Here is a 72089-nt window from a genome sequence, read left to right as displayed (position 1 = left end):
GGCAACGGGGGTGCTGCCACCTACAATAGTTTGCTTTGACCAGGCCCATTTCAAACATTTCCCGTCCATAATGTAGAGATTTTAAAAAAATCCCGTCCCGACCAAATAAATTCTGTCCCGCACACTTCTAGTAATTTTAATAAAGTTGATTCCAGCGCCAACATAGTGAAATTGCTGAACTTCAGATTATTTACCTCCTTTGGATACCTCCCTCCATATTAAAAAACGTAATTTTAATAATTTGATTCCAGAGCCAACATCGTGAAATTACTGAACTACAGATAATTTAACCTCCCTTTGGAAAAGTTTGGATACTCCATATTAAAACCAAGATTGTAATATATTTGATTTCAGCGCCATCATCGGGAATGGTTGAACGACAGACTTACGTCCCATGGGAAAATATTGGATACTTCCATGTAAAAAGCGTGATTGTAATTTATTTGATTCCAGCGCTATCATCGGGAAATGGCTGAACTATAAATTATTTTCTCTCACTGGGAGATTTATAGTTCTGCTACTTCCCGATGGCACTGAAAAAAAAATATAAAAATCTCCCTCTTAAGATGAAAAATTCAATCTTCCCCAGAGGAGGTAATCACCTGTAGTTCGGCCATTTGCCGATGATGGCGCTAAAATCAAAATATTAAAATCATGCGTTTAACATGGATGTATCTAATCTTTTCCCAAAGGAGGTAATTTGTAGTTCAGCTATTTCCTGATGATGGCTCTGGAATCAACTATAATTAAAATCACGCTCTTAACACGGAGATATCCTATATTTTCCCAAGGGAGGTAAATAATGTGTAGTTCTGCTACTTCTTAATGATGGCGTTGAAATCAAACATATTAAAGGTGGTTAGGGGCCCGTCAAGTATCTGAGCGACGCTCTCTGAGCAAGATTTTTGCTCGTTGAGCAGACAGATCATTTACTTGACGCAGTTTCCTCATTGATTGATCAAATGTGTGGTCACTGGTCGCTGTGGCTGCGTCGAGTGGACAATATATCAGTGTTTGAAATGCTGTTAATTATGGAATGGAAATAGAATAGTTGATGTAAACAAAACTGTCGAAATTTTAATTTTCACACGCTTGCACAACTTTCCAAAACTATGGTGTATATTTACATTTAATATTTGGAATAAACAACAGTTTCATTTTAATACAATTACAAAAACTGGAATATTACATCACCCTGTTACTTGAAAACAAAAGAAAGTCAACATTTTCGCAGTAAATTATAGTTAAAGTCGTTAAAGAAAAAATACTCATTGTTATGAGTATAGTGGCGGCAAGGACAGTTTATTTCCCTTTGGAGATAAGATTTACCATACTGGAGGATAGGGGTGTGCAGGACAGGATTTTTGGGTCGGGACGGGAAATTCTTCAAATCCCGACATTCAGGACGGGGAAAATTCTCAATTTCCCGACTCATGTTCGAAATTTCCCAAAGCTCTTGAAATCTCGAATTCTACACTTCATTTCCATCTTAAGTACTTGTTTTTGCACTTCTGGTACAAAAACTAACAATTTCCGATAAGTTCCAGACATTTACAATGCAGAAAACGTCGAGGATTGGAGACTTTTTAAAATGACCATTCGGCATTTCCCAACTGCTTGGGATCCCGCACACCTCTACTGCAGGGACAAAAGTTGAGGGTAATAACCCCCTTTTTCCGCCACTGCTGAAGTAGGTTAGGATTCATATTCATCTACATTTCAAGAAACTAAATTTTATAGAATTACTATCCTCGTCCTGGACAAATCAGGGTGAAATATTTCCTGCTGCCTGAACAGTTTATATAGCAGAAAACAACCTGCAGTGTCATGATAGATACTCAGATCAATTTATCTTTCCAAGTACAAAATTATGTTACCAAAAGTAAGCACCTGCGCTTCATTCAGTTATACAAACCAATGAATCGAATCGCAAGAGAAAAAAAATTCACGGCATGATCAAAATCACGCATTGTGTTTAGATATTAGTTTCCAGCTTCCACCAGTCTCAACTTACAGGACGGTACGAAACAAAGAACTGAGAAGTTTCGATTTCTACAGTAAAGCACGGGTCTTTCTTGTCTCACAACAGTCTTGCTACCTTGAGCATACGTAGCTAGCCTGCCTAACCTAACAACGTAGGCATTTAGCCTAAAAAACAGGTATTATTTGCTTGAAGTCAGCTGGGTTTTCAATAAAACATCATCCAAGCATGTTTTAGCTAGAAAATTAGATGCCTCACTATGCCACAAATGTTTTGAACTCTGGTGTTTTATACCTTTTTTATACCTTTCTGTATGACGCAAGTCATTAAAAACCTACCTGAATCACAAGCGCCTCTGCACAACAGTAGACGTCATTGTTGTGGATGATCCAACTACTGATTGATTTCGTTTATTTTACTTCGCTTTTCTACCACTTTCGGTTAATTGCGAATACGAATATGAGTGATGTTGAAGAAGGGACACTCACAAAGAACACCTATGCTCACGTCGGGATTCGAATCAGGGGCCTCTGTCGTTTTGGCGCGCTGTGCAAAACACTATGACACGGAGGTGGGTGAATGATCCAACTATCGTACAGTCTACTGACGTAACAGTGCCGATTAGTAATTCAGACCACTGTTTATTGCATCTTGGAATGGTGATAAACATTTTAAAATAATTTTGTCCACAGACCATTCGATGTTAAAGAGTTTTCAAATGAATGCTAAACATTTCCATTGACACAATATTAAGCAGTTAAATACTAACGATATAATAATAATAATAATAAATAGTTTTGCGGGTTAAGTGGTAGAGCAGGCACAGGCTGAACTTCTACCTCGAGGACTTCACCAACTTATTTGACAAAAACTATGTTGATCTTTTAGTTTTTAATACACATCGCTGTTCGTGCGATAAATTATACAATGCAATGGTCATTAAGAAATGGCATATTTGAGTTTGGTAAAGTTACGTCAGTCAATATTGCGTATTGTAGCATCACATAGCAAGAGTGCGAAGATCCGGGTAGAAATTAGGGATGGCCAGATCCGGATCCTAAAATTTTTTGGATCCGGATCCGCGGATCCGGAATCGGTACTTTCGGATCCGGTACTTTTGAATCCGGATTCGGAATTTCCGGATCCGGTTCCGTTTTGCCATCCCACATGCGCTTCTTTGGAAAGTAAGAATGTGTTTATAACATATTGTTACCTGCTAATATACACACATATATATATATAATATACATACACACACATATATATATATATATAGTGTGTGTGCGCGCGTGCGCGATTTGTAATTAATTAATACACTTACAAGGGAGGTCTAAGTCTCCCCCTCCGATTTCCATGAAACTTGGCAGGTGTATAGAAGCCCCCCCTCAAATGTCAAGATGAGGAGAAATTGAAGTAGGGATCTGACCCCGAAACCACGTAAATAGGGCATAGGAAGAAACAGGGGGCATAGGGCCTCTCTATACACCTGTCAAATTTCATGGGAATCGGAGGGGGACACAGGGGTCAGATGATCCCCACGTCAATTTGTCCTCATATTGACATTTGAGGCGGGTTTTGCCCCCTAAAACAGTTTTTTAGCCGAAACAAAAAAAAAACACATATTTCTTCCTTTGGGTCCCTCTATACACCTGCGAAGTTTCATGAAAATCGGAGGGGTACACAGGGGTCAGATCCTTACTTCAATTTGTCCTCATCTTGACATTTGAGGGGATTTTGCCCCCTAAAACAGTTTTTAGCTGAAACAAAAAAAACGCGTATTTCTTCCTTTGGTCCCCTCTATACACCTACCACGTTTCATGGAAATCGGAGGGGAACACAGGGTCAGATCCCCACTTCAATTTGTCCTCATCTTGACAATTGAGTGGGTTTTGCCCTGTAAAACCGTCTTCTTAGATGAAACAAAAAAACACGTATTTCTTCCATTGGGCCCCACTATACACCTGCCAAGTTTCATGGAAATCGGAGGGACACAGGGGTCAGATCCTCACTTCAATTTGTCCTCATCTTGACATTTGAGGGGGTTTTGACCCCTAAAACCGTTTTTTAGGTGAAACAAAAAACACGTATTTCTTTCTTTGGGCCCTACTATACACCTGCCAAGTTTCATGGAAATCGGAGGGGGACACATAGGTCAAATGCACACTTAAATTTGTCCTCATATTGACATTTGAGGGAGGGGGGTTGCCCCCTAAAACAGTTTTTTAGCGGAAACAAACAGCACGTATTTCTTCATTTGGGCCCGTTTATACACACACCTGCCAAGTATCATGGAAATCGGAGGGGGACACAGGGGTCAGATCCTCACTTCAATTTGTCCCCATCTTGACATTTCAGGGGGTTTTGCCCCCTAAAACAGTTTTTTTAGCTGAAGCAAAAAACACGCATTTCTTCCATTGGGCCCCACTATACACCTGCCAAGTTTCATGGAAATCGGAGGGACACAGGGGTCAGATCCTCACTTCAATTTGTCCTCATCTTGACATTTGAGGGGGTTTTGACCCCTAAAACCGTTTTTTAGGTGAAACAAAAAACACGTATTTCTTTCTTTGGGCCCTACTATACACCTGCCAAGTTTCATGGAAATCGGAGGGGGACACATAGGTCAAATGCACACTTAAATTTGTCCTCATATTGACATTTGAGGGAGGGGGGTTGCCCCCTAAAACAGTTTTTTAGCGGAAACAAACAGCACGTATTTCTTCATTTGGGCCCGTTTATACACACACCTGCCAAGTATCATGGAAATCGGAGGGGGACACAGGGGTCAGATCCTCACTTCAATTTGTCCTCATCTCGACATTTCAGGGGGTTTTGCCCCCTAAAACAGTTTTTTAGCTGAAGCAAAAAAACACGCATTTCTTCCTTTGGGCCCCACTATACGCCTGCCAAGTTTCATGGAAATCGGAGGGGGACACTTAGATAACCTCCCTTGTTAGTCTTACACTTTGTAATTATATAACACTGCATATATTATAATGTTTTATTTTAATTTGTAAAGCTGTAACTGTAGAACAATTGTATAATTTTTGTATAACATTTCTATCTTGTTATGTGTGTTAAAGGTTTCATCCTGGAATGGAATGTCTCACATTTATGTGTGTTTCCATTTCCAATACATTCGAATGAATACATATTCGTTTCAATGGCATTTACAAAATCACCTCTGACATTTTATGTTAAACAAGTAAGATTATTTTTGAGTACGAGTGTGTTAGCCGATGCGTAACAAATATTTTAGGAACAACACTTGAAAAAAATTCTTGTAGGACTAACTAATGAAAAATTTCTTTGTAATCGAAGATCATAATACGTTTTAAGGTGTGGTAATATTATAATGGGATTGAGATACGAAACTCTCGGATCCGGATCCGAAACTTTCGGACCCGGATCCGTAAATTTTGGATCCGTTTGGCCATCCCTAGTAGGAATTCTACCGCTGTCGTCTGCTTCAGAAGGCAGGAAGGGTCACATGAACCAATCACGTAGCCCTCTGCTCCATACGCTGGCGTAAGAGAGAACATTTGCGCACGTGCTGTAGAGATACTAGCTTTCGCTCCAGAAAGGCATCAAGGAATATAGAGTTCTTTACGCCGAACCTGTCCGGCGTCCAGGCAGGAAAGGCATTGAAAAAAATGCTGGAACGAGTGTTGTTAGTCGAGCGTTGCAAGCGGATCGCGAAAAATAGCTATTATAATGCCATGAACGTCAAACATACATGACATTAGTCAAGATTTACTTTATATTAACAGCATTTACATATTTTTGAAATTTTAGATCAGGGAACGCAGGGCGTATGGTCGTACTATACTGCCACTGATTAAAATCACGCTTTAAACACTGAGATATCCAATCTTTTCCCAAAGCAGGTAAACAATGTGTAGTTCTGCCACTTCCCGACGATGGTGCTGAAATAGTACATATTAAAATCTGTTTTAAGATGAAGTTTCCAATCTTTCCAGCAGAAGTAAGGTAAATAATCTGTATTTTAGCCATTTCCCGATGGCGCTAAAACCAAACACATTAAAATCACGCTCTTAAGATGGAAATATCCAATCTTTCCCCAAGGAAGGTAAATAATCTGTAGTTCTGCCATTTCACGATAATGGAACTGTTCCCCACAAATATTTAAAAAAACACAGTTGTGCTGCATAATCATTCATGTGGTAGATCGAGTTGAAAAGTCTCCCCTAGCACATAATAATAGTTAAAAGCATAATACTACTACTACTACCTCTACTATTATTAGTTTTATAATTGGGCTGACCTCAAATAACAATTTCTGGCAATGACAATAAATCTAAATCCCTCAGACTCCTTGTAACCCCCCCCCCCAAACATAGTGTGTCAGTGTGTGTGTGTGTGTGCAGGTGATCACATGATTGAAAGATTCTATATATGCATATATAGGTAATGTCACTTTAGAATTGAAATATCACATAATGTGATCGATGTGACGACCTTAGAGAGCCAGGCACAAGTCTGTGGCATTTTTGCTTCTCACTTGCAAAGAAATAATGTTATACCCATGTATGGAGACTTTTGGGACACCCTGTAGATAAACATGTTGTTAATTTTTTTCATGATTTGATAGAGAACATTGTGACACCCGCCCCCTCCCCCCAAACTGATCAACCTAGCTACAACCCTGCTTGTGGATGAACACATGCCTCTTAAAAAGGTCTCGCCATTGGAAGGATTCGATCCTTTGACCTCATGATTTTAAAGCAGCTGCCTTAACTATTACAACAAATTATCACTTGCTTACAAACCAGCCATTTCTGCTATATTAGCTTCAACAGAATCTGTAAACTGAAATAATAATACTTGTGGATTAACACATGCCTCTGAAAAAGTTCTCGCCGAGGAGAGGATTCAATCAGATTGCAGAGCAGCTGCCTTAACCACTACACACACTGTGCAAATTAAACTTTCTTTGGGGGGGGGGGGGGGGTGCCAACTCAGTGGTGCATTTGGGATTTCGGTAACACTTTACTATACCGGAGACGGATTTCTTCAAATTTACAGGAGAAAGTACTTACGCAAATCATTTTCTGTGGCATTGTTGATGTTCGGGAATGTAGTTTTGATCCATTTTAATGCGAATGCATGTGGTTTTCTACGAAAATCTAGTTCCGATGTGCTATTGATGCTGCCGCCATTTGCTTTCTGCACGAGAGCACAATACACTCTCGTATTGTTCGTATGTGCTAAATTGAACGAAAGGAGTGCTAATGGAACCTAACCTAGTAGGCATACCTCGTCCCCGTGATGGTTCGTGGCGCTATCGTGAATTTTTGGGCTAATGTCAATGGTTTTTGGGGCTACCCGTGGATGGTTTGTGGGAAATAAGGAACAACAGTAAGTACTCGTTAATGTAAGAAATAGACATTATTTTCGTTAGAAATTCATTATTTCACCTAAAGAAATGTTCCGCAATGCAGAATAGTACGTTAGCAATGTAAAAAATTGCGAAATAAATCATTGATAGGTGTCTCCGGTATAGTAAAGTAGTACCGGGATTTCATCTTGGGAGTAGGTTTTCTGGGGTATGTAAGTTTTTATTTGTTACCAATCACTAAACTTGATGTTCTAAGTAACTTTGAACACTATTCCTAACCTATGCCATTAACCCATGATTGGTCGTGGTGTGAGCGGCCAAACACACTTTACCTTAATTGTCATTTTAACAGGATTTAAAGTAATGGCCTGTGGTCCTCTAGCTGAATTTTAGAATGTCACGAGTTACCCGATCACATTCTAATGAGATTACATAAACAGTAGTATGAGACAGACAATTGTTGTGGAAGAGAGTGTTCTCAGAATCAGAGATCACCAGCGTCCGATTACTTACATTTTTTATTTAGATTTGTTCATTATTTAGTCAATAAGTCTGCGCTGTTTTTCGTATAGATCCACCAATGCATCTGAAATCCTGGCATAGGAGCAGTGGTGCTAGTGTAAGTTATGGGGAAGCCTGTAGTTCACATATTTTCCGAGGTTTCAGAAAGCTTGGTGGATCTATACCTATGCTTTTATCATCATTGAAAATATGAAATGCATCTAAGCGATTTTATATTATATTAGATGGAACTGTGGAGAAGTTCTTTAGGATGGCTTTGAGGAACATGCAAATTTTGAAAGAAAAATGTAATAAAGAAGAAGGGATATAAAACAGATCATTAGTAGTGCAAAAATTAAATTTTAAAAAACCAAAATGCAGTGAAATACAGCGTGACTAATCTCAGGTGTTAAATCTTATGATAAAATGTACACATAATTTAGAAATCCTCAGTATATTTGCATTCTAAGAAAACACTATCGAACTAGTATCACCTACAATTTGACCAAATTTCTATTCAATCTAATCACCAGGTTTCTTGCGACACAGCACTTAGCCAAGTGGAAAATAGCCTGCTGTTGTCTCGGCTCAGTGAGGTGATCAGTTGCAGAATGGTACCCTTCTTTAATTCACAAGGCTGCAGACTTTCCGGCAAGGAAATCTTGGATGACTGGACAAGAATGATTTTTAATTGAGCGGGAGAAACTTTATAACCCACACTCTGTTCAAAATTGAGTTAACATTGTATTCAGTTGCTGCACAGTCTAAAGTTGCTGTACAATAGTGAATGAAGTTCCATCAGTAGGCGCTGATAGCCAGAAGCACACAGGGTAACCCATAAGCCACAATATAATGAACAAAGTTTATCTTGTGTTTTTCTCGGTTTCATACTTTTTTGGGTCATCAAGTTTTACTCCTGGGTCGCCACACAATTGTTATGATATAAGCTTTTGATCTTAGTTACTTTTCTATTCAGTCTCCAGGATTTAAACTGGCAAGTGCATGTGTTAATAATAATAATTCCGAGACATTGGTACGAACCCCCTCTAAAAAATATTTCTAGATACGTGCCTGCCTAAGTACTTATTGTTGAAATGAAAAAGTAAAGAGGGTAGTTGGAATGTGTGTGTCTGGTTAACTGCAGTGTTCTCGCTTCAAAACTACGTCTGCAGTTTTAATGTTAATCTGCAATATCAGGCAAGTTAACATGAACAATTTGAAACTAGGACAAATACAAACCCATAGAGAATTATTCTGGCTTTGTGTCCAAGCACCAGAGGCTCACTGGCCTACAAGAAGCAGTTACCTGGGTATACTATGGGGAAGTGAGATTTCCTGGTGGAAAATGACAAAATGCTTAGTACATATTGCATAACCATCCAATATAACTCCACCCCTGTTTGAGTGTGAATGCCTGTAGATTAACCTTACGAACTTGTTTCTGCCAAATCAACACTTAATTGTCTTTTGATTTTGTCTCAGCTTGACCTTCAGGCATATACATTTGTTGCTAACAAACATTTTCCATATTTTTTTCAAGAATGGAGATCACATTGCATTTATGTACCTCTTAATTTCTATATTTCAGCAAATGAGATTAATTATAATTTAGTATTAGGTGAAAAAAGAACAATCTCCATGCAGTTCATGCATAAAATATGTTACATGTGCATTGCAGATCCACTGGGAGGGTAATATGGGGGGGGGGGGGGTCACATGGCCTGCTCAATTCAGAAGTAGACACTAATGTAAGTTCAAGCTCTGAGGTAGGTGCTGAAAAATCTTTATTTATCTACATTTGGTTCAACTCTGAAAGATAACAGGATACTGCTGTTCTGTAGCTGTAATACATTAGGATGCTCGATATTCGTCGGAATTTCATTAAAGTCGAGCGTATTGGGAAGTGGGGTTTACATCTTCAATCAGTTACGCATATATTCTCTTTTTGCTGTATCCGGGGCAACACCTGTACTATAATTGCAAGTCTGTATGTAGAGGAAATGATGAAATTTAACATGTTAGCACCAGGTATCTACGAAAAATTCTGAAATGGACTCTAAGGCTAAGTGACCGCTTAAGAACCGTATCATATTAGTTCAATGTATTGACAGTGGCGGCGATTAGGGATGGGAGCATGGGGAGCAGTCCCCCCCCTATACACACTTTTTGCCCCGCACTATGGTTTCTTAATTCTAAGCCTTGTCTACCAGTAGATTTGAGCCAAAATCATCTGCCCGAATTTCATTTTCAATATGATTCTTTCCAATTACATTCAGTGGAAAGTAAACTATCCTTGCACCTCCACCCCCACCCCTCCCCTCTTGTTAAGACACCTAATCGCTGCTACTGTGTGCATATATTTTTGAACAAGAAAAACAACATGTAAGTAGCAAATGCCACGTCAACGAAACACTGCAGAAACCACTGTATTACGTTCTCACCAATATCATAATCGTGCTACAACGCCAGGTGTCCCTGATTCGAATCCCGACCTGGGCATGGATGTTTATGAGTGTCCATTCATCAATTTCATCATATCATCACTCATTCCCATCTTCACAAATTAGCCAAAAGTGGCACAAAAAGCGAAGTAAAATAAATCAAATCAATCAACCAATATCACAGGAAATGCAACACGTAAATTTAAGGAAACACATGACTCTGCATTAAATACTATATCTCCTCAACCCCTGACATTAAAGGCACGAAACAAAAACCAATCTAGAGGAAATCATAAGCTATGAATTTGATTGAGTGACTTTACGACGTAAATTACATAGTTTCTTACATATTTGCGGTTTTTGTGTCAGAAACCAACTTTTATGCTAATTCTAAAAATTGAAGAAAATATTTGAATCTGTCTAATTCAATTAAGATTCATAGTACTCTATCACACAAAAAACATAATTTAGAAAATTTTCTGTTCTTTCATTTTGGTTATCTTCACTTTTTGTCTACAATGCACCGTTTGAGATATTATTATTTTTAATATTTAAGTTGATTTTTGGCCGCCATTTTCCAAGATGGCAGATTTTCCCCAAACATTTGGATGGCGGATTTTTAATATATTATTCGCTATACCATTCCGCACAATCTGGCACAAACAACATTTGTGTTGCAATTACTTCCGGATTAGACCCTTTTTTCCACGTTCGTTTCCACTACTAACTGTAATGTCATGTCTTATCTAGAATACAGTGGAGTTACTTTTTGAAAGAAATAGCTGTAATTGTAACGAAGTTTATGCAACATTCTAAACATTATTAATTTATGACATCTGGTAAAATACAAGAACTCATGGAGGAAAATTGGCACAAAATAAAACAAAATGCACAATCAGAGGAAGAAAGATGATTAATGAGAAGTGAGACGACAATAAGATGGAAAATCTGAATTTGCAGGATATGTGCAAGAGATAAAAAAATTACAACAAACTAAGCATTACATAATATTCAGTCTGTAACTGAAGAAGTGACTGGTAAGGTAATTCTTAAATCATCAAGTCTACTATAAACTCTGCTAAAATTGGCTCTTTACAGCAAAGAAACTTACTTACTTGCAGTCTTATGTATATTTTGGTATCATCTACGAGGGTTAAGTCAAGTCATGGCAACTATTTTTTCTCGTAAACAGGGGATAACACAAAAAATCTAAGATATACATTTGAAAGTGTATGGAATGTACCTTCGAATGAAGCCAGCAGATATGTCGGGATACAGAAGACTCTCGTAGGGAAGAGGCAGAACACAGGACATTGGACAACAGTGTTTTATTATGGTATGAACAACAAGTACACAAGACTACACTTTTTAACAACCTTCAAAGTATTCACCCAGGTTATCCACTTGTGTTTTATTAAGGCATGGCACCTTTCCTCTTGTAAACACTGTTCAATTACCATTACCCGTACATCTTTGTCCTTGGACACAGGATGCCAACTGCGAGAGACAGATCAGCAGTTGACACTCTACCCCGTTTGAAGGCATCCACCCACCTCGCCACCGTTTCATAGGGCATGGCATGCACACCCAGTGCTTCCCGTAGCTCTGTATAGCATTCCTATGCATTTCTGTCGAGGAGAACTGCTATTTTAACGTATGAACGTTGCTCCTGCTTCATGACCTCCATTTTCGAACGCTCTCACTCACAGACTGAACTTGTGTGCATGTTTACTACCCCACCATTGTTCACATACACCATCTGGTGGCTTCTTTCGAAAGTACATTCCATACACTTTCGAACGCATATCTTAGATTTTTCGTGTTATGCCCCGTTCACGAGAAATAAAAATAGTTGCCATGACTTATGACTTAACCCACATAGGTTGGCCAATGCAGCCACTCATCAAAATACTAACAACATTCATTGGTAGTATGCCTCAGAAATGGGGCCTGAGCCAGTTTAAAACAACTTAGAAAAGTGTGGTTGATGTAGTTATGATTTGCATGAAGTTTAAGTCTGACTTATGCCCAAATAGCCTAATTTGGACTGGGCCTATGGTTTCAAACAAGGTTAGGACTAGTGACAGGTGCTTCCATTAGGAATTGAACCTGGGAACAAAGGATTACAAAGTGACGACCAATACATTTCTTGATTTTGTTGTCATTGAAACCGAGAGGGACCTAAATGCTCTCGACTGCAGGTGGGAATGATACATGGAACTGGGAAAGACGAAACAAACGTGTGAACACTTGTGCCTGTGTGTGTACTACTCATGAACTCCATACTGCTACGATCTGTGTGCCCAGCACGGAGGAGCAACACCAGTCACTAACAGTGCCACCCGCGGTCTCTCCGGAAGGAAGAGCGGCAGCATGGTGAATGGGGCCACCCCCTGCATGTCTACGCCGCAGCCATGCATGTCTGATGGTTCCAATGGGTCCTCCGGTAACATCGTGATGGTCGCAGTCTTCCCCGCAGATGAACTACTGCGGTGTTGGGGGTGGACAGCAATTGGTGGAGGGTAGCCCCACCGTCTGTGTCCCCGCCTACAGTACCGTTGGAAACACTTCCCACGTGCCAACCAAACAGCATGAGCAGAGGTGGAAATTACCAGCATGGGGGGGATGACCACCCTTCCAGGCCAGCAACAGCCCGCGGGCAGTGAAATGCACTGCATTCTCGCCGGTGCCTTGCAGGGACAGCAGAACGGTGGCAGCGCAGGCCACTGCATTTCATCCCAACAGACCCTCCAGGGCACCTCCATGTACTATACTTCCTACCCCGGCTCTTTCGGAACGAGCGGTGGGCCCACTTCTGGGTATCCGTGCACCACACAGCGGGATGGGGGGTCGGCTTGCAATATTCTGACTGAATTAGCTCTGCAATGACTCCTCAGACAAATCTCATAGGACTGGGTGGCACGTTCTTCCATCTGGCTGATAAGTTTGTGTATTCACCCACCAGCTGTGGTCTCAACCTATATCCTCAGGGATGTTAAATAAAATAAATAGTTAATTTTTCATTTTACTAGTTTAGTTAGTCAGTTAATTAATGTTAGTTAGTGAATTAACTGATGTATAAGACAGTACAATAATTGATTAATAAGTTAGACAGTATGTGAATTGCTTAATTAATTGATTACTTAGTTAGTTGGTTGATAATGCTTGATATTGGTCATATACTAATGGAATGGATGCAAAAGATCGATACATTTTTATTGTTAGTTATTTTATTAAAGGTTATAGACTGCCCAGGGACAAATTGGGGATGAAGAGTCCCCGAAAAAAGGTCTACGATGGAAAAACGTCGCCAAGAAGAGGTAGACCAATTGGCTCGGAGGAAAGGCTTGTTGCCCGTCCACCGGAGGATACCCCTCCAACTCCTGCTCCTGTACCTTCTCGGCTTGCTCAGCTTCTTTCTGTTTTATCTTGTGTGGACGTGTGCCAGATGGAATGGCCTCAGGAAGTCTTCAAGGCTATCCTGTGTAGGTTTAGTAGGATGCCGAAGAATGGGTGGAAGAGGGCGACAGACTTCTTCTGTGGGGCGACAGACTTCTTCTGTGACAAATTCTCTGTTGTTATTTCCATTGAGGGCTTTAAGTCTTGAGCGAGAAAACTATTGGTGACAGAAAATGGCCGACGGTGCTCGTGGAAAGACTTCTCAATGGAGGAATACAAGCGACGAACTCTTGGGTGGCCAGCATCGAGAGGAAACTAGAGTTGCTGGGTGCCAAAAAGGAACTGTTGGAGAGACGGCGGGCTGCTCAATCTCTGAGCCGCGAGGAACATTCTAAGGCGAAGCAGATAATGCGAGGACAAAAGCTTCATCTGGCAATGCCTAAAGATGTGACTGCGGCAATTCTGAAAGTAGAAGATCTGATCCTGGCTCAAAAAAAGAGGTTGGTTATGCATTCTCGGTGGAAGGAATTCCATCGAGATAACTCATGAATCATTACTCCCCAATTATGGGAAAAGTTCATATTATCTCATTTGGTATTTGATTATTTTGTGTGTGTGTGTGTGTGTGTGTGTGTGTGTGTGTGTGTGTGTGTGTGTGTGTGTGTGTGTTTGTGTGTTTGTGTGTGTGTGTGTGTTTAGTGACATTACATGTAAAAAAAAGTGCATAAAAATGTGAAGATGTCAGCTGCAAACAGTGTCGGGTTTGGCGAGGCTAGTTTTTAGAAGGAGACAGCATGTAAGTATTCATACTCTCTCTTTTTCTCATCCCTCCAGCTTGCTACATTATTCAAACAGGAAAGAGTATTAAATGTTTTTAGAACGAAAAACACCCGAACTCCCTTGATAATAACAGTTACCCTTCCTGGTCCCAATCTCAACAAACAATCCCACCCTCTCTGCATCACGTGATGCACCTGCAAGTAACGGTTCCCTCCTCCCTTGTCATTGCCTTTCAGGGAAAGACCAACTATCACCCTCGCCCAGGCTAACGTCAGGTCTCTGTTGCGTCCAAAATTAGAGGAGCTGATAATCACACACGATTGCCCTCCCCGACTTCCTTCTGATCACCGAAAGCTGGTCCTCTGAAGAAGCGCTCACAGCCTCTTTTGCTATCCCCGGTTACACAGCCATCAAAAAAGTCAGGACTACGAAGGGTGGAGGAGGTATTATCTTTTATCATCATGAAGACTTAAGTATCAAGGTGCTTTCACCATCCACCAATTGTGAAAATAACGATGAAGTTGAAATCATTAACATAGCGAAAAAAATAAATGCGAAACATATCCCTGGGAATAATCGGGATATACAAAGCACCCAATATATCCTACACAAAATTATCACATTTAGAGACAGCTATCTCTGAAGTTTTCCCATGTGTTGACAAATTGATTATTTTAGGAGATACAAACGTACTTTCTTTCACCAGACAAACCAGAGACAAAATACTTTCGATCAATTCTTAATTCTATCGGCCTTACGCAAATTATAAATAAACCAACTAGAATAACAGAAAATAGCGAATCACTCCTGAATGTCGTAACAAGATGACCCTGCTATTGTACGTTCATCAAATGTAACCGTACCTATCGGAAAGTCAGATCACTGCATGATAAGCATCACCCTTGCCATTGAAAAACCGAAAATAGAAAAACAATATGTCATAATACTGTAACTTCTAAAATTTCAATGAAGAGAAATTTATGTTCTTCTTAAAGGTTCGTATAACCACTTTTTATAGATGCAAAATGATCTAACACAGTTAATTTAAGTGGTTATTATTTTATTTTATCTGCGACGTTTCGTTCTGGTTTCCCAGAACTTTCTCAAGCTACACTAAGATATACATACAAAAACACAACCTAATATGGCTAGTCATTCTACACTTCGTTTTGCAAAGAAAAATTTGAAGAAGATGCTGCAAGAATTGATTGGGCACAAATTAACAGCTACGACAACATCGAAGATAAAGTACAGAAGATCTCTTCCAATATTATCCACCATTTTGATAAAATTCACCCCTTCGCACTAAATCGATTAAGCATAAAAGCGTTCCATGGATATTCAAAAACACGAAATTACTCATGAAACTCCGCAACAGTGCTCTATTAAAATATAAACACACAAAGACAAACACCAACTGGGAACACTACAAGAAACTAAGAAACTTTACAACTACGGTATAACGACAACAGAAAAAAGCATTATTTAATGATCACCTACATTCCAATAAAAACAACAAAGAGCTGTGGAGCAAACTCAAGGCGTGGGGAGTATATAGTAAAACTACTAATAATGAAATACCCTCTGATATAGGAAACATAGACAAAATAAATGAATATTTTTCATCTGTCGTGAGGCCGACTGCTGAAAATCAGCTTTAAATAAAACCAGTAATTTGTTTAACTTGAAAATATTTAATGAAAGTGCACAAAACTTCCACCTACAAGAAATCACTAAATACGACACAATTAAAGTGGTAAATAATATACGATCCAATGCCTCTGCCAACGATGGAATAACAATAAAAATGCTCAAACTATTACTTCCGTTTATCTTAAGTCACCTTAAGTCACCGGACTGGACAAAATCCAATCAGCTGGAAAAAAGTGAGCATGATCCCTTTACCTAAGAAAAAAGTAATATTGTCCTTAAATGATCAAGTCTACTACCCATCCTTTCCAAGATCACCGAAAAAATTGTTTACAATCAAGTTAGAAATCATGTCAACAGCCTCAATCTCCTTCCGAAATGCCAATCAGGCTCCTGCCCTGCTCACAGCACAGCGACGGCGTTGCTAAACATCACCGATGATATATTTCGCTCAATGGACAAGAGTATGACAGTTGCTCTGGTTTCACTGGATCTGACAAAGGCTTTTGACAAGGTTCATCATGACCTGCTCTTAAACAAATTGAAATATTTTATAATTTTTTGCTCCCCAGCATTCAAATGATTCACATTATACTTGACAAACAGGCAACAGAATGTTCTTAAAAACTGCCACGCCCTCTCTCTCGAACATTCTTCCGCTAGAAACTGACATTCCGCAAGGATCAATTCTAGCTCCTCTCCTATATACAATCTTCACAGCAGATTTAGAACCCAACATAAGCCTTGTATGGTACATTTTTATGCAGATGACACCCTAATACAAATCCCATTTCCACCAAAATCACCAGACTCTGCAATTACACCATCAATACCTGGTGTAATACAAATGGTCTGAAAATAAATCCAAATCCAATCTGTTTTCACAGTCATCGGTTCCAAGAATAGCCTCCCAATAACAAACCTGAATATTCTACGTGACACAATAGAGACATCCGATATTCCACATTCAAAAAGTATCAAACATTTAGGAGTTATATTAGACGAACACTTAAACTGGGACCTTCGTGTCCAAGAGCAAACTTAAGAAAGCCTACGCAGCACTAAGATCGCTCTATCAATTTAATGAATACTTAAAAACAGATATTGAAATGAAACTTGTCTGTTTGAAACAAAGTCAAAATTCCTTCATATTAAAAAATTCGATCATATTCTTCCAACCCTGAACGAGAACAAAATGCTAAACATGAACAGATGTCGCAGACTTAATTTCTGTTGCTTTATACAGAAACTCTTGCATAAAATAATCCCCAAAAATTTACTCGAGAAACTAAATGCCAGAGGAGAAATTCACAACTACAAAACAGAGGAACAGGAAAACGTTAACTTTTCAAACACTCACTGGAAATTTTCAAATCTTCTTTTACACTTTCAGCGGCAAAAACATGGAATAAATCCCCCCCTTCCTAACAAATTTAAGAATGAGATAAAGAATCTACTGTTAGATGAGCAATATCTCTGTTCAAGCTCCCATGAATAGCACTACACGATACAGCTTAAACTACGTACAAGCCTCGCCAATCAATGACAAATCTTCAACTACTATACCGTAATATTTACATTGTTCTATCTTACCTCACAAAACTAGCATAATTATATACATTAATATCTCAATATCCTTGTGTGAATCACCTGCTCAGAAATGTTCAGTACGTGTGTGTGTGAATGTGTTTTATTTTCTTTCTTTACGTGTTTTCTTGATTTTTTTAAAAATTCTTTGTTCTTTTGTTTGTAACAATTTTTCTTCTTTTCTTATTATTATGATTTTGTTTATGTACAAGAGGTAAATGTATACACGGGGTTAGGTGGGAGAACAGCCACAGGCTGAACCTCGCCCTTCACTAAAGGAAATTTGAATTACTACACATTGTTTCATAGTTTATAACGCAAATATTATTTGGGTTCCAGAAGCATTATAGGTCAGGGGTTTCCAACTGGCGGTAAACTGATGATTTTCAACGAATCTTTGGAGAGTAATAACCTGGTCCACTTTCCAAGCTGTCGGCGGCTAGTAGAAGATGAAGAAACACTGGACTTTTCTGAATTCAGTGCAAATATTAAAGAAATAATGGATGTGTTTGACTCCAGATTTAAAGATTTTGAAGAACTTAAAAGCAGCATCCAGCTATTTAGCAATCCTCTTGGCGTTAACATTGAGGAACAAGAAGCTTCTCTCCAACTTGAATTGTGTGATTTGCAAGCAATGCGTTCCTTCAAACTAGCCAAGAAAAGGGGCCAGAGTTTTTCAAATACCTTTCAAAGAAATGCTTTCCAAACCTTCGTAGTTTTGGGCAAAGAATCGATGTTCGGCAGCACATACACGTGTGAAAGTGTTCTTTCTTCAATGAAGTTCATCAAGAACCGTTAGAGAAGTCGATTGGCAGATTCTTCACTGCCTCACCTTCAGAGACTTTCAAATACAGAAATTGAAGTGGACATTCCAACTTTAATACAAGAAGCAAATCGGCCTCAATTTTCACGTTGATCACTTACTATGAAGGATTCTTATTTGTATGGTGTGTTTTTCATTTCTTTCAATTCATCCTTAAGTATTGGGTTTTTGTGAAACAAATTGTAATTATACAATTTTGATTTGTGGTTCCATTGTTTTTAATGCCTCATTTTAGAAATTTAGGTCATGTGAAAGTAAGTACTACATACTCAGTACAATACTTACAATTTTTGTAATTTTTAATCCCCCCCAAAAGAAAGAAAATGCGGCCCGCCAATCAACTGCTGGATATAATTTTGGCCCTCAAACCTTTTGAAGTTGGAAACCACTGTTATACGTGATTGTTAATACAATTTTCTAGCAGAGTGGAGACATGTAGATAGAGACTGGAATATTTGTAGTGTTACTCACAATAAAGGTAAAGTTCCCCAAGAATATAGGACTGTGCCATGAAGGCACATCTAGGAAATGTGGGGATAGGGTCTTATACATTTTCGATCTCTGCCATTTTGGAGGTGATGTCTGTAGCACCATGCTCTAGCCACCTTTACCCTCCAGGTACCCATTTTATTTGAGGCTGGGTGAGCCCCGGAGCCACTTTATGTAGGGACAAGGGCATACAATTCTGACCTTAGATCACCCACCACAGGAATCAAACCTGGGTCTCCCACGTGGGGCAGTCAAGATGCCCTACTGACTAAACCACAGCAGCCCTGTTACACACAATACCAACTTAATTAGTCTGAAATCACAAGACACATCTCACCACTGGTTTATATTCTAAGTTACTATCAATGTTTTTGCACATTTTTTTATGCTGTAAATGTAAAAAATTTAAGTAATTTTTTTAAAAAAATAAGTATTATAGGTAAATACAAGTAACATCACATATGTAATAATGTGATTTTAGCATTTCCCGCACTAAGTCAAAATATGTTATCATGGATATCTACAGTTATGTAGAAACAAGATGTGCGTGTGTCTAACTAGGAACATGTTGTAACATCATTGCCTGCAAGATGTAAAGCAGGGACATGCGATACTATAGTGTAAGAGCAGTGTGAACACTGTACAGCTAGTATTTTAACTACATTGGATTACATCCAGATTTATTTACATAAATACTACACTTACACAGTGATTTTCTGAAGGACAAATATTAATACAGGACACAGTAATTAAGAAAAATAGTAAGTTAACATTAACATTTGAGAATGACGAGATTTTTTTCACGAAACATTTTCACAACTTTATAAGTCAAGTAGTTTCCAAAGGTACTGTTGTCCTGAAGCCATTTATACTCACCCATTACGAAGGAGATGGCTTCTTTGGTTTTACTGTTTGCGCAGCCATGTCCTCCCTGTCAATTCCAAGCATCTGTAATTCTTCGTCACTAACTTCAGGGAATGTCTTCCTTGATATTATAGGTGGAGGTGGTGGTTCTGGAACACTGGGATCCGTCTGAAGAGTTGCGGCACTTCCAGTTCCAACCTCTTTTACGGCTGTTGCGTGCACAGGTTTCTTTCTTGGAGGAGTGATTTTTGGAGGCGGAGGCACAACTGGTAGATTTACTTGCGTTGGCACAATACTCGGAGTGCTTGGAGGGGGCACGGGTTTAGGTGCAGGTACTCTCGGGGGAGGCATGCTTGGAGGTGGCGGTGCTACTCTGGGCCTCGGTGCCTGTTGCACCGGCTGCGGTGTTGATGTAACAGACGCAGTTGCCATAGCTTGCCGTATGCTGGCAGAAAGCATAGCTTGCTGCATTGTAGCCAGCGGAGCACGCAGTGCTGGCATCATCGGCATGAAAGGTGTCTGCATTGGCACGTATGTTTGAGGAGTGTTGATCTGTGCTGGCTTTGATATTGTCACTGGCTGCTGCACTGGTGTACTGGGTTCGGTCTGCGGAAACAGGATGCTCAGAGTATCTTTGAAATCTTGAGGCAGATCCTTACTCCCTGGCTTGCTAACTGTTGGCTGACTCACCCTGACTGTTACAACGGGAGTCACAACTTGTTTAGGCTTCGGCACATCTTTCGCACTCGTCACTATTCTTGTGTCAGGTTGGGAATTTGCTGCCTTCAATGCTTCTACTTGGGAAATCAGTGCAGACTTATTTTTTATGGCCGTCGGGCTGTTTTGGGCTGCCATGATAGATTTCCTTATGCTGTTCCCGACAAGACCGAAAGTAATGTTCTTCAATCTGTCTTCTCTAACCTCCTCCAGCTTTGATTCAACACCACTTATCTTCGATACAGGAGCAACAGTAATTTTCTTCTTGGTTTGCTGTTTCAGAATTGGCATTCTACCAATGAAAGGTAGCTTTGGTTTTGATGCTTCGGTAGTTGATACCGGTGCAGGTCTTTTGAAGCTTTTGGCATCAGATGCCTTGTCTTTTTGTACCGTTGCGTCTTGCTTACTTTCAACAGATCTTCTCTGTTCTGTCACGTCAGAGCTCCTCTGCTTCGACTCCAAGTCTTTCTTCTCCTTCTGCAGGTCGTACATTGTGACGTTCCATCGACTTGCCCTGTCTGCCTTATCACTGTCTGATTTATCGTAATCTTGCTTACCTTTTACCCTGTCCTTAATGTTCGTCAGCAAGAGTTTTTCACTCTCTGTTATTGTGTCAGGTTTTCTAGACATCCACTCCTGCAAACTTGCATCTTCCGGATGCAAACGTGTCGAAGGTGGCTCGCGAGGTTCCTTTCTCTCTTCTGGTTCGGGAGAATCCCATCGGGATTTAGGCTGCTTTACAGGATAAGCCCAGAATGGTTTCGAGGAAGGTTCCTTCTTTCGCATGCTCACCCGAATACTTTTCGAGGGGTCCTCTTCCCGAAGGGCTCTCTCTTCGTCTTCACTTGAACTTACACTAGAGAGGTACTCCGGTGAGGCTGGCCTCAAGAAGTGTTTGGAATCTTTCGAGCTGTGGTGACGAGTATGCTCATGGCTTGACCTTGATGGTGAAACATCTCGCTTCGAGCTATGATACGAAAAACTGCCTTCTCTTTTAGAAGTTTCACCTCTCCAGTGAGATTCTTCGTATCTCTTTGATCCATAATCCCTTGGACTATTTCTACCATGCTCCTTGTCCTTATGTCTACTTTCACTTGACTTGCCAGAAACTTTCTCAGTTTCCTTATACTTGTCTTTGTCTTTTTTATCTTGCCTGGATTTTTCACTGTTGGTTTTCTCCAAATCTTTACTTCTAGTTTTGCTTTTCTCTCTTGATTCACTGTCACCATGCTCCTCATCTTTATCAGATTCTTTATCTTTTGATTGAGTCTCTGATGATATTTTTGCAATCTCTTTTTCTACTTCTTTTGCCTTTTCTATTGCTTGTTCCACAGCTGATTTCTCTACCAATTTCTTCGATTCCTTAGCTTTCTTCTTCATGGCCTCAAAATGCATCATACGAGCCCTGTTCTCCTCTTTCAACTGGCGTCTTTTCTCAATATGATACTGAAATGCTTTCTCCCTATTAGCCAACCAATCTGTTTCCCAATGTGGATTCTTCTCAATAAATTTCTGTAAAAGAAAACAACATATATAATTAAAAGAAATTCAGTGGTACAGAAAAATAACTGTGTTAAGATTTCTCATACATTATACATTTAAGTCACGATGGACACATGGAGATGAGCTTTATGATTGAAAATTGTTCATTTATCTACTTGTTGCAGTTCCAGAAATATTTAGGACCTATAGACAATTAACACTAGTAAGAGCAAAGCAAAGACTGCACCTATCTTGAGATACTGATGTTCCTAAGATGTATACTGTTATTCATTTTCTTAAATGTTTTCATAATCACTAAAGGTAATTTTAAAGAAGAAGAAAAGTGAAAAAAATAGGTAGGTCTTTGTGGTTACAAGTGGCTGTCCTCTGCTACTAGTATCCAATGTTTCACTTCATTGTTTAACCATATTGATATTTTAAATCCTGTGATTTCCTTAGGATCCAAGGATACAAAATGTTGGGCAGAAGTAGTAACACAACTTGTAAGTAAAGAAACATTTTTTTCACCTTTTTCCCCCCAATAAAACTGTTTGGATTTTGCTGGCAGAAAACTCTATGTCATATGTTAGTCTCAAGGATGTGGTGTGAAATTTAGGGAGATTTCAGACCAAAGCAACAAGTGGCACGGTCACCCTTCAGTCTATAAGCAAGCATTCACTATGCATGCCATTCAGAAAACAGCCCAGTCTGAGTGACACATGTAGCTTGTCGAAAAGTTACATTGATTACTGAGGGTTTGCTTCCAATAGACAGATGTTGCTTTGGTCTGAAAGTTCCATTATTGTTAGAGATTATAACAAGATCAGTGTAATGGCAAATGGAACAGTACTGCTGCTTCTTAACACATACAACAAAACATTGCTCAATCGCTCTATTAATCTAATGAACTAGTTTGAGGTTAGATAACGTAACTAGTGTCTTAAGTTTTGAGGCAATGTAACAATGATGCATGGTGGATGTACTGTGGTCTGTATTCTACATGAAAATAAACAGCAGATTGTGAATGTAGGTGCTTACAAAATCAATACACAATTAGCCTTGTAATAAAGATGCACTGTGTTCAATTCCCAGTGGAGGCACTTTGCCCAGTGGTTTGCATACAACTTTAAACTGTAGGTCCAGTCCTGATTAGTTTATCTGAGCATAATAGCAGGCTTCTTTGTCAAACAATTTATTGACTTCCATACGAAATACACAACAAAATTTTCAACAAGAGAAAACTTATCTTATACTTTTTTGCTTTGATACCAGAACAAACTAAAAAATAAATAAATTCAAGACTGACGGTGGTATATATATATTTATGAAGCTAATACAGGTGTTGTGTAATCACAAATGTTGCTTTGCTTATACTTAGGGAGGCTTTGAAATTATCAGAACTACTAAGCCTTTGGATTGTTTTTCTCTTGATTGAATACCTCTGACAAAGAGTCCACAAAGATACTAGGAGTGATTCTGCAGCAATCATTATTAAAAAAAAACACGTATATCTAACAGTGCATAACAATGACATGACAATGTGATTCTGCTAGCAAGCTAGGTACGTAGATGCTACATAGTGCAGTGTTCATAACAGCAACTTATGTACAGTGGTGGTAAAAAATAAAAATCCCCCATAGAACTCTTAATATTAGTAGCCTTATAGGGGAGGTATTTTTTATCCATCACTGTACATATCCTAAATCGAATATGAATATTTAGTAAAAGGTCAGTGATTAAACAAAACACTAACTACTAATGTGAGCTTACTGAAAGAGCTGAATTTATATGTCTAGATTTATTTATACTTATAAGGGGTGTCTCAGAAATATTTTCATTTTTGAATGCACCCTCTGGGGCAATTCACTCATTACGGAGAAATGAGATAGATCGCAAACGCTTGGCAACATTGTTAATATTTAGTTGCCATGGAGCACTTTATGGGGCAGCAACGTACGTTTCTGTGTTTGTCCAGTTTATAAAAATAATGATTGTTATGTTGTTGTGTGTTGTTTGTACCGGCATCATTATAACCTGGCATGAATGAGACGTCCCAAGCGCAAATTTAATTAAATATTGGGTGAGAATGTTTGAAAACACTGGAAGCACTATAACGAGTAAACTGCCGGGACATCCAAGGTCAAGATCGAACAGAAACGTTAATCGTGTGTGCCAGTCTGTCAGTAAGGATCCTCGCCAATCGTTAATAATTCAATATGAAAACATGAACAGTCACCATTTGTCCAATACCCTTTTCCACAAATAAAAATTTCAATGTTTAAGCTTTCTTTTGGTAATAAATTTATCTTTATACAAAAAATTTAACTATTTTAATAGTTTTAAAAATGAAAATATTTCTGAGACACCCTTTAGTATCCTGCTGAAGAACAGCTGAGAGACTTGGATTTAATAGTGTTAACTATTTTGTTAACAGAGATATAGTTTGATTCATTTGGTTTATTTTGTTGCCACTTTTGGCTAAGTGTGAAGATGAGGATGAGTGATATGAAGAAATTGATGTAGACACTCACAAAGAACACCCATGATTTGAACCCGGAACCCATGGCATACAGCATGCTGTGCTATATCCAAACAGAGATATAGTATAGAAACTTTTGAATAACCCCGCTTTAACAATAGATAAGTGTGTCTACCTTTGGACACTAGGGTCTTCCTTGTAATGATTGGTAAGAATATCTGCTCCACGTGTGCAAAGTTACATATTGAAGAAGGTCAATGCATCTCTGCCACTCACCATCATAGCTGCATCTGTTGCAACTCGTATCTCCAATATCCAGGTCCAAGGGCTGAACATTAAGGCTCAGACCACAACGGCAGATTTTTCAAAATTTCCTCTCCTTTCAAAAAACCACGATCACGTTCCAAAAATCTGAAAAATTATATCAGCTTTGAATTGCTTCTAGAGCATTGACATGAATTTATGTGTGGTTTGCTTTCGCTCTTATCTAGCGTATTATCAATAGTTTAATAGACAAAACTATTGAGAATATAAAAATTCACATCAGTACTCTAGAAGCAATTCTAAGCTGATATAATTTTTCAGATTTTTGGAATGTGATCGTGTTTTTTTGAAAGGAGGAAAATTTGAAAACATCTGCCCTGGCAGTGACCAAAGGTGCAGCCGAGACTTTGGCTCAACAGGTTCAATTAGCTACCATGTGTGGTAGCCATTGCAGAGAGAATTTTAACCAGCTTTACCAGTTAATTTTTGATGTCGCAATTTCATGAATTGATGCACATGAGCTGCAGATTGCAATGAGGTAGTATTTTCAATGGGTCCTTATCTACATTTTGACAATGTTGCAGGGGTCGAGTAATTAGCATACCTTTGTGAGAAAAGTTCCAGGACTGATTTTTTTTATTCTCTATCTGTGATATTCAAACACAAGTAATAGGTGTTATTCAGTCACCTGATATGTGTTCTGAATAGACATGGCCTTGAAAGTGTTTCCATGTAAACTCACTAGGTGGCAGGGCTGTGCTTAGCAACCCACTGTTCGGCTTGTTGGCGCATTTGTTGGAAGTTACACGAGAGACTTGATGGACGTGGGTTCCAAGCAGAAAGTTTACATTAAGTTCTGCCTTAAGTTAGGTAAAACCCCTAGTGAAACATGGAATATGATACAGCAAGCATGTGGTAATGAGGCCTTATCGAGAAGCCGTGTCTTTGAATGGCACAAAAAGTTCAGCCAGTCTCCAAAAAAGTGAAGCGACAACCCTCGAAAACAAAGACAATGTTGATTGCATTTTTTGATGCTAAAGGTGTAGTACTCCATGAATATCTTCCAAACCAAAACTTTTATATTGACGTCGTGAAATGTTTGCATGAAGCAAATCGGTGGCACATTCCTGATTTGTGGACATCTGGGCAGTGGTTCTTATTGCACGACAATGCAACTTCCCATACTGGCCACGCATTGTATCCCTGCTCTACCATATCTCCCATATTCACCTGACCTGTCACCATGTGATTTTTTTCTTGATTCCCCATGTGAAAATGCCGCTGAAAGGGAAGCATCATGAAGATATTGCAGCAATCCAAATGGCTGTGACAGATGTGCTGAGAAGCATCCCAGATGCTTTCTCTGCTTGCTTCCATGACCTCCAGAATCGGTGTGCACAGATAGCCAAGGGGACTATTTTGACAAGACCTAGGCCCATTAGTTCGTAAGTTGAATAAATTATTTTTTAGAAGCTCAGTTCTGGAACAAAGGTTGTATACTCTCCACATAACACGTAAAAAAGAAAATGAACATGCTACCACATTACTGTCTCGCATGCATGAAGATATTTGCCTAATGCACATTTGTGCATCCTTTCTGAGAACCAGAGCCTTGTAAGTAGGTTTTCTTGTTGGTTGATGCACAATCAATGAATAGTGGTCCACTGCTACTGTTCTGGCTTTCTAGATCACAGTTCACTACCATTTCTTTCCAAGTTAGATCAACACCGGAAATCTTCAAGTTCCTCCCAGAAATCACACTCAAGACTGCTCAACCAATAGCTAAGTGAGACCTCACCAAAATATCGGGACTTGCACAAAATTTACCACGTTCAACCGTGTAATGTACTAACAGCCAGGTGCTGGCACAGTGACTGAACACATTGGGTAAGTACTCAAAGAACTTGCTATTGTTTGAATCCTGGTCTGGTGTCTCCATCAGTTTTATCAGATCGTTCACCTCAGAAGTAGCCGAATGTGACACAAAAGCAATGTAAAATAATACAAATATAATTCATGTTTACAATGAGGAAACAATTACTACTCACATTGCAAAAAGGCAAGAAATTACAATGATTTCCAATCACAACACCAATCATGCAATATAGTTACTTTCATCCCATAAGAACAACGCTCAGGCTCTTACGTTCTATGTAGAGGCATGCATATTTAAATTTTGACGAAAACTCGAAATGTGAAATAACAAACTGTAATGTTCATTTTTCATGTTTTGAAAGGTGTGAGATGCATTTTCCTCCCTTGTCTTGTCATGAAATGAACTGCAAAATGCAAAATAAACTCAAACACGAAATTTGGAGTTTATTTACAGACGCGACACTTTCTGAAGTCAGAATAATCCTGCAAGAGCTATGCAAATCACAGAAAATCGTTTAATTCTGCTGCAAATAATTGAAAAGCAAAAATAGATCCCTTTATACAGGAACAAACTTATAATCTGATATATTAGAAGGGAAATGTTTCTTTTGTGTAATAAGCGTAGTTTTTAAAATCAAATTCAGGGTTTTATTTACCATTTTAACACCGATATGCCATTTCTTTCTATTGCTTATCATACCAAAATGTGCCTAGTTTTTGCACCAAAATCTTGGTATTTTATTCACCATAAATAAGGAACTAGTCATGTGGCACAGAAGATGACATTAGTCAAGAGGCAATGGAACATTGCAATAAATAACAAAAGCAAACACATTTCAATGTTAAAAACATTATTTGTGTGTGTGATTGAAGAATAAAGATATATATATATATTGTAAATATCATTGATCCTACAAAACTCCATGGGACAGGAGGCCTTCAAGTTGATTTTGTTTTCATGGGACAGGAGGCCTTCAAGTTGATATTGTTTTAAGTCCATTGTTATGCACAGATAGGCTAATCAGGACTGGACCTAGCTTAAACTGGAACCCAAACCACTATGTGCCTCCACCAGGTATTGAACTTGGGATCCCTTGATTACAAGGTGACGACATAACCACTATACCATCGGGGAGGCTCTAAGAGTCCTTCAAGGCTGAGGCTTGTCAAGTGACTTGGTATTGGGCAACCGATGACATTTGAGACTGGAGTCTGCCAATATTGCTTTCAAGTAGCTCCGTAATTATCCTCAAAATGTTCGGTCAACATTGTACTTTTGGAGCTCTGACAGGGATGAAATCCTGGACCACTCATATCAAAGACAAAATCACCAACCCTTCTATTATATGCAAGTTGAGAATTGAACCTAAGGATAATTGCAGATAGCCACAAATATCAAAGGTGGTTAATGTCATTCATTACTCAAATTCCCATCATCATGGCACACCCTAAAATCTTCACATAACCTTGTATTTAGTCGTGCTATTGGTTTCTAGCGGAAGGGAAGCTAAGAATGAGTAAAAAACACTATCTTTGCTTTCCTTTCTGTTGAACAAGCCTACACATCCACATGCATAGCCCACATAAAGTAAACTAGCATCCTAGCAAGAGAGCCACTTACCATGTAATTTCCTGAATGTCCTTTGCTCTTCAGGTGAAGAGACGCACAATGCAAGTCACCCATCCAGATATCACAAAGTTTGCAGTACCACGCTGTTGCCGAGATGAAAAACTGAAGACCTATGGGGGAAAATGTTTTTTTAAAAAATCAATATTGGGTAATAAAACTTAAAATGTGCTTCCATATATTTGTAAGGGTTTTGTACAAGTTTAAAAATCATTACATAAAATGACATTTTCCAACACAAATATTTTTATACGGTAACAACAAAATTCATGTGCGTCTCACAGATGCATAGATTTCACTACTCACTTTTGTGTCCTCTGCCTTGTTTCCACAACAAATGTGCAACATTCCATTTATTCAATGCACTAATTGTCTTGTCAGACTGATAGTTTCCACACCCATAGAATTAAATGGATGGGTGGACAATTATTTAGAAAAATATGCACTGGTTGTAAGGAAGAACACATTTTAATATTATGGATATTAATAATGCTGACAGCTTGTGCAACACAAATTTCTGAAGATTCCTTTCCTTCTCCTGGAAAGAAGATTTGGTCATTCACTTTCCTGCATACCTCTGTACAAATTCAATAAAGCATGTATTACATCCATATAGTTCATTGGCTCAAATAGTCTCCAAGTTTGTATACTGTACTATTTCAGATTACTATTATATGCTTTGTTGCCATTTTTTCCATTTCTTCAGAGTTGCATGGTTTCTGTGAATGACTTAAAGCTTTCTCCATACAGTTTTCCAAACATGGCATCATAAAAATAATGCTGTTTAGTGGATTGATACTGAATTCATCTTGAACTTATCTTAGGTGCATGATTTAATATTCTAGTTTTTCTTGCAGCTACATAAATGAGCTCAGAATCATCTTTTTGCTCAGGGTGCAGCATTGTTGCATTTTGCACATCAAACCATAGATCTTGCCTGCTGATTTATTCAAAACTGAACCATAGTTCCTCAAATCAAACACACAAATGTATTGCTGCTAGAAGTAGAACTGGTATAATCACTTTATTTTGATTTTAATAATTTTATAATACATTTTAAATTAAATAAAAAATAATTGACATACATGCAAACTTTAATATCTTGCACAGTAACACTGAACATTCCACATGCTGATGCTGAAACATAAAAGTTGACATAAGGGAGAAGGAACATACCAGTACCTGCAATACAGTAAACAAGTCATAATGCATAGATTGGAACTTTTCCTCTTGTCAATAGAGAAAATCAACAATACCAATGCTTTCAAATTGTAAAAATTAAAAAATGTTCAAAATTGATTAGTGGGTGAGCATTTGTCTCCAATTATAAGCATCAATTTACCAGAGTTTGCCATAAAATTATATTAAAATACCTGTTATGCAATCACAAAATATAATTTTTCCTTGTGTGAAACCAATGGAAAGTTAAAATTTTGCACAACGTTCAGGATAATCGGACTCTGCGAAAGTGTCATATGGTATTGTTGCAGACTCCATGAAAGAGCAATAATGCTGGCAAGTATAAATAAATAAAATCCAATCAATTCTTTCCACTATCAATGCATCAGCATCGGATTGGGCCCAGATAGCAGCTGTAAGAAAATACTGAAGACACATTGGTTTCCATTTTGTGTGACATTAAATGTCATTGGCTCCAGTTTCAGTGTATCGACATCAGCGCCAGGAGACATTTCTGAGTGATGACTTCAATATAATACTTCCTCATGGATTTGCAGGGACGGGATTCAGTCCACATTAATTATGCCCGTAAGCTAATCAGGCTGGACCTAAGTTTTAAAGTGGATTTTAAACCAAATTCAAACCAGGACCCCTTGACTACATGAGGTCTTGCAGTGAAACAAAACAATTCACGCTGACATGCTAGGGGTTCTCATCCACCAACAATTAAAAGAAATAGACTGACTACCAATTTGATTCCAGATGCTTACAACAATGTTTAATATATTGCAATCATACAAATGGTAACATTGTCGAGATATTTAATGAACATATGTGAGCATGGGTCTCACTGCAAAAAGGAAATTGCAAAAGTAGAAATTTATTTTACAGAAACAATGGACATGAATTACCTACTTAAATTTTCTTTCTTCACTTGAGACAATATCACTATTGCCACTATTTACAGATAATTGATTATACTGATAAATTGATATGTGATTGTCAGCAATATCAATAAAAGCACTGAGTGGTCCTATTAATTAATAAACAGAGCAAAGTTCAACAAAAAATTTAAGTTTTCCGTTTTATCTCCCTGCTTCTAACTCGAAAGGTTATAATAATTTTCCTCTTTTAAATTCTTTAACAATGGGCTCCTTTACATTAATACCTTTGCTTTCTCAGAAGATGAATTGATAAATGTTTCAGAAGTCTCTACAAACTTTTTAGTGGTATATTTTTCTACACATAACAATTAACTTTCCATTGTCCACAAAGAAGGTGTGCATAAAAATTATTACAAAGTAAATGAAAAGTAATGAGGTTTTTTATTTGAAATATGAGATGCTATTTGGCAGCATTACTTTTTATTGTAAGTTTCTGTGACAAATTTACAGCTACATAATTTTACAAGATTGCCATGCTTATCAGGATCAAAAAACAGCCATTCCTGAAGGTTATTGGAAGATCCTTTCTCCACACACACACACATTCCTGATTTTGTTTCTTCTTGTAGACCAACTCTGAATACATTCATGATTTTCAACGTTTGGTGCTTTCTGTCTAGGAAGCAAGAGATCAGTGATGATAGGAATTGATGTACCAATCATATGCTGCTTGGCAAGCCATAATCATCAAAATGCCATTGCACCATCAACGTCGCTGGTCCACATACCCTATGTTTCGAACATGTGTGTATATTACATGAAGATTTGACACACATAGATGTTCTACGTATAATTTTCAGCAAAAAATGCAGACTCGGCCAAGACTCGAATCCGGGTCTCTGGAATACCGTGCCATTGTTCTACCTACTGAGCTACAGAGCCTGGCTGGCTTTGTCTGATTTTTCGCTGTCGCTGTTTGACCTGTGTGTAATCGTCTACAGCAACGGGATGTGTTGCTTTTGAAACACTGTAGACATCAACGCTGCCTGGTTCCTCCCAGCGCAGAGATGTAAATTACATAGCCAAAGAATTATATGTGTATATATTCCCATTTGCAATAAATCTCTTAGTCTACTCTTGTTGGAGTGCAGTGTTTAGAACTATTTCTGTTCCTCAATAAATCTTTCACATATCTTACTTATTTCCTTTACTGTAATTTTGTCACAGTTATGTCAAGTAAACTTGATTTACTATTGCAAACTCCTCTTTTAAACTGTTTCATTTCAATCTTTTTAGCAATGGTATGACTGGAATTTTTATCCAGTGCTGTTGAACTTAAACTGAATGTTCAATAGAAGAAGCACCATTTCACACAAATTCTAATATCATCAAACTATAAGTAATATTACATGGGGAACTCATGTTCACAGACCACATGTCATGTGCACTCTTTAAGATTCATATTTTTCAGTGTCTATGATGTTCAACTTCAACCACCTTCACCAGCACTGTAAGCAACCATAAAGCTGAAACAATCATTGGCAAGTATCAGTATATATATCAATTTGTCCATGAAGATGATCAGGGAAAAATGTTTCCATGTAATTAACAGCTTTTAGTGTTTCAGCTTACATAGATATTCTTAACGAACATAGCAAATCATATGCATATGTGTGTAATATCCAAGTATCCATACAGTTTCCTTCTAAAAATAGAGAAATTCATCGAAACTTTAACCACTTGATAGAAATGAAACAAATACAAGGAGACCCTCCATTTGATTTTTCTTTATCAATTCTGCATTGTGTGCATTTGCAGACAAAATTCCTGTCTTGATGTCTGAACAGAATATGATGCCTACAAAAAATTCTCTCCTTCATAAATTTCACTCGCATGTAGTTCATATAGGTATTTACGGGTTTCATTATCCAAGTTATGAAAAAAAAAAAAACCTGAAAATCAACAATGTTCCCAAACTATATATCCATAACTGCATTTTACGTCAACTTTCAAAAACATTTAATTTACAAAGACATTCTAAGAACAGGTACCAGGTAACCAAAAAACATTCTGTTGGAATTAGAATACACACTTCAAAATACCGCACTTGGTAGAAAATTATTCCTGTAGCATAAAAAATAGTCACTGCCACCATGAAGGTAATTCTGCCAACATAACATGAACATTAGCATGTCAAAACTCCTTACAACTGAAGCAAGGAAAAATGCAATTTTCACATCAAGGATTGAGAACTGTCCATCAATGAATGGAACAGATGGTGCAATATCTGAAGAATATGTTGGACACGGTCACCAGCCAAGGTGCGTAATAGGTTTTGCATGTTATATTAGCCACTTATGGTTTTGCATTATCATTCATGAGTACACCATTCTTGCAATTCATGAGCTCAAATTGATAATTTAGCCAGTCGGAAGCAAGATTGCAGTCCAGCGATAATTTTTTTCAACATCCTTTAGATGGAGTGATAGTTTTGGTTGTTTGGGGATAAGTTCATGAAGTGGCAACGTCCTGTAAAGAGCCAGCTTCTCATGAAACAAATCCATCCACTGAGGAGACAGCAAGGGAAACGGACATCTGCTCTTGTCAGCTTCCGAGCCATTGTCAACTCTTGCACATTCTAGCGATCCAATATGTTTTCTTCAGACCTGGAATCGGGTGCATCACTTCCACACATAGTGGTTCTTGTGCACCTCAATAGTTACCAGCAGAATCATGTTTTCTGGGGATGCACGTCTCCCTGACCATGGTGCAGTCTTGAGCAATTTCTAGCCTTCCTGGAATTTCCTGTCCCACCTTTCGACTGCCTGTTCACTCACAATTTCAGTACTGAAAGCTTGTCATATTTTCTGTGCAGTAACATCACTCCTAAGTTTAAACTCATACAGCATGCGCGCCTATTTTTGGAGTGTCCATGTTCTGCGTACATACATATTGCAACAATTGCCCAGGTTGACTCCCACCATCACTCTCTCTCTACTTTTGTTACTTTAAGTGGCTGTGTCTTAGATTAATCTCAATGATAAGGATGAACGATAAACCGATGAAATTTCTAAAGGAAGAAACACAATAATACACCCATGCCTGGTAAGGTTCAAATTTGGTACTTCTGCAATTGAAGCATGTTACGCTGGCCACTTTGCCACGGAGGCTGGTCAACAACAGCTACAACTTATCTGCACCCACTCTGTGTCAAACTGAATACCTGCATTTCAACAACCAGAAAAACCAACAGAACTTTCTTGATCACCTGATAGTTTACAATAGAATCAATGACTTCACTTCACATTACTTATTCAATCAAATGTTTCAAATAATAATGAACCTAAAAACAATTATGGCAAAAAAAATAAGAAGTAAAATGCAATTGGTAAAGAGAAATTTGCCTAGCCCTGGATACCATCCCAAAGAAAGATAATGTCAACATCAGTTATTATAACAATTCATTTCTATGAATAAGCTTAAAAATAAAATATTAAATTTGTATTTAAAAGAGATTTTTAAAAGAGACTATAGTACTACTACAAAACACAAGCCTCAACAATGAAGATATCCTTACCTTTTATTTGCAAGCGCCTTACTGGTGCACCTTTGTGGTGAATGTCAGTCTCCTCTTGTTTTTTTTCATGCCATGACATATCTATGAGATTTCTTCTCTAAAATAAATCATGAAACCAATTACTTGCTTCATTTATTACATAAAAATATCCACAAGCAAATGTACAATATCAAAACTACATTTATTTCTTAATATCTGAGAATTCACAAGCCAATTGCTAAAAAAAAGTACAAAAAATTACCTTTCTTTATGCTAGCACAAAAAACAGTGATCTCTCAGAGATTCATTTTTTGTGTGTTTCAACACATCCATCACATAAAACCCTGAAAAAAATCACAGTTGAAAAATATTCCTTTATTTTATGCAGGTTGCTGCATTTTAAAAAAAAAGGAAAAATTCCTTTCTGATTTACAGTTTTCCAACATATTTATCAATTTTCAATCTGGCGATTTTCTTCTTGTTCCTTAGCTAGTTGCAACAACATGTGATATTTGCCACCAGGTATTCTGCAAATCAATCAAGTGGTTTGGTTTATATTTCTTTAGTACAAGTGTTCTTGGGTTGTTCGAACAACATCGCCCGGAAAGTTAAAATTCCTATTTCTTTCGTAATTTCTACATAAAAACTTCAGTCCTTTATGAAGTTTCTGCTTCATGTTAAAATCTTACATATTTGTAGATTGTATTCATATTCACAGTAGAAATAACATTTTTTTTAAAAAATCCAGTTGACATGTAAAATGATTGTGTATCATGTCTCACCAACTTAGTTTCTGTCAAGTAAAGATTTACCACGACATTTATGCCAATTTGTTGCTTACATGTCATCACTACAGAAAATGTTTCGTATAAATCTTTCTCCATCAGCATATATATATATATATATATATATACATATACCTGTATAATTGAGTCATTGTATCTACTCTTGGCACCATGTGGCTGAATTATTGCAACATATTTGTGGAAATCTCAGCAGAATCTTTGTTGAGTTCACATGACAATCAGGAAATACCAGTGAAACAATATCATTTGCATGTGAGTGTACTGCTGTAACAGTGATTTGCTCACAATTATTACCACTCGTATAGTGCATACTTGGTCCAAAATGCAGTCCTATTTGCCTGAGATGTGGCATTTTTCATAAAAAGAAACTTTAATTCACCAAGTATTGCCCCATTATATACGACATCCATGAAAATTGTGTTCCTCTGTATACGTGGCTCAAACATACAAAATAATTATGACTAAATTTTGCTGTAAGTTACATGACAATACATAAAAAAAGCATACATATCTACAAGAGAGAAAATAGCTGAGTAATAATCATAGTTCCAAACACCACGAAAGCACTTGTTTATTTTACCTGAATCTCTTGCATATGACCTGCACTATGAAGGTGATTCAAATAAGCTTTAGCAGTCTGTGGAAAAGCATCACACACTCTGCACCAATGTTGCTCTGGGTCATAATAGACATAATTATAAACAGGAAATGGGGCTTCCTTGTCATCTTCTTTCTCCTTATTATCAGGCTCAGCCGATGTTGATGGGACTACTACTTCTTCCACCTAGAAATAAAATTAAAACTTTTAAAAAAACGTTTTACCACAATGAAGCAAAAATATAAGACTGAAACCTCATTCAGTGAAGATTTAATGCTTGCAAAATTGTGAATGAATAGTATTCACTTGTGACAAGTGAAAAAAAAGAAGTAAAAATATAAGAATCTGCGCACAACGTACCTTTGGTTCAACCTTTTTTTCTTCTTTCTGTTCTTGACTCTCTTGTAAATCCTCACCATCATCACCAATTATACCTGTCAGCATGTCAATCACATTGTTGATTGCTTTCAGTTTATTCTGAATATCATGCTATAAAAAGGGAAAAAAAGATCATAATGTAAGCAAATTGTGCAAAAACTGACAAAACATTTAATAAATATTTCTTTCAGAAATAATTTAAATTCCAACCCTGCAAACTTTACCATTTTCTAATTCTGGGAATACAGAACTTTATTTATACACATCATGGACGATGATTATCAATTATCATCTTTGCAATTAACCAAAAGTAGCAGAAATGTAATAAAACAAATCAATCAATTATTAATTATTAGTTGTTGTTCTGGTGAATATCACACTGCAACTAAATTATGTGCAACTCAATCAATAGTATTGATGTTAAAATAAGAAAAATGTTTGTGCAAAAAAAGGACACCAAAATGACTTACCATTATTCGATGCAGAAATGAAATCATGATAAATCTATAACACATGTGCGTTGTAATTGTAAGGTCATATACAAATTCCTGGGTATGAGATTTTCACAAACTTCAAGTACCTTCTAAAATTAAAATCCCCTACATATCTACATGCAACATGCAATGACAAAGTACAGCAGAGTAAAGAACATCTAATGCTGAATGTATCACATTTAAAATGATATGCAAATTCATTTGTAATTCAAATAAAAGTTCTCTTCAGGATACAGTATTTTAATTTTGCTGTAAAACAGTTAAAAGTAATGGAGAAAACTTCATCGATTCTTTTGTTGCTGTCATCTCTCAATTTCGATCAATATAATTTCCCTGAGTGACAAGAAGCAGCCAATTCATCAGCAAGCTTCCCATGGAAAACAGAAATTCCTAAGTTAATTGAATTTCTGCTCCCCAACAAGTGCTGTGTGGTACCAAGAGAACTTTTAAACCTCAAGACGACAAACTGAAAAGAGGAATTCTATAAATCTGGAAGGCGAGACCAAACTCAGAATTTCCCACATACCTGCACTAAGTTGAGAGGATAGTCTGCAGCTGAATGATTCAGAAAATCAACTAATCTCAGTTTAGAAAATTTTTATGTTTCCCATGATTCGAAAGCAAATATGTGAAGTGATACCCGATAAATGTATTCTCCAAAATGCCACAAGAGCAAATAGACTAAAACAGATATGCTTGCAGTTAGGAGATTTCTACAGCTTTTGTCATCTACCCAGATGTTAGAGGGACAATAACCATAGACGGAGTATCATCCATCCACTTGGGGGAAGCTAACATTATTTATACTTTTATCCATTACGAAAATCATCACCTGTAATCTCCTTGGTTAACAAGTGATCCCGACATCATCTTATCCAATAGAAATGCACTTGTGTTGATGTTCAGTATCACTTTTATGAAAGGAATAAATACAGTGGACCCACGATTTAATGTTCCCGCATTATATGTTTTCCTGTTTTAATACATTCAGCTATTTAGCTCAATGAAGGACAAAGAACATCAAATGTCGGGAATAATTCCGTAAAAGCTGAATTTTGGTCAGTTGTCCCAAAAGTCCCCATCTCTCCTCTCAGTGCTTCCTTCATCTTCTGTGTCACAACTGACAAGGTATACATCCTTATGCAGTTTGTAGAGCACATACATTGTAGTCTGATGCACAGATACTGTTTTCCTCAAGTCAAGCTTTTCGAATTGGAATTTTGGTTTACCTCCAATGTTTATATCTATGTAGACAAGAAATTTGAGATTGCGTTACCAACACACATAAAAAAAGTCATTTCAACGTAAAGCCTCCCAACATGATGATACTCTTGTCATCTCCATATAATTGTGGCTATCCCAGAACCACTGAATTCAGTTCGATATTTTGAATATTTGTTGATCGCATACAATAATTGGAACTGTCCTGGATTCAAAAGATTTACGGTTCTTTGAGTGACGTCAAACGCATGTCACATTATTGCAACTTATTTGGTCATCAAGAAACAAAAGCAGCAGTGCTGTTACATCACGTGGATAAGTTGAAGTTTGAAGTGTTATCCAAACTATATTGCACAGCGTAATTGCTTTCATATTATTCATACTATTTTGTAAAATAATTTTCAAATTGGGTTGTATATAAATTGTATTTATCTTAAAAATGTTATTTAAGGTAAATTTATAAATGAAATGAAAATAGAATTTTAAGGGATAAGTTCTTCTAAAGTCTTCTAACAAACATTTCGTAGCCTTACAAAATATAAAATATTATTGTTTGGTTTGAGAATTAATAAGCCTTTCAACTTGCCATTATTCACGTAAAGAATTATAAATAGTGATTTTTCTACAAAACTACTATTTTTATTTTTATTAAATATATTTATTAATATATTATGGAAGTTTACACTATTTGGAGCATTTTTGAAAAAAAACGGAAGATGATAAGTTCCACCGTTCCCGAGATATATCAAATCAAAAATATCCAATATGGCAGACTCTTTTCAAGATGGTGGCCGTCAGCACGCAGATGGCAATTGGCTACTCGACTGAACATATCGTAAGTGGTATAACAATTAATCCTACCAAGTCTCTTGCTTTTTATCAAAAAGTCAATGATTCCGGACTTAGCTATCCACCAGACTGATAAACGAGACACTTTTTTGGTACTATCCTTCATTGGGAGACAAATTTTATGGTTTATCTTTAATTAAAATACTTTAAAACTTATATCGTTTTAAAGCTTATAAATTAGGCTACAACCTTTATCCGAAACAATTTCTTGTAATTTAATTTTTTCAGTAGTTACAAGGCAAAAACTTTGGAAAGTACTACCTAGTCTGGCCATAAATACTGTTACACACTATTTTGTGAATAAATTGAATACGGTTTCAGATTTTTAAATGTTCCTTTAGTATGTTACATTTACATATATTACACACAAATAGCACAAATCAGTTTTCAAAATGTACACTTTTCGCCTTTCACACAGGCTCAAAGTCTCCCTGGCCAGGCATCTATTGCAGCACGGATGGTCTTGATGGGAAAGTCTGCCCCTGCTGCTATCAAGAAGTGCTTTTAACCTTCACTTATAGGGTGCCTCTTCTTGCAGACAGTCCCCTCTAGCTCTGGACACAGTTTGTAGTCCAAGGTACTGAGATCATGGCTATCAGATGGCTAATCAAAAGTAGAGATGAAATCGAGTACACTGGTCTCCAGTCACCGTCGCGTCATCCTTGCCTTATGAGCTGGGGTTTCTTGAACATCCAGGATTCATTGTGAAACATTGTTTGGTTCAACAGTGTCACGAAAGGGTCCAGGGGCCTTAGTCTTGAACTGTCAACACGTTAAGGTCTAACGAGTTCGTGACGTTTTCGTCAAGAAAGGCTAACGAATGCCATTTAGTGTAGTCTCCACTCCTCGTTAACGAATACGGTTACGGATGCGCTAACAGAAAACGAGTGGAACCCACTCACAAGCCAGGCACCTACCGAGTTCGTTCACGGCTGCAGATTTTCAAGATGGACACTATCAGCTGTTGCGGAGGATGGTTTTGAAGAAACAAGAATTGCAAGCCCACTTCGTTTCAGTCGTATTTCGAGTAAGTACGTCATGTTAGTATGTTATTAATATTATTGGGTATGAACATTAAGGGCAATTGGAACAAATCTGGGGGAGAGTGAAATACGTACGTATGTATTGTGAATTGTTGCTACGATGTACCTAAAGAATTAAATACTTCGTGCAATTTTCCTTCTTATTGTTAATTACATTGTTCCACGTACTTTGTAAGAATTAGAGCTGATATTTTTGCAACATTCCTTAAGCTTAGCAATCGCGAAATAAAATACTACTGCAAAATATATTTTGATACACCTGGGAAATGTATGCCAACATTCCACCCACGTCACATCAAAATGTAAAATAACGATGCCGCACAAAATAAGAACAATTAATTTTCTGCAACATATTGTCCTGTTGCAACCAGTAAATGAAATTACGGTACTATAAAATACTTCAATTAGGCACCACTACGCATGATTTATACAGTACGTGAACTGATGATAAAGATTTTAAAAAAAATTTTGACACTATGTTTTAAGTTGTATTAATTGCAGGTCGAGTGTACTAAATTACGTACTCCTTCGAATTTCCAGGAAAAGATTAACTGTTGTTAAGACTATATCAGAAGTTTGGGGGCATAGAAACGTATATTTACAGAGTTACGGACATTAGAATTTATTCCAAATCTATTTTTTTTATCACGACGGGAATGTAAAATTATCTTTTTTTTATTGTAATCACAAAATCTAACCTAACCTGCCTAAGCACCAGTAAAAGTGAAAGTACTCCAATCAGTTGGCCAGACACTGGTGAGAGAAAACCTTTTTTTTGTGACAAAAATGTCTTTAATAATGTATATATGTGTGTGTGTGTGTGCATGGGAGGGGGTACTTGGTATACTGTATTCGTAACCATCAATTGAAAAGGGGAAAATATTTTTTTCTATATGCAACCATCAACAGAATGCACTCAGTTTAACTACCTTATGTCATGTGTAGATAGTGGGTAGCATGAATTTATTTTAAGCATGAAAATCTTTGAGTCAGTGGGAACTGTTTGATAGAACTTTCCTTGTAAGAGAATTTATATATTTTTTTTCTGAAATAATTTTATAGGTGCTAGAAGCTCTCATTTTCACAACATGGAGGTACCAGCCAGATGGTTATAGGTCATCAGCCAGTGTATAGAGCAGTGCTATGGTGGTTATTGCTCCTCACAATGGATGAATTTTCCAATGATACAAGCAGATCAGCTGGATGTTAAAAGGAGGTACGATAGTGTACGTTATTTTTGTTTCATTATAATAACACCTATTGACATCCATCATGTGATGGGTTTTAGACAGCTTCTACAATAAAATGTAATAAAACATAAATACTGAAATGAGTGGCTGACTGGCCATGTAGGTAGGTATATTGTGCGAGTGAACATGTTAGTTTATTTTCAATACTATACATGTAGTTCTGGATTAGCAAACAAAATTTTATCACCTTTTATCTCTTATTCCTATTTGCATGGACAAAACAATACAATTATAATTGTTAAGACAAACCAAATCAAAGGTGCTGATGGCAATAACAGTTCCAGAGGGATATTCTTTTAACATTTTATTATTTTTTATTGGAACACAGTAAAAGGTGAATTTGTGTGGTTTTCAAAACAGTTGCTATTTTCAAATAAATCAGAAGTAAACAACTGAGTAATGTGTAACATCAGATGGGATGGTATTTCTCATTCAGAATAACATGAATATATATATATATATATATTTAAAAAATCATTATTAAAATTTGTGCAGTATCTTATTATGATCAATACCTCAACTTGTTAACCCAATTATTTGTGCAAAAGTTACAGTACTTTTCCTCTTTTGCAGCTAGCCAATTAAAATAAAAATATTGTGACTACTCTCGGTATCCAGGGTGGACACATGAGGAATTCCAACATCAGATACTTTTGTCAATATAAGAATAAGGCAGGTACAAGGAACACTTGGCTGTTAGGTATGTAGATGTTCTAAGTCTGTAATAATTATTGTTAATATTTTTTCCATGAAGTATTTAAATTGCACTCATCTCATATATGAACTGCATTATTAAAGATGTGAAGTACTATGTTTATTACCATTACTGTTTTATGAATACATGTGCAGTGTTGTTTCATAATTATCTATATTCTACAATAAGTCTAGTATTCTGTTCTCTCACCTTTTTATTATTACAAAATGTGCGTTATCCGTAAATTTTAAACTTAAACATTTCTGAGTTCTTCAAATGTTATCGAAACGTTTTATTCTTAGATACAAGTAGTAATAATAATAATAAGAAGAAACCCTACCAGTATACAACAAGACCATGCTAGGGACAATTTTATGTGGAAGCATTTTTATTAATAGAAATGTTTCATAAAATCATATAACTATTTTTATTCCAGACAATACTTTACATGGAAGCCTTCACATAACATTCACAGTTAGCATAATCTATAATGTTTGCCACACAATGAGCATGTGATTAAATATGATACATGTTTAATTTGGATATGAATAACAAGATTGTTGAAATGTAATAGAATTTGTAGAATGTAAATTGAGGATGATAAAGTTATCTAATCTCATTTGTTGTAGGCAAGTTTAAAAAACACCTAGGAGTCATAACACATTAGCCCCGTCTAGTTGGCTGCACTTTTTGATTCTCTTTGCACCGAAGCATCTAGTTGGTTGCACGGTGCAACACTGAGTCGTCTAGTTTGTTGATTTGGAGTCAAGTAGTGTATTTGGTGTCTGCACCATCTGCACTACCTTTCGGACCGGTGTATGGTCACATGGTGCGTGCTAACTAACCAAATGACTGTTCAAAGCAGCAGACAGGCATTTGTTGAATCTTCTTAACTCGAACACTGCTTTCCGTCTAGTTGGTTGAACGTGATTTCGTTGCACTACTCTTGACACTGGATACACCTGCACTGCACAGAAAAGTGCAGCAACTAGATGGGGCTATTACTTGTTCATTTGTTCAACATTCCATTTGCAATGGAAATAGAGCTTTTGTGGAACACTTGCGTATTTTTAGAAGTCAAACATTGACATTGCGATTTGAATGAAAGTACTCAAAATTTCTATAAATGTGGCACTTTAGAGGATTGCCAAATTTAACATACAGTTTCTTCATAAGACACTGGGGGGACCATCACCAGATATGTGCACTTTAGATGTTTTGAAGTAAAGGCATAGATTATAGAAGTGCTCGTAAGTTAATACTTTAATTCCTGCTGATCCTTTCAAATCTTTTAAGTTAAGTTACTTTCAATTGTTATTGGGATATTTATTATCTACAGAGGAAACTCAGGACAGGCCTTTTTTTATCTTTGCAGGTAACAGAGGACCATGGGTCATGACACCAATAGGTGGTGCTGGTGAAAACACTCCTGAGGTGGATAGCTGTTCAATGTAATGGACCATTGGCATCCTAAAACAAAGATGGAGGGATGGAAGAAAATTAAGTTTTCCCATCCACTGTCAACTCTGCCTGTGTGTGTGTGAATCTTCAGATGTGCTTTAATGTTATTAAGTTTGTGTGAAAGGTTTTCTGTGACATTCTTTTTGAAATATAACATTGTAATTTTGAAATATAACATTGTAACGGTACACCAGAACTTTATTTCAATATTGTTAGCAGTGCCAATTCCTCACTTCTTTCATTTAATTATGGAATGCTTTAAATGGTTCACTTATTTACTTTTACTGCCTGCTGTTTTTTGAAGATTGGGTCTCAACCAACAGAAAACTAAGTATCTGCTTGAGCCAGAATTTTCAGATAATTTTGCAGTAAAATGCACTATATACTCCATGCACATCAGCCATTTCATATGGCTTGGATGGCTGTTACATTAAAATATATTTCTTTAAAGAAAGGAGATATATATTTTCATATGCAAGATGAAACATGAAAAGGTTCATTTTATTCTGTTTAATGCTTCCCCTTTGCAACAGTTTTTAAGACTTGTTTGTCGTTATGAAATATCAATGTACTTCATTGCCTTAGTTACTCTTGCCATAAAGTAGTGTGTTGTTGTAGAAGATTGTTATTGCAAGAGCTGTAATAGAACACACTAAAGGGTTTTCCTAAAGTTTTAAAAAGCTGAAAAAGCAACTTATTTTTATTACATGCAAAGTTCCCATGTAGTCAGTTTTTTTTTTTAAATTGTCTTTTCTGTGTACAAAAGATCTGCATCAGAGTGTATCTGATTTCATGAATACATGTTTCATAATGTACACAATCACCTCCCACTTGATTTAGAAAAGTTGCATTGTGAATATATTTTTCAGTGCTGTTCTATCTGAAATCTTAACCATGTAAATACCTCCAGATTTGTATAAAAATATTATAATAACTTATGTTTCGTGAGTATCGAGGTAACTCTTGCGACGTTTCTGGACGCAACTGCTCCCTTCCTCAGGCTGCTCACGTTTAGGTTATGTTTAAATCATAACCACGTCGAACTCTCCATAGGTTCAGGATATAGGATTGGTAAAAGGTGTATTGTTAAAAAACAATAAAAATTTAAAACCCATTACAGGTACAAACTACCATGCCGTTTTTCCAATTAGAAACTGCTCCTTGGAATGTTAAAACTTTAAAACTGTGAATAACCACGGTCTGCGTGTGCTGCAATACTCCAATGTTTCCTCGTAGAGCCACAAATTAAGTTGTAAAATGGCATAAACATGTACTTCACTATGTAAATTGGTTTACTTAACTCATTTGCTCACTGACAGTTCAAGCCTCTTCATTGGTGTATTGGAAATATTAACATCTTGTAATCAAGGGATTCCAGGTTCAGTACTCAGCAGAGGCACTTGATGTTTCAGATCCCACTTTAAACTGTAGCTTCTCAGTGCATAAAGATGACCTCATGTCATATATTGTCGTGTGAGAACCAGAGGAATGTAACTCTAAAAAAGCCCTTTTTGGAGCCAGATGCACCCATGTCCAGCTCTTCTCATTAGTGGTAAAGAGGATTTAAGTATCTTCAAATTACTGACTTTTTATAGATTCAGACATAATCACTCGTGAATATTACATAAATTTGAGTTAGGTCCATCTGGTTCTTGTACAATAATATTGCAATGGTCATTAATGGGAGGTCTTCTTTGAACAGTCTCCCCATTAATAAATTAGTCAAATCTTAATTACCTCAACATCAAGGGGACTCTGGATTTCATTTTCAGTCTCTTAGACTTTTATTATTATTATTATACCTATTATTATACCTTTTGATGCTATATTTCCATTTGCATACGACATCCAAAATTATTTTTGTTACATTTACTTCAAATGGTAGGGGTGCTTCCCCGATGGCATAGTTGTAATCAAGGGGCTCCAAGTTTGAGAACCGGTGAGGCACAGTGGTTCGGATCCTACTTTAAACTGTAGGTCCAGTCCCAATTAGCCTATCTGTGCACAAAAGTGGACTTAAAACTCCACTTAAAGAGTAGGGGAAATCCTACCCTAAGATTGTCATTATAATTCATAAATCTTTTCACATCACTGTCTCGGTACTATAACGACTGAAAATTACACTTCACTGAATAAATAGTTTTGAGGAATTACAGTTGTTGTACCAATCATTAAATAGCATCTAGGAATGCAAAATTTACATGTTATAGACATTATAATTTACTGAAAATTTATGAAATGAAAAACATGTCTTTGGTATTATGTGCCAATGCTCACAGAGTTTCCAAAAAAAAAAAACAACTCTGTATTGCACTCCCATAATTTCCACAACTTGGATCTCTGTGTAAATTTATAATGCCAGTTCTGTAACTTCTTGGTGCTGTTAGGCATTAATAAGTTACAGCATACAATTTGTCATGCAATTACTGTGTTCTTCCTACAATGGAGGTGCCATCTAGTTAAGAATATTCACAACTTGCCATAAGTTATTGCATGTAACTAGCTAAGGATATTCTCACTTCCAGAAATGTTAACTTGAATGGTAAGTAGATGGGTTGAGGTACACAATGAAGATTGTGTGGCTCTGTCATAAACTTCCAGAAGTAACAATTTTCATTTTTGACAAAGCAAGCACCTTTATGAAATCAGTATATTTTCAGTTTTTTTTTCCCATACAGGCCTCAGATTTTTGTCATGTTTTTATCCTAGCTTGTTTCTCCACACCAAATTAAATTTCTTATTTTCTGTAAACGCTATGATAATGCTGTTATTTGTCATGTAATTGCATAAAAAAACCTAAGGCATATTTTTAGCAAATTCATTGTATGACAGCATATTTTTGTCATTTTTTAGGTATTTTTTCTGTACATTTCAATAGATAGTCGGAGCAAAATCACACTTGTATTGGTAATGCAAGGGAATTCTGTATACTTCCATCTCCGTTCAATAAATTATGAATTAGTGAAGGGAGGAACCTGGATTTACCAGGAATGTGCCGTAAAAGAATTACATCAAAAGGTTGCTTTTGCACTTTATTAATGTTATGTCAGCAATGGATAACTCATGTATTTCCCAATGTTTGATGTGTTTGTTCGATTTTTTTTTTTTTGTAAATAAAATTTGGAAAATTTGGGGTAAAATGCGTACATATTCCTAAAACACTCATAGAAAATCAGCTCTCATTCACCAAACTCCACATTACCCACCAAAAACCAATATTCTGCCATTAATAGAGAAGTTGGCAACGGTTTCGAATGTTGAATGATTTTCTTATCTTTTTTTCATTTTTGCAAATTTTATAGATGTATTAAAAAGTAGTTTGGAATACTGGAAGCAATATGTGAAGGTAAGTTTGAAGCTTGGAGAAATGAATTAGTACTGTTAAGTTCTACACAAAGTATTATTTACCTGAGATACTTCGATTAAAGGAGCTTACACGAGCACCTGTGATTTGCAGCAAATAGCCATTCTTGGTTTCTGGTTATGTAAGACACTGAATTTTAGCAGATTTTCATCAAGGTTCGAAGGGAGTTTTGTGCTTGAGACTAGATGTCTTGTTCACTTCGAGATATTGTTATAATGCTAAGAACCCTAAACCTGACTGACCCAACCTTACAACAAAAGTATTTAGGAATGTTTTATTAATTCTAAGAACCTTAAATCTAACCTGCTTAACCTAACAACGTAAGACACCAATCAGCTATTTGTATCAAAGACAAGCAAAACATTAGTTTTAGGAATATGTATGCATTTTTGCCCTTAAAATTTCTAAAATATTATTTACCAAGAAAAACTGAACCTTCACACGCACGCACACACACACTCCCAAACAATCATGCAGGCATGTGTGGAAGGGAAAAATCGTTCTTCACACGAGATGCAGCAAGAAATCACTAAAACTATAAAGCATGTGTGAATACAGATAAAAAATCGAGCCGTGTAAAAAATACCATTGCACCATTAATTTTGAATATTAAACAATCGGAACTTGAACCGAGAAGTTACCACTTATTTCAGGCACCTCTTTTCATAATAAATTTGAAAGAAACAACCCCCCCCCCCTCACCCTGCCATCTATGCAGTGAAGAAAACTACCATTACATCTTAAAAATAATATTGGGCTGGACATTCATAACATTGTACAACTTTTTTCTTTCTTTTTTAAGTCTTGACGTTATTAGCTAATTTGGTAAGTGCATAGGTTTGTTTTATTTTTTCTTCCGAAAAATCCTCATGGAGTGCCACTCACATACATGAATATTATATATTCGAGAAAACTCACTATTTATTTTTCCGTGCAGTTTTACATTTAAGATCAATTTCGACATTTGGACAACTTCATAAGACAGTAAACAAACCACAATCGATTTTTACGAAGATCGATCGATTCTTCGCGACTCTCGATTTTAATTCTCGCCATCTGATTGGTTCCTTGGGTGTAGCCTCTACGACAAACTTGTTTTGAGTGCATCACAGACTATATTCTTAGTCGTTAGCGAGAACTCGTAAGCCATCGAAGTCGGCACTCGTTAACGACCAGTCAGGACTACGATTTTCTCTCCAATCACGAGTTTGGGTGATAACGAAATGGTCGTTTCCGTGCTCACGTATTGAGAGTCGGGACTAAGGCCCCAGGACACTTTCCACGTACACTTTCACATGGTTTTTAAGCCCTTTTCTCAAAAATTAGGCCTGGTGGAACTCTCACAGCTCAATTCCCCACCAAACCATGACTGAGGAGGGCTCGTGGCATCTCTGATTTTTGGGAACTCTCTCACAAACAACTAAGAGTGTTTGAAGCATACACCCTTTCATTTTGGCGGCTAAAACTTTATTCAGTGGTGAACAATTTCTTATCAGTGAAGAGAATCCTGCAATGCCCATTGGCAACGTACCGCTGCAGGAGCGGTCTCGATTTCAGTTCCCTCTGCTTCTTCACTTGTGTCGTCATGAAATTTCCAGTACTCCACCGGTAAGCTCCAATTCCAAGGTCTTCATTAAGTACCCTGAACATTGATTGTTGTGAAATGTTCAGCTCCTGTGCCATTATCACTTGCTTCTGGATGGGATTTCGGCGGATGCGAGCCAGCACTGCTTTAACAGCCGCAGCTGTTCATACTGTGTGAAGTCGACCAACTCTTGAGTGACACAAGTATGGTTCATGAACCTGACTACCGGATGTACAGTCCAAGCCGAAAGTTTGTAACAGTATTTATGGCCAAACTAGGTAGAAAAATTTAACTTATTACAGATTATTTTTTTAAATTATGGCAAAACCATAGAAATTTATCGAAAAATTAGACAAAATCTATTTTGTAGCCCATCTAATGAGGATTAAGACTAAAAAAAAGATTACCTACCTACGTCCATTGGTTACGGAGATACATATCAATAACTTAGAGTGATTGAATTGCTTTATTTTACTTCGCTTCTTGTGCCAATTTTGGCTAATTTGCGAAGATGAGGATGAGCGATGATAAGATGAAATTGATGAATGGACACTCACAAACATTCATGCCCAGGCCAGGATTCGAACCCGGGACCACTGGCATCGTAGCATGATGTGCTAACCACTCTGCCACGGGGGCTGGATCAATAACTTCGAGTCTGCGCATTTGATGTTTGGGTGGGGTGCTGGGGGGGGGGGGGGGAGCACTGCGAGGATGGGCAGGGACTTTTGGGATTTTGCACTACTAGCAGTGTTCTAACAACTGACCAAAATTCAGCTTTTACGGGATTATTCCTGACATGAAACCTTTATTGACGGGCTAATTACAGCAAAAGGCTGTTAAATAATAGGACGTTTACCTTTATCTTACGTTTGCTCTAACCCCCGTTTCAAACTTTATAAGTTTTCCAAGCCGTGTTGACGTCACAAAATTTGCCAGAAAGCTGTTCTGGTGGCCACGCAACTTCTCTCTCCTTTTCCTTGCTTTTGCAGCTTTTTAATTCACCAGGAACCTGCGAGAGAAGGGAGCAAAGAGACATGGCTGAAGGAAGGAGGTAGAAGAGGAAGGGGGGGAGTGTCACACCTCCCTTGACAGACAGGAAGGCAAGGGCCTTTGTTGTATTCCCCGTCAAGATGAAATAGGCCGATCGTTCTACCTCATGATCGGATAAGAAGTGTGCTGTTGCCAAACTGATTCTCACTAAATGTTGCTTTCCCTAGAGTTTTGACACAATGTAAGAGTGTGTCCCTTCACAAAAAACGTGAGTGGAAAATTGACAACAGGGCTCGATCATCATTCGCTTATTTACCCATGCATTTACGGAATCCTTCCTAGCTGATGGGAATGAAGGGGAAGGGGGGCTTGTTTGCGAAAACTTTTCCTTTCTTTTTGTCTGCTGTGTTGACAATGGAAAGCATTTGTCAACCTCCCTTATCCGATACAGGATAAGAATGGCACTTTTCCTTTTAATGGGAATTCGGTGACATTCCTCAGGAAATAAGATTGGATCTAGTCTTTTCACTGCCAATTATTCCACGAATACTATGTCATTTGCTTATCAATATGAAGCTGAAAACTTACAAGCTAAAGCTATTCTTCTTTTCTATGGGCGATATTTTACTCACAGATGCAAAAATATTATTGCAAAAACAATTTTGGGGGAGGGGATTATCTGCTCTCCTCATGCCCCCCTCTGGCATCCTCCCTTGTCTTGCAATTACTAAAAAGTGCCAAGCATTTCAGCCCCAATTTTCTTTCCATATGAACCAATTAAGCAAAAGGGTGAAAAGCAATCATCCCTCCTCATTTCCTTTGACATCTAAAATGAAGCAGTCACTCCTGGATATGTACATTCCACGAACACAGCATGCTGCAAGTTATAATCTCACAGTGAGAACAGTGCACCCGAGTTAAATGTACGAAGGTTCGGGTTTACTCTAGTTCTTTTCATTCTGAAAACTGCTGTTTATCTGTTCGAGCAGCCATCTTTGCATGTGCAAATTACAATAGTCTTCTGTTTACACAACAGCCAGTGAGTGCACTGTACTGTGAGTATGGAGTTATCAATTGTTTTAATTCTTTAAATGTATTTCAGTGCAATGACTCCACTGCTTAAAAAGAGTTAACTCTTCACAAGTGAATTCCATTGATGTACCAAGGTGTGTGTTTACCTTACACTACATACATATTAGTTATATACATTATTTTTTCATTCTAGCAGTATATAAATTAGGCTGAGCCAAAACCAAGTAAATATCTAACCTTTATGTTGTACAGCCAAATTCTACCCAAACTTAAAATTGCTGGTTTCATACCATGTACTTTCAAGCAGAATTTTAAGGTTCATAATTGGTTCTTAAACTATTGTTGCATTCCTGTTACAAGTATAATGAACCACAAATCAAATTCTCATCAAAACTACTTGACTGATTTACATAAAACTCTCAGAAAGTAAGGGATGTTGAATAAATAGGAAGAAATGTTAATATATACTTGCACATTATATGGTACAGAACACTGTTATAATAAAATGTACTCAGTATCTTCACTTATGTCTCCATTGTGGGATAAGTTATTAATTGCATATTCTATCACAAATCCTTATCCATGTATTTTTGGCCATTAATAAAAAAATACAGTTGGACAAAAAACCCGGACACTTGCATTTTTTGTGATAACGCAAGACTTCTGATTCGAAAGCTAACTAAATGTTGCATCACATCATGAGTTACGAGATCAAATGTCCGTAAAAACCTGAATGCCTGCATTCGTAACGGAGGTGACCACTTTGAGCAAGACGTGTAATGTTTTTTAATTGTATTGTTCATTGATTCCATTCACATGAAGATGAATAAAGTATTATTTCTTGTACACAAATGTGAATGTTAGCAACATTTGTACCTTGTTGGATAGCTGATGACAGAAGGAAGTAATTAAGTAATTTGTACGCTTCGTGTCATACCATTTTTGTTATTAATACGTTGCCAAGTAAACTAAGAGTGCATTTTTTTATCATCACTTGTAAGTTTAGACCCACCCGTTGCTTACATGTGATTGTTATTTGGGACAAACTTTTTTCAAGGACCACTTATTTGTTAGCTATCAGAAAATGCTGAAATATGTGCCATACAATGAGCTGTTTTTTCTCAATTCGCATTTTTATGTGGAAAATTGTCATTTAAATAAAACAATAGAAATTCGATTATCTTGAAAACTACTAATTTTCGGATGGGGTATCATATGGTCAAATTTATTGCAAATTGCCTCTACTTTAACCCATTTCAGGGAATACATCTACTTACAGGTCACCCTGTATATATAGTAGTAGTAATAATAATAGCACTTTAAATTGTTCAATACTTAACTGAGGGCGTAATTCATAAGTAATTGCAATTCAGATGTCAAATATTAAGGTTTCTGGTTTTTTTGTCCAGCAGTATATATTTGTTTCTTGCAAATAAAAAAATAATGTACCATATGAAAGTGTTAAGAGAAGGTGCACAAATCAATATACATACAGTATTAAACTGGGTCATGTAGAGATAAAAAAGAAACAAACCAAATTGCTTACTTAAAACAAAGCTTATGTCACACGCCAACATTTTGATATAATATAGAGTAAGAACTCACCCCAGCACATCGATGGAACACAATGGTAACCTTTCTTATAATTGTACAGGATATCTTCAGCCTTCCTAAGATCAGTATCAAATTTAAATTTTCACCTGCTTTTGTGTTAACAGTTTTCGGTCAACTATTTTTATACGCGTTTCCTTTTACTAAAAACACGCAAATGCCTTGTTTTTTTCACAAGTGAGCTTGGCATTGAATTCCATTGACGTACCAAGGTGAGTGTTTACCTTTCACTATATTATTTTTTTTCTTCATTCTAGCGGTATATAAATTAAGCTGAGCCAAAACCAATACCGGTTGGAACTTATTTCCCGAGACCAGGAGATACTTTTCATGGGGTATGCAAATACTCCACATGACACTTATGTAGTCTAATCATCCTGGAAATTATGCAAAATTCATAGTTTATTCTTATTTTGTAACAGTTTTGTCTGAAAAACTGGATTTTGTGATTACATAAAAGGTATTTCAATATTCTGAATTAAGTCTTGTATGCTTTAAACCAAAACTCTTCGTAAATTATATATTGGAGTGGAATACTCACATACTTATATTAATCAATATTTTGAACTTTTGATTATTATAATTTTCATGCATCAATATCGGTGTGAATCAATAAGAGTATCGGCATTGGTGTGGGTTTTATTTCAAGATAGTATAGTTCAACTCTAATTATTCGTATTTAATCAATACATGCCAGGGCCATTTCAGCATGTTTGCTTCAATGCCAGTACTGTATGGTGGTGGCATGCCAAGGGGTGGGGGGATTGTGAGAGGTCACAACCCCCCCCCCCCCCTTTGTTAGACCCAGCATTCCTAAAAAAAACTCAAAGGCAGGAAAGATGGAAAAATGTGAGCTGACTACTAAAAAAAAACGTATGCATAACCTGGGCATGCCACTGATTTGGCATCCCCTCTTTTACAGCCACACCACACTTTAAAGCTCATGTAACAATGCAAATGAGAATCTTTGGAACATTATATAAGCTGTACTATGTTCCCAATGCCACATTATGTAGCCATATGTAGCCATTCAGTCTACCACACCAGTGTTTAAAGGTTAACGTAGATCAATGCAAACCACCACAAAATTGCAAAAGTTTACAAGTAGTGAAATTTTTTTTTTAAAAAATACACCAACCTGTAACTTGGCATTCTCGTTCAGCAACTTGTCATTTGGACCACTCTTACTTTGCACCAACTCATCCCTTTGTTCACTCAATAAGTTCAATTCACGACTCAAAACAGAAGCCTTCTTGTTATACTCTTCCCGTTGCTTAGTTAGCGTTAATTTCTGCTGCCTCTTCTCCTTCTTGATTGCTGGGGAAGAGAAGACAAATTGGTAGCAAAACAGAATTTGCAGAAGTGCCTTTCAGCATTTGTACATACATTTTCCACCTCTAATTCAACAATAAAAAACAAAATAGTTTTGAACTTCAGCATATTTATAAGTAATTTATAGTGTAATATAATACAGATATAGTAAAACTAAAAATTACTTTGCTGTTAGACCACAACTGATAGGAAAAGCATTATAATAATTTTGAATATAAACTGCACCATCAAGTTTAACTACAGGATATACGTACGCTATTTTATTCATACTAAGTGAAAGATCTTACCTTCTTTCCTTGCTTCTTCCTTTTTAGCTGCTTCTTCAGCTGATGAAAAATAAATTATACAATTAGAAACTGACAACTGAAAGCTAGAATTTAAATCTACAATCTACCTCTTTACTCTTATTATAACTCAACACAATATTTCTATTTTTTTTAATATTTGTTATTTAGTGCCACTTTTATGGCACATTTCGGTAAACGCAATGATGAGATTGAGTGATGATATGATGAAATTGGAAGGACACTCACAAAGACCCAGGCTGGGACGTTTGATGTCATAGAACACTGTGCTACACGTGGAGGCCGGCCAAGACCATTTTCTATTTCATTTCTGCAATTCAGGTTGTAGAGTCTTACGGCATAAGGCATTATCTTTCTCAAGACGGAGAAACTGAGTGTACCATGTACTTGATTGATTGATTGAGTTTATTTTACTTCGCGTTTTGTGCCTCTTGGCTAATTTGCGAAGATGGGGATGAGTGATGAAATGATGCAATTGATGAATGGACATTTACAAACAACCAAACCCGACCGGGATTCGAACCCGGGACCCTTGGCGTCGCAGCACGATGTGCTAACCACTCGGCCACAGGGTCGGGCTGTACCATGTACTTCAATGCAGTTTTAAAAATTCTGAAGAACTTCTTTTCTCTTGGCCTTTCTACCAGATTTATAAAAATTCTAAGCATATAAGTACATGTATGGAAATTGTATCGCTATACTTGCAGAATATTTCACTAATTTCACATAAAACACTCAACATTTAGTTCATGACTTGAATGAAATGTTCACCTCAGTAATGATTTGCCAACTGTATTGAAATTATCCTGCTACGTTCATGAATGTTACCAGATGAATACTGTTTTCCCGTCTCTCCACTTTTCTTCAGAAGTGATTTGATGACAATATCATGTTCCATATGCGTTGATGCATCTCGTTCCAAAGTGACATATCTGGGTGTCAAGTGGTGTGAATTAAATCGTATAGTGTAATCAAAATCCATGTAAATCTAACTTCAATCAGCTCTCCTGAAGATAGATATCTATGGATATTGGCCAAGATAGACATATTTTTTAAACTGCCAATAATTTTACCAATATGGTGTTTCTATAAATTCCCTGCAATTTAGTGAAAAATTCTGTTGTTATAAGGTATAATTAGAAACATGCATATTTAATTTTTGATGGAAACATGTGAAATAACATTCTGTAATGTTCATTTTTCATGTTTTTGAAAGGTGCTAGGAACATTTTCCTAGCAAGTTTCGGAATGAAATGAACTGAAAAAATGCAAAATTAACCCAACACACCATATTTAGTTTATTTATTGACCAACACTGTCTGAAATCTGGATTATCCTGTGGACATAAGGAAATCTCAGAAAATTTATTAATTCTCTTGTAAAAATGTGACAAGCAAAAATGGACTCCTTTACATGGAAATAAACTTAATGTTTCGACAACTACATAAATGTACTACTAAAAAGGAAAGGAAAATTACTGAAATCATATTCTAAACGAAGTACTACATAAAAATCGTGCTGGAATACTTTCACCAAAAGTAGTTAATATGCACTGTTTGCTTAATTATAGAATAAACCTTCAATACATTCTGCTTATTGTTTTTATATATTAATACAAAATATATAAATTTTCTATTAATAGTAACAAATGGATACATTGTGATTATATAAGACAGCTGTACTTCAGACTTAGGATCGCTTTAGAAGAATGAATTTTCCTCAACATTTATGCTATGATCAAAATGTTACCATGTAAAGTTGTAACGTTTTTATATTCATATATCACAAACGCTACATATTGGGAAAATTTCACGTAAAATATTAGTTTAATTTTCCGCCATCAGAGGCCGTTCGTCCTCGATGGCTCAGTGACCAGTGCTGCCTCTTGCGGCAGACTTGGTACAAGCGCTGAGGACGTAAAACACCTCGGCAGTTGCTTCAACGACTTCTGAATCGACGGGAACGCGAAGGTCAAACTCCTTTTGCACAACTTAGCCAGCGAGAGACATGCCCAGCGTGCTGCACCTACGGACGGAAGTTCTCCTAGTTTGCCTTTTGAGGAATGGGTCGATATCAAAGAGGACAAGGACTTAAATAGGGCAGCGGCCTTACGAGGACTCTGAGGCCGAAGTTTGTTTGGCGTAGGTACGTAAATTCTCTCTGCTGTGATAATGAACTTAACATCTTTGTGCCGAAGTTCCATGTCGTATTTCTCTTTAACCACGCGTAAGCATTGCACATAAAACTTTTATTGCATTCTGGTTGTCCTCACCCTTTCTCACCTTTTTGTTGCGCGTCGCCTTTTGGACGTCTTGAACGCTTTAAGTGAATTAATGAAAGATAATTATACGTCAAAATCAGTGGGAACAGAACAGATTGATTCTTACTTGATAGTAGGCTGGTAGTTACAAAGGGGCATCGAGTTGAAGTCCTCGTCGCTAACGCAAAATTACGAACCTTCGTTTTGCCCCCCCCCCCCCCCCTTTATTAATTGATTCGGGACGTTTGTTCCAATTGCACTTTTGCACCCTTTTCCACGGTAGCATTAAGAATCAGGAGAATTGGGGGTAATGTTGATAAAATGCAAAAACTTGTTAATGTAAAAGTAAAAACAGAGTGATGCAAAAGGAAAACTTGCTTGTAGTGAACCTACGGGCTATGATGTATTGTAATTGTTAAATCTTTAATGTTTGAATGGGCCGAGGGAAAGGTCAGTATACTGAATACGTGTTGTTAATGAAGTGAATGGTTGAAGTCAATTAAATTTATACACGTTTTTTGGAATTTCGACGTGGACGCACGTCTTTTGTGAAACTAGTATTGGGCTTATGTTGACCCTGTTGATATTGGTCAATTTTTACCTGTTTGATTGTTGTTTTTTGAAATACATGATATTTGTGCAATACGATACGTTGTCGATGATTGAATGTAGCAAATAGCAAATTTTGTCTTACCACAAAAACTATCGTGCGGCAACAGATATAAACGCGCACAAGATACGCATCACGAGGCAACGATAGATCTGTACCAAGGGTACTATTGAGTAATATTGTATTTACATGAGGGCAAGACCAAAAGATAAGATTGGATGATATATAGTAATTGAGATTGTGAATGAATTCAACGGAGAAGGCACAGAGTGCTATTCGTTGACGGACCCTCTAATTTTGTGTGTGCATTATATACATATATATATAGGGTGTACATTTATTACAGGGCTTTGTCTCGCGCTTCTCGTCGACGCTGCTTGTAGACTCCTGCGTTGTCGTGCGAGAAGGGCGACACAAAAAAGGTATTTGTGATATATAGTGTGGGTTTTTGTTCTATCCTTGAAGTTGCGATCGTCGCACAGCCGCTTCCTCTTAAACATCTCGCGCGGTCGTGGCTTAACCCCACTATACCATTACAAAGTGAAAAATTTCATGGCATTTCTCAAAGATAGAATCGCTCCTTTTTCCATAGCATAACCAATCAGAAGCAAGCTCTAGGTCGTGAGTGCAGAAGTAATGGCGGCTGAGTGAGATATAAACAACATATTACTACACATTTTTAAAAGACGATAACTATTCAACCAAGAGGAATAATGTTTCCTATAAAAAGCTTTTAGGTACAAAGTAATGCCGCTGCTTAAACACATACGTTATAACATATACAAGGCACGTATGGAAAAATATTTTGGAAGCATTTACATAGAATTTATGCTAGCAAAAATGTTAAAGGAAATGTCTCCGTCTGAAGCAGGCTTAAGGGGTAAAAATGTCCTATATTTTTAGACCACTGAAAAATTTTGGTTATAGGCTCTGCACCTGTCTAGGACTGAGCTTGTATACAGCCTGAAGCACGAAACTTCCTACGAACCTTATGTGAAGCTCCTGCAGTAGTCTGTCAAAGCCAACCAACAGTACATTGCCTCCAATAAATAGTACTTTGTGAAACTTTAAAACTGCACCTACTACTGTCTGAAAATTACTGCAACCGTCATTCAGGCATTCTGCAGGACTCCTTATGCTGCTATAAAACTTAAAAAATCATTAACATTTTGGAACCATTACCCACAATTTTTCAGCACAAACAAAGTGAAAGTAGAGAATAAAACATACCGGTAGGGTCTGGCTGCACAGGTGGTGGCTGACTCATATCAGGCAACGCTTCACCATAAACAGGTTGCGCCGGGACACCCTTGAACAGAGAAGAAAAACCAAAATTTTACATTTATAACACTGACATGTTTAATCACAAAACAAAGAAGAAAACACACTAAAACAACATGGTAATTACTTTTCTGCTTCAAGCTTTATTCCTTACAAATAACACCACAGTAAACACCGCATTACAGTGAGGAACAACACACTATTTTGATATCCAAATTCATCAGACAACAGATTCTTCCATATTACTCCACTATGGAAATGTTCAATAATGAAGTAATACATAAACCCAGTAAACATCACTGAAAATCTCTAACTTAGGCATCACCCATAATGCCCAGCAGGAATTGCTAAGCTTACTGATTAGTTAAGTGTTATGTTCACGTTCAAATGAATGTCCTGTTTCGACAAACCCATTCAGATATTGGTCAATTTGTTGTCAATCTCTATAATAACTACATTTACAATTTTAGTTCTACACTAGATGCGAGACATGATATTTTGGACTCTAAACTGATGCCCAAAACATGATGTTTTTTTCACTAATGGAAAGCCCATCAGCATTTTAAAAGTGATAAAACATTAAGTTTTACATCAAAATTTTCATAAAAGTGATACTTTACACAACAATTGCAATAACCTTCTTTGTTACTAGTGCTAAGTGAGATACTTACAATAGGTTGCAATGGTACAGTTGATGGTTGCATTTGTTGATAATATGGTTGATAACCATATGGTTGGTACGATCCAGTTACAGCCACAGGAGGATAATATCCAGTCTAAAAAAAAAAGTTATTATTTAGAACCACATCAACAGTTTGCGTAAGCATTTACTTTGTCTAAATATACTGCTAGATATACTGACTTCAAATGTTTTCAACAAAGTTGGACTACTGTTAAACAGAAAATTAATGTTCATTGTTCTTACCTCATTGTAGCCTGTGCCCATAGGAGGTTCTGTGTATCCAGGTCCAGAGTACTGAACGTTGGGTCTTTGAAAAGAATGGTAAGGAGATGATGGGTCATGATGCCTCATGGAGAATGGCCTTTCTTTCCTCGAAGAATGCCACATCTGATGTCGAGGACTTCTTCTTGGTGATAATGATTCTCTTGCTCTCCTTCCGAACGATGAAGATCTTCTTCTCCTGTCTGGGGAAACTGGGCTTTCCTCCCGCTCCAAAGATGCCGGGCTACGATCTCTACCAAACGAGTCAGCACTATGACCCCTGTTGTTGCGAGAGTCTTGGCTTCTTCCTCTTGACTTTCTGTCTTCCGAATATTCCACACTACCACTTCTCAAAGAAGTATCATATTTTACTTCTCGGATTAATGCTGGACTTTTATCTCGCTTCCCTTCATAATCAGAGCTTCGTCTCTCTCTATCCAACAACCGGCTCCTCCCCCCACTCGTATACTGGCTGTCTTCCAGACTTGGTTCATGATACCCTGGACTATGTTCCCTAGCACTTTCAATACTTCTGCTCTCATGCTGTGGGCTTCTGTTTTTATAATTGTTATCCTCATCTCTGGGTGGGTACCAATCAGTCTTCTCGTAATCACGATCAGCACTCTTTGATTTCCTCCCTTCCTGCATATAAAACTCATCATCCTCTTCTCTACTGACAGAGGAATATCTACGCTCCCCGCTGATTCTCCTGGGGGAATCATCCCCATGTGATGATCCCTCTTTGGATTGAGATTTCCTAGTCCATGTTCGTTCCGATGCAAAAGGTGAACTAGACTGCCTAGGTCTACTCTCTATATCAAAATCATCTCTCAATTCAATACTCTGTTTATAATTTTCACCTCTCTTGTGGGAGCTGAAGGAGAAATCAGGCTCTTCTTCAGGATAGGGTGCAGTGTCACTTTTATGTCTTAAATCCTGGTTGAAATCCTTCAGATTCCTCTTGAATGGTTGATTGCTAAATGATCTTCTTTTATTCTGAGGTTTATATTTATATCTATTCTTTCTGTTACTGTCATCTGCAACAAGGAATTCCTCCATTAACAAATCACCATCTAGAACATCATCCAAATCATTCCAGTCATCAAGAAGTTCTACGTCACCTAACTCATCTTCATCAACCTCTATCAGACTCTCATCGTCAACATCTTCAGTAGTCTTTCGTCCTAAATGCTGATTTTTTCTTCCTCCTCTACCCCTAAAATTCCCTCTGCTCTTCCAACCTCCTCTTCTGTTAGGGCCAGTGAATACATCCTGCTCAATATCTTCATCGAACATTATTTCATCATCATCAACATTAAACTCTTCATCCATATAATCTTCATCTTCAACTTGATCATCCCTGGAAAACTTATTTTGTCCTATTCTCCTTTTCATCCTAGGAGGGCCATTCTACAAAGGAAAGTAAAACATTTTTAATGACATACAATTTAAAATTGTAGTTACACAAAATACATTGGTATGTACAATTATAAAATAACTCAAGCTGTACTACTGAATATGTCATACATTTCTGTTCTTGTAATGTCTATATGTTGTTCACTTCTAAACTTAATCAAGTTCCCCACTCATGCTGCAATGAAGCAAAATCATGTTGATATCATTTAATATCCAATTAATCTAGTATTTCATATTTTCTCAAATGTTTATTAGTTAGGATCAACCCCCTCCACACACATGATGTAAAATCAACAGGAATAAAAAAAATACCTCGTACCCTTGACACACTGTACCCCTCTTTTTAGAAAGTTATAATTTGTAAGTGGTCTATGAAGGTTAAGTTGTTCATGAACAGAGATATGTTATGTGAAGTAATGTACCTATGTTACCTTAACTTGAAGCAATGGAGCCCTAAGGTTTCACACAAGTGAATATGGCACCCAACATGACAATCTAGCATAACAACAGACAGAATGTTGCCTATTACTTCATAAACACAGTGTGCACAATTAGTCCTACATGACTATCAAATGAAGAGTCAACAATGTTCCATATGTAATTTTCAAAGCATTTAGTCGTTTCGTGTGCGCTTAAAAAAAAACGGTAAATATGCGATATCGCCCGGACGTAATTCTTCAAATTTACAGGAGAAATGACTTACTGAAATGAGTTTCTTTAGCATTCTGGACGTTCTTGGAGGTATTTTCTTTCACGGAAAGTAAAAACTTCGTAGTTTAATGCTGCCGAACAAGAATTAATCACTTTTTACGTAAGAAATTGGCATTCTCTGCCACATTATGCCGTTGTTTCCATTGTGTGCGTGCAGATGGCGAGAGCGTTGAAAGTCACGCGATCTCTGCAGTGTTTCCAAACGTGCCTTCTTTTTACGAAAATTTCTATTTTTATCTATGTCAGGGTGGCTACAAACAAGCAGAAATGAAATTCCCTGACTTTTCCAGGTTTTTCAGGACAAAATTTACATTTTCCCCTGACAATTACAAACTAAACTAAATCGATGTTTTTGCAAATGGAAATAATAAACTCATACAGATCCACGTATGGTTTTCTTAAGTATCAATATTATCTTCTATGAAATTAACTTAATTTCTCTATTCTCTATGATTTGAATTCAAACTGCAAAATAGTGAATTTGGAAAATTATTACAATTCACAAGCTAGGAAAAGATTACGGAATTTTGTCATACGCAGTAAGTTTAAAATAAAATACTTCATTATTTTTAAAGTTACGACTAAATGAGATAAGAGTGAAGAGTGATTGATTAAGAAATACAATTTGTAATTTATCAGTCTCCATATACATTCTCAGTATTATATGTTGATATTTCCACTGAGGTTTGGAACCCTCTGCTTGCAAGAACCATCAGTGCAGACTCATTTTTCAATGCATAAAGCTACTTCTCTCTTCTCTGTAAAGCAAACAACTTAACTCTTTCATATAAGTGAAACAATTGAATTGTACAAAATAAAATGTCATATTTCCTTACATTATCATTGGGATTTCCGCTTCAGTACAGTATATCCAAGTGAAGTACTGTGAAACTGACAACATGCAGTTATACCATTAATGCTGACGAAAAGGGTATGTAGGTGTTAGAAATTTAACACAAGGAATTTATAGAATTGCATTGTATAGGTACCTGATTTAGCTAACCACACATTAAAACAGGAACAGTCTAATAATAAAAGCTTCTGAAAGTTCATATACGAGGGGCATCCTGAAAAAAGCTCCAATGGTCCCTATACGCAGCACTAGTGGTCAGAGATAGACACATACACATGCAGGCAGGAAGAAGTGGCATGTAGCTGTAATCTGGTACAGTTGCAATGCAGCCGTTTTAGGACAGTTCTACGTTAAAGATTGGAGCTCTCATACAGTCTCCCACCGACTCCGATGTAGCCTACATTGCACGCTCAGAATTTGGCACAGAGCCACCAGCAATCGTGTGAGGTGTGCAGACCGGACGTCGTGAGCCGAGGTGTTCATTTTGAATCAACCTCCTCTCACCCTCACCCTCCAACGTCGCAGTCACCCTCAACCTCCACTGCCCTCACCCTCCGACATCGCAATCAAACTCACCCTCCGAGATCGCTCTCGCCCCCGCCCTCCATCGCCCTCACGCTCCGACATCGCAATCGCCCTCGCCCTCCACCGCCCTCACCCTCCGAGATCGCAATCGCCCTCGCCCTCCACCGGCCTCACCCTCCGCGATCGCTCTCGCCCTCGCCCTCCACCGCCCTCACCCTCCGACATCGCAATCGCACTCACCCTCCGACATCGCAATCACCTCCACCGCCCTCACCCTCCGAGATCCCTCTCGCACTCGCCCTCCACCGCCCTCACCCTCCGACATCGCAGTTGCCCTCGTCCTCCACCGCCCTCACCCTCCGACATCGCATTCGCCCTCGCCCTCCACCGCCCTGACCCTCCGAGATCGCAGTCGCCCTCGCCCTCCACCGCCCTCACCCTCCGAGATCGCTCTCGTCCTCGCCCTCCACCGCCCTCACCCTCCGACATCGCAATCGCCCTCGCCCCCCACCGCCCTCACCCTCCGAGATCGCAATCGCCCTCGCCCTCCACCGCCCTCACCCTCCGACATCAAAATCGCCCTCGCCCTCCACCGCCCTCACCCTCCGAGATCGCAATCGCCCTCGCCCTCCACCACCCTCACTCTCCGACATCGCAGTCGCCCTCGCCCTCCACCGCCTTCACCCTCCGAGATTGCAGTCGCCCTTGCCCTCCACCGCCCTCACCCTCCAAGATCGCTCTCGCCCTCCACATCCCTCACCCTCCGAGATCGCAGTCGCTTTCGCCCTCCACCGCCCTCACCCTCCAAGATCGCTCTCGCCCTTGCCCTCTACATCCCTCACCCTCTGAGATCGCAGTCGCCCTCGCCCTCCACAGCCCTCACCCTCACAAGTCTTCCGGAGGGTGAGGGTGAGGTCTGCCCTCACGAGGGTCGCCCTCCGGAGGGTGAACACCTCTGGATGCACACAACCCCATACAGCTGAGTACACACGGCTCTTTGCATCTCTTCAGGTGAGAGGTCTTTGACCACTCCCTGTACGGCCCTGGTCTTGAATGTACAGACTTTCATCTCTTTGTTTAACTGAAGAGGTTTCTGGCAGGGCAAGGATTTGACAGCTACACTACGGTAGAGATAGTTCCAGTCTTTGCTGTCAGACCGATATGCCATGGGCATACAAAATTTAGTGCCATGCTACGACAAATGCCAGAACAACAGTGTTGATTATGCCGAAAATTAGGTTAGGACTCACTGTTACTAATGCAATAAATTACAACTGATATTCATGTTTTATTTATGCCTAATCGGTAGGGACCTTGATATTTTATTTTTTTTCAAATTGGTGTATTTTCTTATTTTTTATTTTTTACTATACGGTGTTATTTTTCCCAAAATTCACATTTTCATTTTAGCGTATTTTCTGGCAAATATCTGAAATTATACCTTCATGGTGTTTTTAAACTACTATTTCAAATTGTAAGTCACATGGCTTACTCCTCTTCGTGAGAGTTTGATATCTTGAAAGTTATTTTGGGATAGTTATTTTCTATATAGTGTTGCCCACGGGACGAGACGGGACAGGCTTTTAAAAATTCGAGACAAGACGATATTGACCATGTGTCATAAGACAAACGAATATTTTCGAGACGAGACAGCATTTCCACGAGACTCCACGAGACGAGACAGGCCAAAGTCTCGTCTCGTGGGCAACACTATTTCTATACCCCTTTTTTAATTTTAAGGTAAGGATTTTAGATAATGGTATTTTCCCCGTATATACTGTAGGTTGCATAATGACCATAAGTGGCGACGCACCCAAAAAATTAAAATCAATCAATCTCACGTGACAGATACCGATAAATTATGGCACCAAAAATTGGCATTATCTTTTTTTGACTTGTTAGTGTTACGTTTCCCAAAATTTGCGTTTTTGTTTTAGAACATTTATCTGCCAAATATACCGAAACTTAATACTCCATTGTGCTTTTAAACTATTATTTTAAATTGTAGGTCACATGGTCTACGTATTTTCGTGATAGTTTGATATGTTGGAACAGATTTTTGAGGAAGTAAAAGTAAAGTGCTTCCCTGCACTTTTCCATGAAGGTGTATAGGGGTGTGGAGTTAGGGCTCCACACTTTCTTGAACACCGCTGAAGGTGGGGGTGATGTGATCAGCACCACCCTCCTGGCTACCATTATCCCTCAAAGTTTCCTCAAGGTACCAGCTTCATATGATGCTGGGTGGGTGCCGGAGGAGTTCGAATAGGTAGAAAACATCCCGGTTCTACCCCGCAAGGGATCGACCCCGAATCTCTTGCACAGTAGTCAAACGCCCTAACAACTGAGCTCCATTATTACTCGCTCGACAAATGCCGATGGTGCGCACTTAGCTTGGTAATTCAAAACATATCTCGTGCGACAAATACGAAGCTGTGCGAAAAATCAATGCCCCTACTAATTGGAAATTACTTTCTGGCCACCCTTCGTGTAAATCAGTAGATGGAAAGTGAAAATTTAGCAGGGCTGGCAGAGAAAAGTCAATTCTTGAAGAAAGTGATTTGCTTTTATGATTGAATGATTCGAGTAAATATGATATTAAAATATTTACGTATTTATTATTAGTATTTTATTTCATAATATTGGACATTAACCTTACTCAGTGAGAGATTAATTACCATTTCTCACGAGTTTAAACAGACAGGACAGAGAGTGGCGTTAATTTCATTGCGATACTAGTGTTGCAGTAAATTTGAGGTTTGGGGCATGCACTTGCCAATTTTTATAACGTTCACCAATGCAGATTTATGTTTCACATTTTCGTGATAGTATTCAATATATATTTTTTTTCATTGAAATTCGGTGGTTGCACCCCCAAACCCCCCTTCCTCGGTTCGGCGTTTTGAAATGTACACGGTTGCATGCTATGATGTTTTAGTTGCAAAACAAAACTTATCCGAAGCAGATTGCTCTCATATTGCCCGAGTTATAACAATTTTCCTCCAAAAATGCAAATTACCTATTTTTCGTAAGAAAAAATATCACATTTTGGCTTATTATTCAACTTGTATGGCACCCAAGAACATGAAACATGTTTAATTCTCTTGAGAAATGTCCATTCTTTGAAAAGAAAACTAATTTCTCACCTTCTCCCCAAAATAGCGAGAGAAGATGGGGCAAACTAAAGATTTTTATTTTTCCATTGAAATTCGGGATACGTACCCCCCCCCCCCCAAGCCCCCTTCCTCGGCCTGGTGTTCTGAATTGTACACGGTTGCATGCGCTGATATTTTAGCTGCAAAACAAAAGTTATCTGAAGTAGATTGCTCCCATAGTGCCTGAGTTATAACAATTTTCCTCCAAAGAGTGTTCGAATTTAAAATTCCCGCCGAGAAGCCAGGGCGAGATAAATTTATCTCTTCCTCTCTCTCTCTCCTCCTGCCATCACTGGTTTCTGGCACCGTGGTTGTGTTGCGCATAAAAGGGGCCTAAAATTTGAGGCCGAAACTTACGAACGAGATTTCCTGTTCCCGTGCAGAGTTCCATAACGATATCTTTAAAAAAATAAGTAAAAAAAATGTGAATAAAGACGAAATTCCCTGACATTTCCATGACTTTTTTTGACACCGCATATTCCCTGACTTTTCCCGGTTTTCCAGGTCTGTCGCCACCCTGTATGTTCACCGCACGTTCTTTTTTTGATGAATTTAGGGGTGAAATGAGTGCTAATGGAACCTAACCTTGTGTGAATGGTTTGTGGGGCTATCCGTGGATGGTTTTTGGGGCTAACGTCAATGGTTTGTGGGGCTACCCATGGATGGTTTTTGGGGCTTACATGCATGGTTTGTGGAGGTAAACATGAAAAAAAAAAAATTGAAATAGTACGTAATTTTCCGTCATGATGGTTTGAAACACTGCTTGCGTACTGAAAAAACACAAGCTGGCACGTCATGACGCGCGATGATTCATGAGGAGTGCATGCCATATTGTCTCTTACCAAAGCGGAACAAGGATGACAAATAATCACTCGTAATATGAAAAGTTGACACTATTTTATGGAAAAGGCATAATTTCACCTTAAAGAATGTTCCGCAATGCAGAAAAGGTAAGTACCAGTGGTAAAATTAAGATAATAGACGAGTTAAATGTGTCCGGGCGTTATCGCATATTTACCAAAAAAACAGCTGTTTGTCTGCTCCCCCCCCCCTCACTAATCTGCAGTGATTTTGCACCCTAGTTTTAATAATAATAAGCGGTGAAAGCACTCTGAAATGGCAGGTTTTTGCTTACGAGACTCATACTTCGTGATCGAATATCTCAGTTATTTGTGTTTCCCGTATGCTGGGACTAATTTTATATTACGTAAATCATCAAAATCTGTCTGTTAATACAAATTTCAACGTAATTCTCAAGGGGGTACGGTGGGTAAACGGCCCCGGGTACCTCTACTCCAAAATGTTATCTCGAAGTAAATTTCGCCTACTATTTTAAGTATAGGGAATTAAGGGTCCATGGTACTTCAGTCCACCTTTTGAGTTTTGAGCAGCGAAATGTGAACATATTATTCCAACTAATTGAAAAAAAGAAGAGTGAAATTTTATGTTTTCGTACAATTATTGGTCAACTTAGAATATTATCGTTTAGCAACTGATAGTATTCAAGGGGCATCATAAAATTTGGAACAGCCCCAAGCGAGGAATTTAAAGTGATCATGAACTCGCTGTTTGATGATTATTTTTTTTCGGAAGTTCACAGAGTGGAACAGGAAACATCATGAACCTACGTTAATTATCTATTAGACAAAAAAACATGCTATTATTAGACAAGAAACATACCATCGGACGATTTCTACCACCTCTCCCACGCATCATTCTTGTTCGCCCGCTCATTTATAGTGAAGAGAACTACACAAAACGAACAAGGTAGCTCTCGATTGTCACTCCACCTTTTAAACAGACATAAATATTATCACTAATCTACACATAATAGTATTATAAGGCAACGTTAGACGATCTTGCAAGGATTATATATAATAATCTTGTTCTACTATGCCTATGATTTTGCTTCATCGATTCTTCTTCTTTCTAGTCTGTGTTCTTACTACTGACGTGACCCTATCAACAGTCGACTTTTGTCAACTTGTCTGATTTTCTTAAAAAATAATTTTAGTTCGCTATTCAACCCATAAAGGAGCCATATAATGCGAGTGCTCAATCCTTAGAGTACAGAAGGCTCAATCCAAAGAGAATATAGCGGAATATAGGATGTATCGGTATTTTTTGGCTACATCGCCAAAATCGGAAGTAAACTTAGCCGTGACGTCATTGACGGGAAAATGGCGCTAGTAGTGTTACAGCGCCTTGAATAACGTAGGCCGTGTCCGGATTGGCAAGCGCTCCGTCCCGTTCTCCCCCGTTGATCTCGCGTGCCGTCGAAGTCACGTCCAAGTCGTCCGAATCTACATGTCCACTTGTAGTACGGTTGTCACTTTTCCCGCCAGGTGTCAGCACGAACTTCACCCACCGCGCTCTGGGGCGTAGGCGCATCGTACGGAAGCAGAAGGGAAACGCCAAACAAACATGACAATGATTTCCACCTATTTACTACTCATATTAAAAATGTAACACGCTATTTCATCATTTACAATTTTTCTACATTCAGTATTATCGATAAAATGTTAAAGTATAACTGAGTTTTACATCCTCTAATCAGTAAATGTTATCTGTACAGTGGGATCCATGAGTATTACCGTGCAAATTGTCCATCACCATGTTCGTGCACTTTATTTGACCCAATAAGATCTTCAAGATTTAAAAGAAAACTCATAAAAAGGTGTTGACAACTTCTGCATCAGCATACATAAAAATCCATCACTTAAAAACACATAGGATGCAGGAGAAAAATTAATGAAAATAGTCATGGACAATTTGCACGGTAATACTCATGGATCCCACTGTACAAAGTGAAAGTTAGAATATGGCTGCCAAGCGCAGCGTCACAGCGAGTTCAAGCGTGCATCTGTCGCGCCTCTCTGCTCTCCCCTCCGACTCCACGTCTGCCGCGAATTCGGACGCGGCCGTTGTGTGGAAAACGGCACTGTTCTTACATCTCTGGCTAGTTTCACTCGAATACAGCGCTGTAACTCGAATATGATAGTGGTGATACAGCGTCTTGAATAACGTAGTGTGGAAAACGGCACTGTTCTACGCTCTCTGGCTGGTTCCACTCGAAAATGATCCGCTAGAGGCGCTGGTGTTGAACCCGGTGCTTGGTATTCGTCTGCTTATAATGGAAGTAAATGGAGTTTTCGCTGCAACGTCTGATTCTTTTACATGAAGCATTTCTATGAATGTGATAATTACCATGATATTTGGTACAGTGGTCGCGAAGATAATAACGAACATTCTAGACAGTCGACCACGTCCTGTTATCGTCATGCTTTCGTTAATAATACGGGAGAAAAAATACGCGTGGAATGCCCTTGGCAACTAAATTCTTGCGTATGAATTAGGTTCATTATTATAATCATCATCATAATTTCTTTTAAAGATATACACACTGAAGCATTTGTATTTTTGATATTTACTGTCTCTTTTCTTCCGCTTTAAACTAATCGAGGCGATGATGATAATGATGATTGCATGAAACGACAAGGGTAACCCCACAAAACTTTCTTAATGCCATCGACATGATTTTAAGACAACTTTCAAACCAATGGGACAATCGACACGGGATGTTTACACTGTCACACTAGTGACACACACTTCCAGACTGTAAAATAGCATTCATTGCACATGTGGGTCCAAACAGCAAACGACACGTTCATATGGCGTAGTCGCGTGCTACTTGTTACTTCGGTCGGAAAGCTCCTTAAAGGAAAGGTGCTGAAACCGAAGCGACGCGCTACAGGGGGAGTTCCCAACTAAGTGACAAGCGACATGGTGCCTTCAGTCTATTAGCAAGCTTTGCTTGCGAACAACAGATAGGCGACACGATAAACCGCACATTACAACAACCGATCTAGGTGGCACGATAAGCCACATGTGTCGCTTTGTCGCTTCTGCATTGCTCAAACTGGGTCATTTCCTCAATAGCTTGCAACATGTTGCCGTGGTTTGTTGTTCGCGCGCATATGCGATGCAATGAGTGCCTTGCTTTAGTGAGATTGCTCACCGAAGCGACAAGCGGCACGCGACACTTATCGCTTGAGGATTTCACCAACCGAACGCTGGCCTGTGCTTCCCGTCATGCCGCTACGATGTGAAATGTTGCTCTTGATTGGCTCCTTTCCAAGTAACGTGTGTCGCTTCGGTATGAAAGTTGCCTTGGACCGAATGACCCGTGTCGCTTTGGTGTGAAATCCTCGTATCGTTTGTCGCGTGTCACTTTGGTGTAAAATCTCCTTGAGGAAACGGTGGAGTCAGAGCTTGTGTCCCTACGGTTCGAAAGGCTGCATTGATTTCCGACTGCTCGCTTTCAAGCGACACTTGTGGTTTGTCGCCTCGGTATGAAATATCTCTCAGGATACTCTTTATATTCTAATAACATAGAAAAATAAACTCTAATACACAGTCCAAAACCTGACGTCCGGAATCACATTGCGATGTTTCTTCTTGTGTTACACACGCATGCTATTTATTTATTAATTTTATTTTACTTTTCTTTCCAAATTAATGCCAATTCGTGACTGCAAATCACTCCACAAATATAACTGTTTCCATCAATTCACGTACCGCCTTTCAAGACAAACAAATCTACATAATATATTCAAAAAACTAACTAAGCCGCATTACTTTCATAAGAAAATTAGCACCGACATTGATCTCACTGTCATCTATGTTTCTCATCCGTCTGGGGAACCAGTTTCTTGGGTCGTTTTCCACACTACGTTATTCTAGGTGCTGTAGTGGTGATACCGCTATAGGCGCTGGTGTCGGTACACGTGCATGGCATTCGTCTGCTTATAATGGAAGTAAATGGAGTTTTCGCTGCAACGTCTGATCTTTTACATGAAACATTTCTATGAATGTGATAATTGCTATGATATTTGGTACAGTGGTCGCGAAGATAATAACGAACATTATAGACAGTCGACCACTTTATGTTATTGTCATACTTTCGTTAATAATACGGGAGAAAAAATACGCGTGGAATGCTCTTGGCAACTAAATTTTTGTGTATGAATTACGTTCATTATTATTATCATCATTTCTTTTAAAGATATATACACTGAAGCATTTGTATTTTTGATATTTACTGTCTCTTTTCTTCCGCTTTAAACTAATCGCGGCGATGATGATAATGATGATTGCATGAAACGACATGGGGAACCCCACAAAACTTTCTTAGTGCCATCGACATGAGTGTAAGGAAATTTTAAAACAAATGAGACAAGCAACACGGGATGTTCACACTGTCACACACTTCCAGACTGTAAAATAGCATCCATTGCACATGAGGGTCCAAACAACAAACGACACGTTCATATGGCGTATTCGCGTGCTACTTGTTACTTTGGTCGGAAAGCTTCTTAAAGGAAGGGGGCTCAGACCGAAGCGACGCGCTACAGGGGGAGTTCGGAGTTCCCAACTAAATGACAAGCGACATGGTACCTTCAGTCTATTAGCAAGCGTTCGCTGTTAATTGTGCGAACAACAGAACATTTACAGGAGAAATGACTTACTGAAATGAGTTTCTTTAGCATTCTGGACGTTCTTGGAGGTATTTTATTTCACGGAAAGTAAAAACTTCGTAGTTTAATGCTGCCGAACAAGAATTAATCACTTTTTACGTAAGAAATTGGCATTGTCTGCCACATTATGCCGTTGTTTCCATTGTGTGCGTGCAGATGGCGAGAGCGTTGAAAGTCACGCGATCTCTGCAGTGTTTCCAAACGTGCCTTCTTTTTACGAAAATTTCTATTTTTATCTATGTTCACCGCACGTTCTTTTTTTGATGAATTTAGGGGTGAAATGAGTGCTAATGGAACCTAACCTTGTGTGAATGGTTTGTGGGGCTATCCGTGGATGGTTTTTGGGGCTAACGTCAATGGTTTGTGGGGCTACCCATGGATGGTTTTTGGGGCTTACGTGCATGGTTTGTGGAGGTAAACATGAAAAAAAAAAAATTGAAATAGTACGTAATTTTCCGTCATGATGGTTTGAAACACTGCTTGCGTACTGAAAAAACACAAGCTGGCACGTCATGACGCGCGATGATTCATGAGGAGTGCATGCCATATTGTCTCTTACCAAAGCGGAACAAGGATGACAAATAATCACTCGTAATATGAAAAGTTGACACTATTTTATGGAAAAGGCATAATTTCACCTTAAAGAATGTTTCGCAATGCAGAAAAGGTAAGTACCAGTGGTAAAATTAAGATAATAAACAAGTTAAATGTGTCCGGGCGTTATCGCATATTTACCAAAAAAAAAGCTGTTTGTCTGCTCCCCCCCCTCACCAATCTGCAGTGATTTCGCACCCTAGTTTTAATAATAATAAGCGGTGAAAGCACTCCGAAATGGCAGGTTTTTGCTTACGAGACTCATACTTCGTGATCGAATATCTGTTATTTGTGTTTCCCGTATGCTGGGACTAATTTTATATTACGTAAATCATCAAAATCTGTCTGTTAATACAAATTTCAACGTAATTCTCAAGGGGGTACGGTGGGTAAACGGCCCCGGGTACCTCTACTCCAAAATGTTATCTCGAAGTAAATTTCGCCTACTATTTTAAGTATAGGGAATTAAGGGTCCATGGTACTTCAGTCCACCTTTTGAGTTTTGAGCAGCGAAATGTGAACATATTATTCCAACTAATTGAAAAAAAGAAGAGTGAAATTTTATGTTTTCGTACAATTATTGGTCAACTTAGAATATTATCGTTTAGCAACTGATAGTATTCAAGGGGCATCATAAAATTTGGAACAGCCCCAAGCGAGGAATTTAAGGTGATCATGAACTCGCTGTTTGATGATTATTTTTTTTCGGAAGTTCACAGAGTGGAACAGGAAACATCATGAACCTACGTTAATTATCTATTAGACAAAAAAACATGCTATTATTAGACAAGAAACATACCATCGGACGATTTCTACCACCTCTCCCACGCATCATTCTTGTTCGCCCGCTCATTTATAGTGAAGAGAACTACACAAAACGAACAAGGTAGCTCTCGATTGTCACTCCACCTTTTAAACAGACATAAATATTAGGTAATCATGTACAATTGGGTTGTATTAATACGCATGCGCGAGATCCATGCATTTTGTGAGGCGGAAGATCTACAACGTTGCCAGTTCTCTTTGTAGCGTCTTCGCTGGCATTAGGGGTGTGTAGGTGGCAGCACGCATATTAATGAGCAATTGCACATTACAATATCTACCGGTATCATGGGTATAGGTTGTTGCAGGTTTCTGCTAGGAAATTCATGTTTTGCGAGTTGGAAGATCTCCAACGTTGCCAGTTCTCTCCTTTTTAGCATCTTCGCTGTCATTATGGATGTGAGGGAAAGATTTTTGGGGGTCGGGACGGGA

General features: G+C 38.0%; 1 protein-coding gene and 1 long non-coding RNA gene across 2 annotated transcripts; one reads left to right on the top strand and one right to left on the bottom strand.

Moving 5' to 3' along the window:
• Positions 1 to 19673: 19673 nt before the first annotated feature.
• Positions 19674 to 66623, bottom strand: LOC145978917 (uncharacterized). Its single transcript, XM_083111892.1, has 11 exons — positions 66385 to 66623; positions 58030 to 59457; positions 57776 to 57880; positions 57054 to 57132; positions 52936 to 52974; positions 52455 to 52633; positions 35702 to 35830; positions 35324 to 35527; positions 33959 to 34055; positions 28313 to 28431; positions 19674 to 22103 (listed from the first exon to the last, which is right to left on the bottom strand). Exons 1-11 carry the CDS (start codon positions 66436 to 66438, stop codon positions 19890 to 19892), a joined length of 4647 nt encoding a protein of 1548 aa, XP_082968018.1. The 5' UTR covers positions 66439 to 66623; the 3' UTR covers positions 19674 to 19889.
• Positions 39086 to 41244, top strand: LOC145978918 (uncharacterized). Its single transcript, XR_014440762.1, has 3 exons — positions 39086 to 39310; positions 40389 to 40542; positions 41150 to 41244. It is a non-coding gene; the product is annotated as an uncharacterized LOC145978918 (long non-coding RNA).
• Positions 66624 to 72089: the final 5466 nt, after the last annotated feature.

Source organism: Lepisma saccharinum, chromosome 25, assembly GCF_977018435.1.
Source record: "Lepisma saccharinum chromosome 25, izLepSacc3.1, whole genome shotgun sequence".
Lineage (NCBI taxonomy): Eukaryota > Metazoa > Arthropoda > Insecta > Zygentoma > Lepismatidae > Lepisma > Lepisma saccharinum.
The sequence above is the reverse complement of the archived record's forward strand: the minus strand, read 5'-3'. Positions and strand labels throughout refer to the sequence as shown.

What these genes read in the sequence shown, in the direction of transcription:
- LOC145978917 (XM_083111892.1), bottom strand. Translation starts at nt 66,438, where the DNA reads ATGAGCGGGCGAACAAGAATGATGCGTGGGAGAGGTGGTAGAAATCGT. An exon ending in ACGAGAATGCCAAGTTACAG is followed by an intron (nt 35,831 to 52,454) that starts GTTGGTGTATTT and finishes CCCTTTTTATAG; the next exon opens with CATGATATTCAGAATAAACT. An exon ending in AAGGCGCTTGCAAATAAAAG is followed by an intron (nt 28,432 to 33,958) that starts GTAAGGATATCT and finishes TTTCCCCCATAG; the next exon opens with GTCTTCAGTTTTTCATCTCG.